Source organism: Lipotes vexillifer, unplaced genomic scaffold (assembly GCF_000442215.2).
Source record: "Lipotes vexillifer unplaced genomic scaffold, Lipotes_vexillifer_v1.1 scaffold237, whole genome shotgun sequence".
Classification (NCBI taxonomy): domain Eukaryota; kingdom Metazoa; phylum Chordata; class Mammalia; order Artiodactyla; family Lipotidae; genus Lipotes; species Lipotes vexillifer.
In genome coordinates, this window is record NW_006794332.1 from 1545323 (window position 1) to 1617411 (window position 72089).

Genomic DNA, 72089 nt, shown 5'->3' on the forward strand with positions numbered 1-72089 from the left:
ACACTAATGATTCTAATAGCTATTTTTATAACAGTCAAAAACTGGAAAAAATACAAATGCCCATTAACTGGAGAGTGGATAAACAAACATCCATACAATAGAACACTAATCAGCAATTTTTTTAAAAACTACTGATACATACAATAACTTGGACAACTCTCAAAAGCATTATGCTAAGTGAAAGAAGCCATATTCAAAAGGCTACAAACTGCGTTTCCCTGGTGGCGCAGTGGTTAAGAATCCGCCTGCTAATGTAGGGGACATGGGTTTGAGCCCTGGTCCGGGAAGATCCCACATGCTGCAGAGCAATTAAGCCCGTGAGCCACAACTACTGAAGCCTGCGCACCTAGAGCCTGTGCTCCGCAACAAGAGAAGCCACCGCAATGAGATGCCTGCGTACTGCAACGAAGAGTAGCCCGGCATACTGCAGCGAAGAGTAGTCCAGCTCACTGCAACTAGAGAAAGTCCGCGTGCAGCAATTAAGACCCAACGCAGCCAAAAATAAAATAAACAAAATAAAATAAAAGGCTACAAACTGCACAGTCCCATTAGTACGACATTCTGGAAATGGAAATCTCATCAGTGGTGCCTGGAACTGGAGACAGAGGACTCACTGCAAAGAGGCATAAGGGGACTTTGTGATGAAAGTGGTGGAAAGATTTTGATTACAGTCAAAATTCATAGAATGCTATGCTTAAAAAAGAATGAATTGTACTGCTTGTAAATTATATCTCAATAAACCCTAAAAATAATAAATAAATAAATAGAAATGAATAAGAGGCCGAAGTTCTTAACACAGCCTGCGAGACTTTGTCCCGCTCCGGGTTGGCCTTTCAGCCTCGTCTCTTCCGTGACCTTCCTCTCGCTCCCTGATTACATCAGCCTTCTTTCAGCCCCTCTGCTCACCACACTTCCTCATTTCCTATAATCTTTGCATATCCAGTTCCATCTACCAAAAAAGCTCTTCCCTCCGCATCTCCTTCTTAGTAACTGTCACAGTGGTGATTTTACATTGTTGTTGTTGTTGTTACTATTCCGTGTCTCCTCCACTAAAATGGAAGCTCCTTGAGGTCAGGGTCTTTGTTCACCACTGTATCTCCAGCGCCCCCGCACTGTGCTGGTACAACGACCTGTACAATGAATACTCAACTATTACATTCAACTGCCTTCTCTATGTCTCAGTCTTAACACATTCCAAACTGAAATGCTTCTTATCCCCCAAAAGACTGCTCCGCAGGCAGAGCTGCTTCGTTACACAGTTCAAGGAATGCCAGCCACAGAGCATCCATGGGAATGGCGCCCTGCCTCCCCCAAGCTGTGCCCTTCACGTGGACTCTCCACATGGATGCAGTGCTCCGAGCATTATTCTTCTCCACTGCAGTTGATGGCAACTCTATCCTCCCAGTTGCTCAGGCCAAACATTTTGGAAGCATCTTTGATTCCTCTTTTGCTCTCACACCTCACAGTCACTCTACCAGGAAATTCTACTGGCTCTACCTTTGAAATATATCAGCTCCTCTCACATTCCCAACCACTCCCACTCCAGCCTGAACCACTATCACTACTGCAATAGACCTCTTTGGTCTCCCTGCTGCTGCTCTTGTCCACTACAGTCTATTCTCAACCCAGGAGCCAAGAGTCCTTTAAAACATAAACCAGACCATGTCATTTCTCTTTTCAAAGCCCTATAGTAACTCTCTATTTCCCCTCAGAATAAAAGCCAAAGTCTACAATGAACTTTAAGGCCCCACAGGCCTCCCAAATAGTTATACGACTACACCTCTTACCTCCCTCAAGTCTGTTCAAATGTTACCTTCTTAAAATAAAGCCTAGGGCTTCCCTGGTGATGCAGTGGTTAAGAATCTGCCTGCCAATGCAGGGGACACAGGTTCAAGCCCTAGTCCAGGAAGATCCCACATGCTGCAGAGCAACTAAGCCCGTGCACCACAACTACTAAGCCTGTGCTCTAGAGCCCACGAGCCACAACTACTGAAGCAGGCGCACCACAACGAAGAGTAGCCCCTGCTCTCTGCAACTAGAGAAAGCCTGCATGCAGCAACGAAGGCCCAACAAAGCCACAAATAAATAAGTTAAGAAAATAAATTTTTAAAAAAAATGAAGCCTACTTTGGCCACATTCTGTTTACTTAACTTGCCACTCTCCAAACCCACTTACCGTGCTATTTTCTTCTATTTCCACTCTTGTCACCATCTAACTTATTTATCTATGATCATCATTGTTTATGGTCTGTCCTCCTTCTGTTAGGAAATAAGCTCCACAAGAACAGAATTTGTTAACTGAAACCTCCTCATGCATCTAAAGCAATGTCTGGCATATTGTAGGTTCATCAGTGAATAAATAACTACAGTGTCTGCTAAGGAATTAGACGTTAATAAATATTAGTACAGGAACAAGCGTGACACATACAGAGTGATAAAATTTTTTCTCTCCATAACTCATATTTCTTTGTTAATATACATGTATGTGGAACTGTGCAGCAGGGTGAAAACTGCACAAGATTTGCAATCAAGGCTTGGGTGATTCCTGGCCTCTCACCACTTCCTACCTGTATAACTACACAAGATTCCCATATAGGGATAGAACACTTGCCCTGTTAACCTCCCAGGGCTGTTGGGAAGAGAAAATGAATGTGAATGCTTTTGCAAGCTGTGATAAGCTCTACAAACAGTTACTTAGGTAAAGCAAGATTTGAAACTTTCAATCACATCAATTGCCATCATGGTGTTTACCTCCAAAGAGAGTTCTATGCCCTCTGTACTGCCAGTCCGATTTTAACCTTTACTTTCTCCCAGTGCTGACAGTGAGGAATCTCTGAGCTGCCTTATCCTGTGCAGGTTGGTTACCCTCTCTTTTCCTTCCATTTTAGGAAGATGGACAGCAGGTGTTGCGTTCCCTGCTCCATAATCTCTGCTGACTCAGGCTGCTTCTTCCCATCCCTAGGGAGGATAAAAGAGGAGCAGTAACAACACATGTATAGCCACTGGCATAGCTTTACAGAGCTTAGGTGGAGAGGCTGGTGTCTCTTCTGAAGAAACAAAGATTAAGCCTCTTCTCCCACAGTGTGGGACCTTGTGCAAACAGTTCAGAAGACCTGGCTTCCCACTGCCCTGAAGCCTCTCCAACTGAGAGACCACAGGCAAGTCTCTTCAATCCTACCCAGAAAAGGACATCAGCATAGTTATCGTAGGGCCCTTTGGACTTTACAAGAGTTAGTGGAGGGTCAGAAGTAGAAGGAGGCCCAGGGACACTGAGTTTTATTGAGGCTTTGGGTGTATTTAAGAGTGAAAAAAAAAAAAGTGCCAAAACAGGCCTCAGAAATTGCCATTTTTTAAACTCAAGATGGATTAAAGACCTAAATGTAAGGCCAGACACTATAGAACTCTTAGAGGAAAACACAGGCAGAACACTCTATGACATAAATCACAGCAAGATCCTTTTTGACCCACCTCCTAGAGAAATGGAAATAAAAACAAAAATAAACAAATGGGACCTAATGAAACTTAAAAGCTTTTGCACAGCAAAGGAAACCATAAACAAGATGAAAAGATAACCCTCAGAATAGGAGAAAATATTTGCAAACAAAGCAACTGACAAAGGATTAATCTCCAAAATTTACAAGCAGCTCATGCAGCTCAATATCAAAAAAACAAACAACCCAATCCAAAAATGGGCAGAAGACCTAAATAGACATTTCTCCAAAGAAGATATACAGATTGCCAACAAACACATGAAAGGATGCTCAACATCACTAATCATTAGAGAAATGCAAATCAAAACTACAATGAGGTATCACCTCACACCGGTCAGAATGGCCATCATCAAAAAATCTACAAACAATAAATGCTGGAGAGGGTGTGGAGAAAAGGGAACCCTCTTGCACTGTTGGTGGGAATGTAAATTGATACAGCCACTATGGAGAACAGTATGGAGGTTCCTTAAAAAACTAAAAATAGAACTACCATACGACCCAGCAATCCCACTACTGGGCATATACCCTGAGAAAACCATAATTCAAAAAGAGTCATGAAAAAAAAAAAAAAGAGTCATGTACCACAATGTTCATCGCAGCTCTATTTACAATAGCCAGGACATGGAAGCAACCTAAGTGTCCGTCGACAGATGAATGGATAAAGAAGATGTGGCACATATATACAATGGAATATTACTCAGCCATAAAAAGAAATGAAACTGAGTTATTTGTAGTGAGGTGGATGCACCTGGAGACTGTCATACAGAGTGAAGTAAGTCAGAAAGAGAAAAACAAATACCGTATGCTAACACATATATATGGAATCTAAAAAAAAAAAAAAATGAAGAACCTAGGGGCAGGACAGGAATAAAGACGCAGATGTAGAGAATAGACTTGAGGACATGGGGAGGGGGAAGGGTAAACTGGGATGAAGTGAGAGGGTGGCATGGACATATATACACTACCAAATGTAAAAGAGATAGCTAGTGGGAAACAGCCACATAGCACAGGGAGATCAGCTCAGTGCTTTGTGACCACCTAGAGGGGTGGGATAGGGAGGGTGGGAGGGAGATGCAAGAGGGAGGGGATATGGGGATATATGTATATGTATAGCTGATTCACTTTGTTATACAGCAGAAACTAACACACCACTGTAAAGCAATTATACTCCAATAAAGATGTTATAAAAAAAAAGAAATTGCCATTTTTTTAATGTCTGCGTTTAAATCCAAAATCACTTTCATCAGATGGAAAACACCATGTAACCTATGATCTATAAAAATACTAATTCCTAGTACAAGGAATGGATTTCTTAAGACACGTAAGTTTAAGTTCTATAATAAAAACATTTAATCATGTCAGTTTGTGACTCTATAAATTCACTTATTTAGAGTTAACCTTAGAAGTTTGTGAGGCCCTCTTGGTCCCCCTGGGAACAGGCTTGATCCTGTTTATGAAAAGCCTCAGGATAATATAAATTTTTATATTAATGTACTTTCCTAACCCTATGTTTAATCAATGGCACATCCTTGTTTTGAATTATTTAAATGTATTATTATTTAACCATTTAAGTGTTTGTCATTTCCGAGTAAACTGTAGACGCCTCAGGAAAAAGACCTAAATACAGGAAAAATCAGCTAATAAAATTTCATTTGGCCTGCGTGAGCCCTTTTGTGTCTGAAAAGCTTACAAATAGTTTGAAGAGGCACTAGACTGTGGGGCAACTCCGACTGCCCCTGACATCTGACAACCATATGATACCCTTGAACTCTGACTAAAGAAAAAAATATATAAATTTGTGAAGGTAAAACTCTGCTTCCTAACACAACATTGTAAATCAACCATACTCTAATAAAATTAAAATTTAAAAAAAAAACCCTGCGTCAACTCGGTATTCTTGGTCACTTAAAACAAAAATCTCCCGTCAGAAACCTAAATCATCTGGAAAGCAGGAAAAGTCCTGGCAAACTATGTTCAACAGTTCACCATCACTAAAACTAGAAGCGCATTTTGTTTCATTTATTCTAAACCATTTACTGTTCTCAGGGACGAAAAGAGTCCAAGGCGCCCAGAATGGATAATGTGAGGAGCAACAGGCTGAGTATTTTCACACTCGCAGGTGAGCCGTAGGAGGGGAAATCTCTCCTTACCTTGAAGTAGTACTTGAGAGAAAAAGACCAAGCAGCTCCTCGTTAGTATAGTGGTTAGTATCCCCGCCTGTCACGCGGGAGACCGGGGTTCAATTCCCCGACGGGGAGAAGAGTTCACTTTTACTAACCACTACTACTATTTTCTGCGTAATTCAACTGCCCAGCATGGCTGACAAACACAACATGCGGATATTTTTTGTAAGTGCGTCTTTTCAAAGTGGTAACTTTTAAGCTTAATGCTCACCGTGAGATAAAAGCCAACTCCCAGAGTAAACGCTTTACACTCTTGTCAGAAGGGTTAAGAAAGACGAAAACGTTTGTTAAAAACCCACTGCTCGCTCCCAGTCGGTAGCTAACGCTAGCTGGCAAAGGTCTACGCATGCGCAGTAGCGCCCCGCCAAATTCCAAACGGAGGTCACGAACTCAGCCCACTGAACGGGGAGGGGGTGGGGAAGATGAGGGCCGAGTCTCCGCCCCTAGCCGGGCAGGTTAGAACGGAAATCCCTTGCAGAAGAAGAGGAAGGACCGGTGTCCTTTGACCCTGGAGACTCGACTAAAAGGGAAACTCCATTCTCCCGCCTCTGCTAGTTCCATCCTTGCCTAGGTAGAGGGATATCTGTGAGGAAAATCTTGGCACTAAAAAAGAATCAGTCTCCAGTCCGACCTAAACTGGATGGAGGGGCAGGGAGAGAATGAAAGACAAGGCGAGGCGTGCCCGGAAGAGACGCCATGTTACCGGAGTCCTAAGAAATTGCGTGAGCCACAGCCCAGCAGGACCTCGTGGCGCAACGGTAGCGCGTCTGACTCCAGATCAGAAGGCTGCGTGTTCGAATCACGTCGGGGTCATGGCTTTTATTTTTAGACCCACTGGTTTCTATAAAGCTAGATGTATTCCCGCCATTTTTTGAAAATGCCTTTGATTTTAGGATTAAATTTTCCTCGTTCAAATGTTATCCCAGTAATCCTTAGTCTGCAAAAAGACAAAGATCACTATATATCGTGAAACATTAGGGCTGGTTTCTTTTTTTTTTTTTTTTTACTGTTTGGCCTTGTGAATTCTCTGTAATTCAAAGTGCATAATGCATAGAGATGTGGGCTATTACTGTTGTGCATTCGTGGGCATATCAGCCCATGGTGGTCCTTAACAGGAAACATACAATACATATACCGTACAAGCTGTTTTTCCAAAAACAATTTTAGACCCGGTTGCCTTCGGAAAGCAAGTCCAACAGGGTACAATTTCTAACTTTGTGTAATAGATTACATGCTTTAGCCCATGTGCCAGGCACTGTAGACAACCCTGCAACATGTGCACATTGTACACGCTTACGGATGAAACTGTGGCACACAGAAGAATAGTTACCCACCCGAGACTCTGAACCGCGTGACTGACCCCAGATCCCACTCTTTACTAAATGTTTTATAATAAAGATGGAAACTGTTGAAAAAACTTGGACCTAAGTGATACCAATGCATCTTTTATATTTTCACCAATTAATGCGAGTGGTGACAAATCAGGTACCACTTTCAACTATTAATCTCTCATAGCAGGGAGCAAAGTTTACTCATTCACCTTTGTAAGCTCCAGTACTCTTAGTACTGAATAGTGCCTTAACAGGCATGTGTCAAATGTCTGTTGTACAAAAAATGAATAGCAAGACTAGGAGAAATTAATTTTTTTTATCATTGGATATGTTCTGTGGAAGTCACCAAGTTTTCCTGCTCAGTATTTTGAAAATAGCAAATATTAATTTCTTATGTTTCAACCTAATATAGCATTGGAAATTGTGTTTTTATTCTGTGTAGTTTGTTCTTCCCTTTCTTTTTTGGTTGGATTGAGATTAGGTCACTCATTTCAACAGATATTTATGGACCACTGATACTGTGATAAACACTGAGGAAAGGGTACAGAGTGAAAGTGGGGTTTTTTTGGAGCAGCAAGAAAAAGATACGTCAAGTAACCAAACACCGTAATATGTTGGGGTGAGTGCCATGAGAGTAGCACGAACAGAGTGGTGTGAGGGTGCTAAAATAGGGACATTAACTCCGCCTTGGGTAGTTTAAAAAGTCCTCATAAAGGAAGATCTTGAAAAATAATGAAAGTTTCTTTGTGACTTTAAGGCATTTATTCATCCAATGGACATACATAAATGCCTTCTATGAGTCAAGGTCACCCTGTGATCTGACTTCTTCAACTATAAAAGTAGAGGTTTATATGTATTACCTTGCTAGGGCCGCCATAGCAAAATACCACAGACTGGGTAGCTTAAACAACAGAAATTTTATGACCGTTCTGAAGGCTAGAAGTCCAAGATCAAGGTGACAGCATGGTTGGTTTCTTCTAAGGCCTGTCCTTGCCTCATAGATGGCCACCTTCTTGTTGTGTTCTCACATGGTCTTTCCAATGTACGCACACTTCCCTAGTGTCTCTCTGTGTGTCCAAGTTTCCTCTTACAAGGACACCAGTCAGATCGTATTAGGACCCATTCTAACGGCTTCATTTTAGCTTAATCACCTCTTAAAAGGCCTCATCTCCAAATACAGCCACATTTTGGGGTAGCAGGGGAGTAAAGCAATATATATATGTCATTATTAATAGTGCTATAGCTCTAAAATTGTCACTTCACAGGTTCCAGCTTCTTTCCCAAGGCTGGACATTTGTAGTTTCTCAGAATGACCCATTTGCTAACTTGCTGTAACTTTGATATGACCCAAAATCCAACACTTCATTTTAACTTAAACCTATACAATCGTTGTATAGTAATGATATAAGGAAAGAGGCTCTGGAATACACAAATTCATATTTGAATTCCCAAATCCTGACACTTAATAGCTCTGTGATTTTGTTTTATTTCACTAAAAAGTTTCCAGTGTATCATTTATTCATACAAGTGGATTTATCCACTAGTACAGAAGCACTGAGCATTTATCTGACCTGTTTAATAAGATTTCTCTTTTGAATTATTTTTAATCATTTACCTAAGATTGATGTACTCTGGATAAACTGATAAAATGGAGCCTTTGGAAATGAAAACTGAAAAACAGATTCTGAATTCTGATAAGCCAAGTGATTCCCCAGTTTCTCACACTAATTCAAAGTAGCTATGATTATAAAATCGTATGTGTTCATTGTAGAAATCTTGGGAAATACAGAAAAACATAGGGAAGAAAAGAAAAAACACCTGTCCCCATCACCTAGAGGAAACTACTACAAACATTCTGTTCTATATTCACGTAGTCCATTTAAATATACACATATCCATACACATTTCAGTTCTTTATAGAACTGAGATCTTACTCTAACATGGATCTCTTTTTCTATTTGTATTTTACTTACTGCTGTGTTGTAAACATTCTCTCATATTCTTAAATAAATGTCAAGAACATGATTTTCATGACCATGTAGTATTTCATCAACTGCTGTTTGAGGTGACATCCTTAAATTCACAACGAAGTCCTATACAAAACAGGATATGAAAAATAAAAAAGTCACCTGTATGTTAATAACATTAAGAACTCCAAAAAGGGAAATGAAGGCAGTTATCAAGTGTTTTAGGAAAAAAAAAAAAGTTTTGGAAGAGTTTTCTGACAAAGTAATAGCATCATTAAAAACAAAAAATCTGTGGCTTCACATAGAAATATCCTTTCACTGTTTCCCAAAGTTTTGGGTACCAGAGCTGTAACTTTTTTTTTTTTTTTTTTGCGGTACGCGGGCCTCTTACTGTTGTGGCCTCTCCCGTTGCGGAGCACAAGCTCCAGACGCGCAGGCTCAGCGGCCATGGCTCACGGGTCTTCCCGGACTGGGGCACGAATCCGTGTTCCCTGCATTGGCAGGGGAACTCTCAACCACTGCGCCACCAGGGAAGCCCTCGAGCTGTAACATTTTAAAGATTTTTTTTAAACCTAATACCTGTTTCAACATAAAAGATAATTAAAATGTTTGTTATATTGGATGACTGTAACACAAAATAAAACATCGTCTTTTTTTTTTAATTCAGAAATTTCACAGGAGATGACTGAAAGAATCAAGTCCTTGAGGACAGAAGGGTGAGATCCAGAGTACAACTGGTGGAATTCACTGATAGAAGGACACTACTTCAATTTAAACAAGAAAGATGCAAGAGAAAATGAGTGCAGATTTGACCATCTGAAGTTGAGGCATTCCTACAGATGGTTTCTATTTTCTCAAGTATGAAGCAAGGTTACCAGCTGAAAATGGGGAGATGTACGAGGAAGGGATGTGAGCAATTTGAGAAGTGAAGATATGAATGGTTAATCCAGAGAATGAAGAGCTTTGTCAGCCAGTGTCGAGTGCTCCTGTGAGGTCTGAGGTCATGAATTAAAACCAGTTGTTGTATGATTTTTCTCCAGCAATCTTTGCTACTTGGGCACAAGCAGTGAGAAAGTTTGTTCCAGCAAGGTTCAGTCCCAGCAAGGTTGAGGCTCTTCCAAGCAAGAAAGATAGAGACATTGGAGTAAGAGAGTTGAAAATATTTGCAAAAGAGTGATTATATGGATTGATCAGGGAATCTACTTCAGTTGAGTTGGAATGATTATATGATGGCAGGAGCAGGATAATAGGTTTTTCTTTAAAGTGTTGGGGTTAATGAATTGGAGGTCAGTGAGAATACGATAAATGAGCTGAGGAAGAGGCTAGTGATTGACAATTGGGATGCTTGAATTTGAGATTTAGAAGGTAAAACAGCTATTGAAGACAGGGTTCAGAGTCTTACCACTGGAGTGGATGGGATGGAATAGAGGAACAAATTATTGGAGATGAAGAGGTCAAAGACCTAAGAGGCCCAATGTCAGTGTTACATGGGCCGTCTGTTAGAATGTTGAATTCACACAGAACGTAGACAAAAGGGATGGTGAGGAAAACTTAGAGCATGGAGCAGTGGTCTAATTTCTGAGGGAAATTTCTCAACACTTGGACAAGTGTTGAGAAATTATAGCAGTAAAGAGGATGAGGTGTGGATGATATGAACTTCAAATGTTTTTGAAGGAGGAAAGAGGAGAAATCGTTTGGAAGTGGTAACCAGGAACAAAGAGGCCACCCAAACTCTGTAGCCCAACCTCTCGGCCTTAAGGTACATAAGAATATGAAAAAAAAAAAAAAACCCTCTACTTCGGAGCTCTACAGCAGAGTTAAAAGTAAAATTACCTTCATCACTAAAAATAGTGGTGCTGGGTATATACCTGGATGCATCTAGGATAATTCCAAGTCTGAATTTGATCATTCCTGGCTTTGTGGATGATGTAGAAAGTCAATCTCACTGTCTGATAGCTACATCAACCATGTCTCCTGAGAAATGTAGAATCTGCAAGTAACCTCCTTTTGATAGTGTCCAGGGATAAGAAAAGGAGAGAGAATTAATGAGAGGGAATGAAAATGTTTTTACTCAGGGAACATTGATTTCAGGCATCTAGAATGCAGTTCTTTGTGAATTATGTTATCCTTAATGTTGGCCTGTAGTGTACAGTACTGTGTATATTTAAAATAACTTTCAGAAGACATACAGATGGCCAACACACACTGAAAAGGTGCTCAACATCACTAATCATTAGGGAAATGCAAATCGAAACCACAGCAAGATACCATCTCACACCTGTCAAAAGGGCTATCATCAAAAAGACAAGTATTGGCAAGGATGTGGAGAAAAGGGAATTCTCGTGCACTATTTATGAAAATAAATTGGTACAGCCACTATGGAAAACAGTATGAAGTTTTCACAAAAAATTAAAAATAGGAGTATCATATGATCTAGCAATTCCACTTCTAGGTATTTATATGAAGAAAACAAAAATACTAATTCAAAAAGATATATGTACCCCTATGTTTATTGCAGCATCATTTACAACATCGAAGATATGGAAGCAAACTAGGTGAATGGATAAAGAAAATGTGATATACATTGATAGACACACACACACACACACACACACACACACACACACACTGGAATATTACTCAGCCATAAAAAAAAAAATGAAATCTTGCCATTTGCAGCAACATGGATGTACCTGGGGGGTATTAGGCTAAGTGAAATAAGTCAGACAGAGAAAAATACCGTATGATTTCACTTATACGTGGAATCTGAAAAACAAAACAAATGGACAAACAAAACAGAAACAGACTCTCAGATACAGTGAACAAACTGGTGGTTGCCATAGGGGAAGGGGATTATGAGGTACAAACTTCCAATTATAAGATAAATAAGTCATGGGAGGGCTTCCCTGGTGGCGCAGTGGTTGAGAGTCTGTATGCCGTTGCAGGGGACACGGGTTCGTGCCCCGGTCCGGGAACATCCCACATGCCGTGGAGCGGCTGAGCCCGTGAGCCATGGCCGCTGAGCCTGCGCGTGCTCCGCAACGGGAGAAGCCACAACAGTGAGAGGCCCGCGTACCGCAAAAAAAAAAAAAAAAAAAAAAAGATAAATAAATCATGGGGATGTAATGTACACATAAGGGAATGGTCAAAAATATTTTAACTTTGTATGGTGATCATTTCATAAAGCATAAAAATATAGAATCACTGTTGCACACTTGAAACTAATATTGTATTGATATGTTTATTATAACTCAATCAGAAATAAAAATAAAATATAACAACTTTCAGACTCAACAGGTGATTTTTTTTTGCTTGTGGTAAAAGGTAGGATTAAACTGCCTGGAAAATTTCTGGTACAATGGCCCTATGAAAAAAGCAGAGTTCCAGTGCAGCACCCTCAGATGTCCCTCCAGGTGGCTCTGTGATTCCAGCATTGTACTCTACTGGCATCAAATTTACGTAGATTATTATTTTCAAAGTGTCAGTGATGCCTCCTCCTTCTCTGAAGATCCACTTCAGGAACCTAGTTGCCCAGGTATCCTCAGACCATAGGGCAGCTATCAGAGGCTGGAGATCCTTCTATGTACTCCACCCTCATCAGATCAAATACAAAGCCCTGGTAACTCTGACCCTTTTCAGTTAGAGCGGCAAAACCTACCTCTTAAAAACTGTTAGTACAGTCAAGTCAACCCCTTCAACTAGCAAGGTAACGATTTAACAGGATAACTTGCTAATTCAAATAGGATAGAATAAACCCGTTAACTGTGGCCTTGCAGATATTCTGCTCAGGACTTTTGCCTTGCGTGTAATTTGAGACTATACTGGAAGAAATAACTGAACTGTGCCAGGCACACTGCCTGGGACCATCCCACACTCACTGACAACATTTATGGGGTTACCAGTCACTGCGATATTATGGTCGTTCACCTGTCAGCTCAGTTCACCGACTGAAGATGAAACCCTTGCCTCTGTACCTAGTGAAGCTGGGGGTGGATAGGTAATGGTTAAGGTAACTCTTACACAGCAACCTAAAGACCTACGAAACAACTGGCTAATTAAAATACAATTTTTATTTTGCATTTCTGGTCTGAATACTATTGCTCAAATATATGTAAATACTGATATTTTTAGAAAATAATTAGTAAAATTGCCTCTAGGAAAATAGACTATCGTTAAGAAATGTCTCCTCAATTTCTGAAAATAAAATGGCTTAATTCATAGGAAACATTTTTAGTATTTCCAGTAAATTTACTGGAACTTAAACAACCATGCAGAAATCAGAAAAAAAAAAAACTTTTTTTTTTCAACCATGCAGAAAAAAAAACTTTTTTTTTTAAGTAGCTTATAAAACATAGTTTGGAGGTCAGAATCTGGGGAAGTGATTAAGACCCTAAATCCAAGGTCAGCTTCTTTCTTTTCTTGGAAGAAAATGTCTTGAAACAGATATAAATTCGAAAGGTATTTAAACGTTTGTCATTAATGGTATTTGTTTTCAGAAAGACATTTTTATTGTAAAATTTCTGAGACTCCACCAAGTTTTAACTCGGATCCGTAATAGGGGTTTGATTAGGGTTTCCGGCCTAATTATTAGTCACTAGGCTTCCCCTAAGATTAAAATCTAGAATGCACCTGTCTCAGTTGTAAGTTATCCATTAAGGAATTCCTAAATCATTTCATTTCGTTGTATTATGAAGCATTAGGTTTAAGTTACGGGTAACAACATACTTACGGGTGGAGGGATCCAACCCAGAGACGGCTCTGAACAAAATGCAATTGAGCCCCAAATAACTAAATGAAATAATTTAGAAAGGCCCCAACCTTCTTTAGGGTAAGAGGCAAGTGCAATATTTGGCAATACAATTTCGTCACAAATTCAAGGGTAGTTCAAAGTGCCCCGTAGTCAAGGTCTGGCTTTTTCCGAATTTCGGGAACAAAAGAAGCGTTCGCAAGCAGAGACGGAGATTTAACTGCCCGCTTTCCCCTTGCCTCCCCCAAGTAAATCAAGTCGAGGAAGATGAGCGTCCACATGCACGCCTCGCTCCTTTTCTTTCCCTTCAAGGGCTAGCGTTTGGGGAGGAAAGGCTGCGGCTATTCTTCGGTGAACCAGTGTCCCGGGATTGAGAAAGGCCCAGACCCGGGTCCTCGCAGCTGCCGTGAAATCTGGCCCATTCGCCGGCGACCGACCCCGGAGAGAAAAGCTGCTTCGCCAGAGGGGTAGGGAGAGGAAACGGCGCACAAAAAGCAGTACGACTTGCCTCTTATCGCCATCCTAAGAGGAGGGATGGAGAAAAGGGAAACAGAAAGGAGCCGCACAACGGAGCTCCCGCCCAAGCGGCTTTTAAACTGCGTTTCCACCACCTCTAACAGAGCGCCGCGGCTAATGGAACCCGCGCGAGGCGTCCCGCCAATCACCGCCGCGCTTCCTGCGGCCGCGGGCCAATGGCGGCGCCCGTTCTTGGGGCGTGGGCGAAGAGGCTGCTCTCCCTTGGCTGTGGTGTGTGCGCTGGGGTTGGTGCGGACTCCTGGCTTGGTTGCACTGGGCCCCGCTTGTTTTGCAGGGGCTTTTGTGTCCGGCGTTGGCTTGGCTTTGTGTGCGCGAGTTTCCGCTGTGCTCCGTGGCGCAAGTCCTGGCCGAGAGCTGTAAGACTCGGAGGCGGTAGCGCGGCCCCCCACCCCCCCGGGCGAGGAGCGAGCGCGCCGGCGTGAGCGGCGGGTGCAACGGCTGCGGGGAAGGGGATTCGCCGCCGCCGAGATGCCGGAGTTCCTGGAAGACCCCTCGGTCCTGACGAAAGAGAAGTTGAAGAGTGAGTTGGTCGCCAACAATGTGACGCTCCCGGCCGGGGAGCAGCGCAAAGATGTGTACGTGCAGCTCTACCTGCAGCACCTCACGGCGCGCAACCGGCCGCCGCTCGCCGCCGGCGCCAACAGCAAGGGGCCCCCGGACTTTTCCAGCGACGAAGAGCGCGAACCTACCCCGGTCCTGGGCTCCGGGGCCGCCGCCGCGGGCCGCAGCCGCGCCGCCGTCGGCAGGGTAAGGACACAAGGCCGGGGCCACAAAGGCAGGCGTTTAGCGGTGGGCGCCCCCCCCGCTCCTCGCGCGCGCAGCCCTCCCTCGGGCCTCCTCGGCGGCGGGGCTGTCCCCCCACCCGCCCGGGGGGCTGGCCTCTGGGTCTGCGGACGCCGGGCTCTGCCCCTTCGCCGCGGGCTCTCGGGCTCTGAGAGGGAAGGGCGCCGGAGAGGAGATCCCCGAAGTTAGGGCCGCGGGGCGCGCGTCTTAGCCGCAGTGTGTCGGGGGGTGTGAAGTTGGCGTTTGCTCTCGGGTTGCGCGCGGGTGATGGGCGCGCGCAGGCAGCTCTGTGTCCCTGGATGCCTGGCCGCTGGGAGTGGACAACTGAACAGGGACTTCCCTGCCCTTTTCGAAAGCCCTAAGGAGGGTCAGTTCGAAACGGCTACAGGTTACGTTTGAGCGTTTTCCCGCTTTATTAACAGAAATGACTAGAAACCGGGTCTCAGAGCGCTCCCTGGAGGGCAATTTGTGACATACTGATACCTAACCAAAATTTGAAATAAAGAAATTCCCGCCTTTTTATGTTTTTTGCATATGGAGGGCTTTTTGAACGGTTTATGTTTTTCTTGTTTGTGTTACTCCTTTCCGGCAGCAGGCCGTCTTTTGGCGGGGCAGCGTTACTCTAAATTAAACGAGCATTTTAAAATACACCTTTGAGCGGTTATCATAGACGCTCAAATATTTAAAAATTCTAGTTACTTAGCGCTTGGGTTTTAGGGGTTTTGGGGGTTGTTTTTCCTTTTGGTGTATTTGCATGAAAAAAGGAGAAGCTTCGGAATCAGGAGAAATGTTTATTTCATGACATTCTGCTCTGTCAGTGTTACAATTTGGGGTATCTAATCCCTGGTAAACTCAGATTGGCTCCAGCAAATGCATATTTCGTTTGAGAATAGTTGGGTTTTGTTCTCTAGGGTTTTATGTGCTATTAGTATGAATCAGCCTGGTTATCAGGCTACAAATCATAATAGAATGTAGTTAAAACTAGTGACTGGTGTAAAGTACAATGCTTTGTAAAACATTGAAAGTGGAGTTTAGAGTTGTACTGATTACTAGTATAACTCAAAATGACTGCTTCTTTCAAAGTTATCTTAACTTTAGTTTTAAAAAAATTATCCAGTGTATTTTCTGGACTACCCAGATGGAAATGAAGGAAAGATATAATAGACACATGTAGATTTAATTAAATCTTAGCCTGGGCTTTAGAGAAATTGAAAACCTTATGTCTTAAATCGACGCATGGCACATAGTAGTGCCAAATAAATATTTGTTTGATAAGTAAAAGATAAATCGCACCTTCTTGTTTCTCATGGCTTGTTTTTGAATTTGAAGAAAGCCACTGTACTCCATAAGAAGAAATTTGTTTTTGAAATAAAGTATATCCCTTACCTGTTTCTCCCCAACCCCTCTGAAAATGAAAGTAATATTCAAACTATTAGTAAAAATTTGGTTGAAAATGAAATATTTTCCATTTAAATCAGCACACTTTTTTTTTTTAAGTCTTCTATAGAACCTTATGTTGGTCTCCTGTGCAGATGTATCATTCTTGAGCTGTGGAAGTATTTGGTTGTATGTTTATGATAGGATTATTCATTCTTATTTTGATGATGATTCGCTGTCGACAGAAACAGCTGTCTCGGTTTTGATGTTTTTCCTTCAACTTTTTCAAAGAGGGTACGTCCCGATCTACACTGTGTTCTTTGGGGTGTAAGAAGACCTGAATGTAAAATTTTTTAATTTCAGTTCAATTATCCAACATTTTTGAGTTCCTATCATGCGCTCTTAACTGCAGGAGTTTGATTTCTGCAGACCTGCCAACCACCATAGTTAATTTTTTAAGAGAACCTCCTATGTCCAGTAGCATGTATCTCAATGTTTGAATCCATATAGATATCAACTGTGTCAAAGAGCTTTAAGTTTTTTCTACCTTGTGTATTTAAAACTCAAAAATGTGTACCCTGGGCTGGGTGCAGTGGTGTCAACAACTTGAAAAAGCTAATAGTGGTAGTTGGTCACTAACATCATTTTCCTCTTTAAAGCACATTAAGTAAAAATGAGTCCTAATTTAACTAAGGAGTCTGATAAATTTTTTTCTCAGGCATAGGAAAAAATATATTGAATTTATAAGAAGACAGCCTTAGACCATTTATAATAATTGGTATATAAAATTATTCTCCTTTTATATGTACAGTGTTTTATGTTCTAGTCATTGTTAGCCCCATGTGTAATAACAATATAGAGTCACATTTCTTAAAGAATATTTATGATCTAGGAGAAAGCCAAATTATGTTTGACAGTTTCAGATAAGGCAGATTTTTTTAAATGGTGAATTTTTAACATTTTAAAACAAACATTAACATGGATTTGGCCAAGGACATAGCATATACCTTCAATTTAAACATGGGTTTATGAAGAGTATTTTTAAATAAAGGAGAAATTGTTTCATTTCAGCCATTGCCATGGTCAGGTACACTTGGTGTGATAGGACAAAATATTTGCACGTTCAAAATTTGGTTTTAGTTTTTAGTTTTCTTATTTCTATGCTTTTTATGTATATCTTGATGGTAACCAGTATTTTCCAGTGATGAAATTATCAGCATTGTCAACACAAAAATAAACATTTACATACAGAGTTGACGGTCTGCCTTTTAGTTCAGGGTGCAAAGCAGTGTAGCTGTTTGGAATCCATTGGAGCATAGCATTCTTGAATGGTCTGATCTGATGAATTACGAATTCTTAACAGGAAATATTTAATGACATGGAACAGAACAGTAAAGAGTATGTTAGGTAGTAAAAGTTAAATCATAAATTGACCACTATATTCTACAGTAAGGTGTTAAGTATACAGACTTCTGAATCAGAATTATAGATTCAAATTCCAGTTCTGCCCTTATTCAGATGACCTCGAACAAAAAGCATTGCCTATCAGATGCTCAGTTTTCATCTTAAATAGGAATAATCTAATAGCAATTTAGAGGATTACTTGAGGTTGCATTTGTGAAGATGTCTAGTGCTCAGCAACTACAGCACATGTTAGCTATTACAATATGTGATTTCTGAATTTTGTTGTCTTTATTTAATGCCAGAGCAATACAGTGCTACCATAATGTATTCAGAAGTGGATGAGGTAAGTTTGTGAAAGTGATGTATACGTAAAGTCTGCTCAAATGTTACCATATAACTGGGTATGCAGATTGCCTGAGTTACCTGAACAACTTTGGACTTGTTTCCTCTCTTGTAAAATGGGGATATTAGTATCTATTGCATAGGATTTTTAGGATTCAATAAGTTAATACATATAAGGCACTTAGAACACAATTTGGTATATAAATGCTCAATAGAATCTGTTCTGTAGTAGTAATTAGTTCAGCATCTTTGCTACTATTGGTAGAGATTTAAATAAGAGTGGTTCATAGGTGATACCACAGAACTTTTGGATTTTAAAGTTGAAAAAGAAATTAGAGATCATCTGGTAGTTGGGAAGAAACTGGAGAACAGTGCCTGGCACGTAGCTGGTACTTGGTATTTTGACCGAAGGAAACTAAGAGATTACATGATTTGCTTAAAGGAACAAAGCTCTCTGGAGGCAGAAATCATTACAACTAATGGCTCCTTCTTCCTGGTTGAAACTGCTGGCTTGATAAATATGTATACTCCCAATTTTTATTCTTATTAAATTTGATATTTCATAGAATGGCATTACTTTTCTGGAGCTTTTCTCTGTAAAAATAAAACTCAGGTGGCCCGTTATGAGCACCTGCTCTATTTGACTTACCTTATGCCAGTTTATTGGCTTTTACTTAAAATTTCCTTGTACAGCTGTAGAGTTTCAATATGTTTTAAGAAAATGTGAGGGAGTTGGTTTCCTGCTTGGATATGCTAAGTCTTTGTTTTTTCTTAATAAGAAATTGGTTTTTTAAAATAAGTGGCTAATTTCCCCCTCACCAGATGGCACTTTGATTCATTCATTCAGTAAAACATGTATCAGGTACCTATTCCTGTGTCAGGCACTCTTTTTAATTTTAGCTGCTTGGGATACAATATGACAGTGCTCCTGCTTTGTGTTACCCTCTTAAATGCTACATCTAAAATCACCTGAGCTGCACATCAAAATACAGATTGTCAGGCCCAATATTAGGACTCAGAATGGGGTAAGACTTTTTAAAATAGGGGCAACTTTTCCTGAAGTTTTGAGGTTTTGGTAACAAACCAGACTTAAGGACTATTGTTCAAGGAGTTTACCATCTGGAGAAGGTAAAACATATGTACAGATAACTAATAAAAAGCAGAATGTAGTTAGTGCCAAAAACAGATTATTTCTTGAAAACCTCACACTGCTTCAGGAAGTTGAAATTCCTGGATGTTTGGTTATAGGAGTAGGATTTGAACATTCTTATGGTTAGAGGGATTTTTTTCTACAAGTAATCCGTACCTGGCTGCTTTTTTTTGTTTGTTTAAAGTATTTTATGTTACACAATGGGGTTTTTCTTCCCAACCTGTCCACACTTTTGGAATATTCAAGTAGGTCACAGGATTCGGTCTTTTTGATTTAAAAAAAAAAAGTCTTCTCTAAAGAATTCAAGGATTTGATATATAGAACTCTTAGACTCTAGGCAGCTATTTTGACATCAAGGTGTGAGTTGCTTAAGATTTGAGCTTAATGATCCTAGATTAGTACAATATTAAAGCCTTCTGAAAGTACCCTTGGTAACTTTTCACAGACATTTTAAAAATTGTATTGAAGATTTCTCATGAGTTGACATCATTGTTCTTATTATGTTCTTTATATGAAGTATTTCACATTTTTATTTGGTTGAAAAACAAATTCTAATACATGACCAAATAATGCCTGATTTTTCTTTCCCCCTCAGCATCACTGGCAAGTAAACAGCCCATAGAGCTTTATGATTTTTGCTATTTTGCATAAAATATTTCTAGGACTCTTCTGCCTTAAACAGTAATTTGGGCCTACATTGACTTTGATGTTTGTGGCCATTATTTAAACAGCCGTTTATATTGTCCTCTGATGGTTACTGGGATTACTGAGACATTTGTAAAGCTATTTGCCACAACCCTAAAAGCTAACCATACTTTTGCTCCCTTACCCTGTTTAACCTTGGAAGTTTATATCGTTTTTCCAATAAAGAATGCCATTGCTTAAATTATTTTTAAAAACTCCCTTTAAAATTTTTCTCAACGCTTGTTCCACGCTTTTCAGCTAGTCTTAGTGAAATGGTCATATAGACTTATGTGTGACAACAAAGCCATGTCAGAGGTGATATGTAGCCATAGAGTCTGACTTCATGAGTCAAAAACTGGCTTTTAAAGTCACTGTATTACAAGAAGAATATTCATTTGGGCTTCTTAAATTTTGATATGCTTGTTTAAAAGAAATCATTTTTATATATAACATGTATTAACCTTTATGGTAAAATCCTAAACTTTCCTGGATTAATTTAAACTTTCAAGGATTATAGAAAAACCAGTAGTAAATTGTATTTGCAGTTATCTGGATGAAAATGTTTAGACTTAGACTTTTTGCTCTTTTGAATTTTTGATGCCATTACCTTTTTAGATAGTTAACCAAAATTGACTATTTTAACAGTAATATCTAAAATTTGAGTTACTTACTTGGCTTATTAGGTTTGTATAATTACAGCTGAACTTAGAAAATACTTTTGAATAATAAGTTGCTTTTAATTTAATCAAATTGCTAAACTCTACTATAAGTCAACTTGAAGGTAAATTTGCATGTTTATTATATGCAGTGTTATTTATATAGTGTCAATAAATGAACATTTTAAAATTCATGTGGAAATGATAACTGGACTTCGTTTACAGAAAGCCACAAAGAAAACAGATAAACCCAGACTAGAAGATAAAGATGATCTAGATGTAACCGACCTCTCTAATGAAGACCTTCTGGATCAGCTTGTGAAATACGGAGTGAACCCTGGTCCTATTGTGGGTAAGCTGATAAAATTTCAAATATCTTTTTATGAAGCAGTACCCCACACTGTTTTCCCCTCTTGTCTAGCAGGTAGAGTTTTCGTTCTAAGGACTAGTCTGTCGTTAATCATTTATATGACCAGGACCTTAGTTTCCCTAACTATATAAATGACAGAAATAAAATGAGAGAATTGAACTAATTAATCCCCAAGATTACCTCTGTTGAGATTGTTTCGTATTGTGCCCATTGTCATACTACTTGATGAGACATATGGGTCTTATATGACAATTGAGGAAAATCTGAGGTAACATAGCTGGCCAGATTAATCCAAATCGTTAAGTTAGTGACAGACTTGTTAAAAGAACTCAAGTTATTCAGTTCCCAGCGTAGTACCCACTTTCAGTTATCATTAAAAGTACCTATTAAAAAGTCTTGTCTTGATTGGAATTCAAGAACAAACTGAAAACTAAAGAACAAACCAAAAAGAGAAAACTTAAAAGTAAATACCCTGGATTTTCATCATTTGGTTACTGTTAAGTCAGTGAGTTTGCAAGCCTGATTGTGCCTTTATTTTGGAGGGTCTTGGCAATAACCTCAAGATGAGAAAGTTCTATTTGATCTTCTAAGTTGTGTAAAAAAAAAATTTTTTTTTTAAATTGACTGCATCAGGTCTTAGTTGCAGCACGTGGGATCTTCGTTGTGGCATACGGTCTTTCGTTGCAGCACATGGGCTTCTCTCTAGTTCTGGCACCTGGGCTTAGTTGCCCCACAGCGCGTGGGATCTTACTTCCCTGCTCAGGGATTGAACCCACGTCCCCTGCATTGGAAGGCGGATGCTTAACCACTGGACCACCAAGGAAGTCCCTGTAAATTTTTGAATACTGTAGATTTGGGGGTTGTTTTTTACCTATAGGTGTAGTTGCAAATAAGAATTTAGAATATTGTATTTCTTTTGTCTTATTTAATGTACGGCTTCCCAAGAGATGATAATAAGCCTATTAGTATAATTAACAACAGACATTTGATACCCTTTTTATATTTTTCATTTAAAATTACAAAAGGGAGGTGCTGAAGACTGTGTATTGTGTTAACATACATTAAATTACATGCTGATATACCAGTTGTTTATTTTTTCCCCAGCTTTATTAAGGTATAATTGACAAACAAACGTTTTACGTTTAAGGTGTACAACTTGCTGTTTTAATATACACGTACATTGTGAAATGATCACCATAATCAAGCTAATTAACATATCCATCACTTCAGAGTTTTCTTTTATGCATGTATGTGTGGTGAGAGCACTTAAGATCTACCTTCCTAGCAAATTTCAAGGATGTAACAGTGTTGTTAACTGTAGCCCAAGCTATACTTAGATTTCTAGAACTTACTCATCTTGTGTAACTGAAATTTTAAGGCCAGCGTCTCCTTATTTCCCCCTCCCCAGCTGTTCATCTTAAGACTACTTATCTGTAACATTCTGAGATACGTATTGTTTCTAAAAAATATATGTTTATCATTTTATTCATCTTATAGAAATCAGGGAAAGACATATAGCTAGTGTAAAACAGAAAGTAAAAGCTATTTTTAGTTTTAAATTGTCATTGATGTTGAAATATGTTACTAAATTATTTATCAATTTTACTTTGCTATCTAATTGGCAAATCATTTCTCTTTGTAACACACATTTTCCGTAAAAGGTCATTTTTACTGCAGCAGTATATTGAAATATGATTTAACATCTTAAATTTACTCAGTGCTAGGTGTCAGATATACTCAGTTTTTAAAAATGTGACTTTTAGGACTTTTCCCATAACTAAATGGCCTTTATAGGCATATTAGTCTCTTAGAGTTGTGGGATTTTAATCACAATAATTCAGAGTAGTACACTCTGTTTATAAACATGATTTTTCTACAAAGGCAAGTACTATTACTTAGTACTAGAGAAATTACACAAAGTTCAAAACTTTTCAGTCAGAGATACTCAGTCATACATGGCTCTTCAATAGGTTATCCATAGTAAGACTGAAATCAATCTATTATGTATTTCATTCTACCAAAAAAAACAAAAACAGAAAACCATTGTTATAATCATTTATTAACATCCCAGAAAAACACCTATTTTAGAAAAGAATCCATTATGTAGTATTTTTAAGCATTTAAGTTTAGAAAAGGAAACAGTGAAAAGTAACACTTTAATGTTTCTAAAGCTAATGTCTGAGCTGGATCTTAAATAAGACAATACAAGTTATAAAGCAAATTCTGCCTTAATACAGGAACAACCAGGAAGCTATATGAGAAAAAGCTGTTGAAACTGAGGGAACAAGGAACAGAATCTAGATCTTCTACTCCTCTGCCGGCAATTTCTTCTTCAGTGGAAAATACAAGACAGAATGGAAGTAATGACTCTGACAGATACAGTGACAATGAAGAAGGTAACATTTTATATGATGTTAATAAAGTATATAATCAAAAAAATCAAATTTTTTTCAGACTCATAAGATACAGTAACCATGAAGAAGATAAAATTTTAAATAATATTACCAAGATATATGTAAATTTTGTTCATATTAGAGTAGTCCTCCAAGTAATTTGATTTAAATACCTTTTCTTGAGAATTCTAAGAAACAGAAAAGTAGAAATGTCTAATTTTTTGTCACATAAAATCACTTTATCTTTTTTGCTGCAAATTTCATCTTCCTAAGAGAAAAAAGTATTACAAGTAGAGACAAAGTTTCCCCAGTTATCCCTTTCTAAGTATCATCTCCAGAGAAGCAACCACTATCATTAATTTGATGATTATCTTTCCAGCCTGATTTTAAATACTTTTTCATATGCATCTGCCTAATACATGGTATTACCTTGTACTTGAAAAAAAATTTGTGTAAGTGATATGCTAAATCTTATCACTTGCTTTTCTTTACTCTGTTATATTAACATCTCTTACTGATTTATTATATGTGTCTGATTTATTTCTCGTAATTGATATGTAGTAGTAGTATTTACATATGGCATGTTTTCTCTGTTCTCATATTGATAAGCATTTAAATTTATAGTTTTTGCTAGAAGATCTGATTTCAAGAAAACTTTATAGTAAATATTTTGATATGTTTTTAGTAGACTATTTTAAGAAAATTTGGCCATGGTATATAAATATTTTTCGAGTAGTACGTGAAATAAACGACCTTTTAAATTTTATTTTAAGAACTTGACACTTATAAATTTTTAATTCATATGACTTGTTTGTTAATTTCATGACTATTTAATGACTCAAATTGTTTATATCTCCATAAGCATTGCGTGCCAGGGCACAGTCTGTCAAATTGGTTGTTCAGAATGTTCCTTCAACAGCACTATGTTATTAGCAAAGAGGCAAAGAATAGAATCAGCTTAAACACAAGTAATGCTTAAACTTCCTGCCTCTTTTGCCTCTACAGGAAAGAAGAAAGAACTCAAGAAAGTGAAGTCCACTAGGGATTTTTTTCCTTTTTCTGAACTTCCAACTACTCCCTCTGGTGGATTTTTTCAGGGTATTTCTTTTCCTGAAATCTCCACCCGTCCTCCTTTGGGCAGGACTGAACAACAGGCAGCTAAGAAAGTACATTCTTCTAAGGGAGACCCACCTAGGGAACCTCTTATTGCCACAGCCTTGCCTGGCAGGGAACAGATGCAGAAGTTAGCTTCTGGAGGGAATTTGTTTGTTTCCTCCAAGTCTAGCCATGATAGATGTTTAGAGAAAAGTTCTTCGACATCTCCTCAGCATGAACTCGCTGCCATGTTGGTCTCTGCTGCAGCTTCTCCTTCACTGATTAAAGAAACCACCAGTACTTGCTATAAAGACATAGTAGAAAATTTTTACTGTGGAGAGAAAAGTGGAATTCAACCATTATGTACTGAGAGGTCCCATGTTTCAGATCAGTCAGTTCTCTACAGTGAAAGGAGAGCACTAGAAGAGTCTGAGAGAGCACAAGTAATTTCTCCACCACTGGCTAAGGCAATCAGAGATTACGTCAGTTCTCTGTTGGTCCAGGGTGGGGTAGGTAGTTTGCCTGGGACTTCTAGCTCTACACCCCCACTGGATGTAGAAAATATATGGAAGAGAATTGATGCACCTAATTTTCGAGAAACAGAATCCCTGTCTCCTCCACGAAAATTACCTAGACTCAGTGAAAAGTCAGTAGAAGAAAAGGATTCAGGTTCCTCTGTGGCATTTCAAAATATACCTGGATCTGAACTGATGTCTTCTTCTGCAAAAACCGTTGTCTCTCACTCACTGACTACCTTAGGCATAGAAATGTCTAAGCAATCACAGCCTGATAAAATAGATGCCCCCAAACTATCTTTTCCCTTCCATGAATCTATTTTAAAAGTAATTGAAGAGGAGTGGCAGCAAATCGGCAGGCAGCTGCCTTCATTGGCATGCAAGTATCCAGTTTCTTCCAGAGAGGCAACACGGATATTATCAGTTCCAAAAGTAGATGATGAAATCCTAGGGTTTATTTCTGAAGCCACTCCACCAGCAGGTATTCAGGCAGCTTCCCCTGAGTCCTGTGATAAACAGTTGGACTTAGCACTTTGTGGAACGTATGAAGCTGCAGCATCAGCATTGCAGATTGCAACCCATACTGCCTTTGTAGTTCGGGCTATGCAGGCAGACGTTAGTCAGGCTGCACAAATTCTTAGCTCAGATCCTAGTCACGTGCACCAGGCACTTGGGATGCTAAGCAAAACATATGATGCGGCCTCATTTCTTTGTGAAGCTGCCTTTGATGAAATAAAAATGGCTGCTTATACCATGGGATCTTCCACTTTAGGTCGCCGGTATCTCTGGCTAAAAGATTGCAGAATTAATCCAGCTTCTAAGAATAAGCTGGCTGTTACTCCCTTTAAAGGCGGAACATTATTTGGAAGAGAAGTATTCAAAGTAATTAAAAAGAGTGGAAAAAAACGCTAATAAAATTAAGAATAAAGACATCTATCTTATCTTTGATATGAGGAACTTGGCAGCTTTTCTAGGAATTTAAGTACTTTTATGCCAGAATTTTCTAAGGTCTTTTTAGTCTCCAGAATAGGCTAATTTCAAAGTGTCAAACTTCTACCAATTAAAATATTGCAATATAAAAGTAATTGCCTACGTATATCTGCCCTTTTTTTGGTTGCACAGAAAGAAAGCCTGATACTAACAGTTTAAAGCTTTTCTAGATAGCATTTTTTTCTCAAATAGTTCAGTCTTTCCTATTTTAAGATTTTACAACTCTTCAAAACTAAGAAAATTCCATTAACTAGATTATAAGTTGAGTCTCCGTGGTTTTAAATATTACTAAATATTTTATTACTTTCCAGAACTTGTCTACATATTTTCTCTTATTTTCTCACTTGTTTTTTACTGATATCTACAGTATCGTTTGTAATAGTCCAAATCAGTGCAACTCAAAGTGCCAGTCTACAAACTGTTACTGATCCACAGATAAGATAAGCGTGTACCAGAATTTGAATCTAGATGAATGACAGGTTTTATTTTTGTGGTAAAACTTTATTGGTAGAGGAAAGACAGTGCGCTGATTTACATTCTGGCGCAAATGCCTCGTTTTTTCATGGACTGGTAGCAAGCAGTTGGTGGACTACACTTTGAGACATACTGCTCTAGACCATAGTATTCTGGGATAGTGCATTCTCACCATCACTGTAAAACTATAGTCAGATGAATTAGGAAAGATGGGACTTTTTTTTTTTTTATAAGTAAGGTACTTATAAAGTACCTTATAAAGTACACTTTTAAGGTACGTTGTAATTCATGTATGATTGATTAGGCTTAATCTAAGCTAAATTCTAAAAGCAAATTTATTTTTTTTTAAGTCATAAGAAATCATCCTATATCCCATTTTCTGTGTGTCTGTATAAAGCAATATATTCTCTGTTTTCATTTCTGTGATTGTAAGATGAGAGAGTCTAACTGTAGAGGCACTTGATAATCGAATTTCGTTGTATTTTTATGGAAAATAGTAGTATTAATTATAAACAAAATATAGTCCCTTGGGACTTACAGCCATTACTATATTCTTAGACTAACCTATCCATCTTTGCAGCTTTCTGGGAGTAATTCTATTTGTTATTTGTCTTCTGAAATGTACATGTATACATGTACCTACTGAGTACTATGTGATTTTTTTTTATGTATTACTGTAGAATGCTTTTGCAAATTCAATAAAGTTGTTAAATTTGAACAGTTTTGTGTGGTCTCCACAAACATGTTGTATGTGTGTTTTATTCTTAGAGTTGCAAGAAGTTAGATATTTGTGGATGAACAACATCCCTTTTCCATTTCATCACTGAAACTCACTTGACATTCCAATGGTATAGCTGAACATATTCAAATTATTATTAAATGTTTGGGGGTTTTTTTCCCCTATTTGAGGACAGTGGTTTTGGGGTGTCTTTTTTTTTCTAATTGAAGTATAGTTGATGAGGACCATGTTTTTATTGGCTATTGGAATTTAAGTTTGTAAGAGGAATTATTCTGTAACCAGATATCTTATTTGTTTAATCAATTTCTGCTCAACTACTATTGGGTTCTTTACTTTTTGCTTTCTGATTCTTAGGTTCTGAGTTAACCGTAAGACTTTATAATGCTAAAGATTGTCCCATAGATAATAGAGCCATTAATAGAATTACTGGGAAGTGGGGGATGGAGTTGATACCTTAATCCTAAATAAAGATGGAACTATTTGAACTAACATGGTAAAAAAATCTGTTTATTTTTGGGAAACTTGCAAGTAGACTGGACTGACTGGTAGTAGGCTAGATATTTAGCAAGACACATAACTATCTTGACTACTTTTTAGCACAACTTCATTGAATTCATGCAAAACTAAGCTTTTGTTTAAGAGTTGACTCCATTTCTGTCTCATAAGAAAGTAACTTTTTGGTAATAGAAGTTTTAGAAGTGACAACTGACATTAATTTTGCTATACTATGATAAATGGCCACAAAAACGTAGAAGCTAACTAAAATTTTTATCAAGTCTCTTGAAAAGTCTGGCCCTTCAAATGGTGATAAAATCAAAACTAGAAGAATGGGATATTGAAGCCTATGAAAAAAGATATACGTATTTGAGTTGTTATGGTAATAACCGTCATGGTGATTTGCTAATATACATGCACTAGCTTCTCTTCCAAGAAATGGTACTTTATTATGGGGGAGGCTGAGGAGAAGTGACCTGTGGTTGGTTGTACTTTTCTGTGAACAAGTTTCTTCCATACCTCTTCAATTGTACCCAGGGTTTTTATAGTTAATCAAAAAAGGACAGACTTTTAAAATGCACTTATGTATAAACGTCATTGTACTTATTCTTATTAGTGTCTTGATACCATACAAGTTTTTTTCAGTCTTAAAATTCTCTATAGCTTTTTCCCTTCCATATTCTAAATTTTAATTTAATAACCGTTTATGTAGTAAAAATGCACTGTGTGGACAAAAGAATGGTAACAGCTATGTATTCTAATGTACTTTTCCCACTTCCTAATTGTTTTCAGTGAAAAGCCTCCATGGGTTTTTACTTTGTTTCAGGCTATTAGTCCCAGAAAAAAGAAAGAATAAACAGGGAGAAGTGGTGATCATATTAAGGAGTGGGGGAGATAAACAAAAATGGAATGAAATAAAAATGGAAAAGAAAAGTTTTTAAAGACAGAAATTGCAGTTAAGAAGTTTGGGTTTGCTGAGGTAGTACTAACATACAGACTTATTTTATGTATCAGTGTGCTGAAAAACCAGGGTTCCACAGTAATGTTCGGATGACATTGTAGTTTATTGTGTGTCTCAGAGAGTAATGATTTCTCTGATGTTATTTCCAGACTCTAAAATAGAGCTCAAGCTTGAGAAGAGAGAACCACTAAAGAGCAGAGCAAAGACTCCGGTAACACTCAAGCAAAGAAGAGTTGAGCACAATCAGGTATCTTTAGCTTTATGGTCGCTGTATTCAAGTATAAGTAATCTGACAACACTGATTTGCCTGTGTCCCTGCCTTTAGTTCATAGTTGACACCCAAAATCCAGCACACTCGATAAAGCATTCATTAAATGGCACTAGAAATCTAAACTTTGTGTGTTTTGTCAGTAGTGTAGCCTGTGTTTACTGCAAAAGCACGTGTTTAATAAATGTCTCATTTGTGTTTGATTCTGTGCTAAGCATGGTTCAGAGCCAGTCATACTGCTTTGTAAGAGACATATTTTAAAAGGTGGAAATACCTAAACAATTCTGATATAATAAAAAACAGGGGAATGGTTTTATATTTGTGTCTTTGTCTCTAGATTTTTGACTTTGCTTTTATTTTTGCCTGTCTTATAATAATTCTGTGACTTTTCCCTCAACTCTGAAGCTAGTCTGATCCTAAGACCACACTTGTGTTCTTTCCTTATTCTAGACAAAAATTCACCTTTTTATGGGTGAGGCAAGATGCAGTTTTCCAAAAGGAAAATGTAGGAAACTAAGGGGAAAATAAGCACAGGAATAATGAACTCAGTTTACAGCGAACCAAATTATTGACTAATCAAGCATTGATTTGGCTGACGCTTTACAAGTCAGCTATCCCTAGAGTCATTTTCCTTACCCTTTTTCTGTCCAGCTGGAAGATTTGTCTAGTTGGCTATTTATCTTTTCCATTTTCTCTTTGTCATTTTAAAGTCGCATATCATCAGTGGAAGTATTCTTGATTTCTTAAGCCATGTGTCTTTCTTAGTTTGATGTAGTTAAGTTGAATTTCAGAACTATTTGTTAGAAATGAGCTTGGTGACTGTATGGAGAATGTATAGAGCTTTGAATGAAAGAAGATTTGGTTTAATATTGAACCAAAGACTGGAATAAATATTTTGTTGTCTTTTTATCTGTTGTTGCCAGGGAAGAGCTGCAGGGGCACACCGAAGAATAAGGAAATAACAGAGCAAGAGAAACTAGGAAAATCTGGTGAAGGACACTGAAATGGACAGACATGGAGAATTTTGGTCCAGTTTATGTAGGCAAGATGGTATAGTGCTAGCAAGAATGCATTGACTTGTCAGATAAGAGGTTAAAAGGAGGGTGGGAAGATGGTTTTAAATATGGTTTAAGGTATAATTGTTTGACCTGAGGAATCTAAACTGAGGGACAGGATAAATAGTCAAAGGAGAGAGTAGATTTAGGAGATGAGAGGCAGGATTAGACAATGGCCTTATTATACAAAATTTTTTTTTTTTAAATTTTGGCTGCACTGGCTCTTCTTTGCCGCATGAGGGCTTCTTCTCTAGTTGTGGCGCATGGCATTTGGGATCTTAGTTCCCTGACCAGGGATTGAACCTATGTCCCCTGCGTTGGAAGGCAGGTTTTTTTTTTTTTTTTTTTTAATAATTTTTTTTTTTTTTGGTTTTTTTGGGTTTGAAAAATTTTTTTTTGGTCTTCTTTGCTGCCCACGGGCTTTCTCTAGTTTCAGCAAGCGGGGGCTACTCTTCATTGCAGTGCACGGGCTTCTCATCGTGGTGGCTTCTCCTGTTGCGGAGCATGGGCTCTGGGCATACGGGCTTCAGTAGTTGTGGCTCATGGGCTCTAGAGCGCAGGCTCAGTAGTTGTGGCGCACGGGCTTAGTTGCTTCACGGCATATGGGATCTTCCCAGACTAGGGCTCAAACCTGTGGCCCCTGCGTTCAGGCGGATCCTTAACCACTGGACCACCAAGGAAGTCCCACAAAATTTAAATCATATGGCAGAGTAAAGGGAAGAGTTTACTGACCATTCAGTCACAGAACCTCAACAGATGTCAACATTCTACCAGTTTTATTTTATCTTCACCTGCACCCTGTGGCGTTTTTAATTCCTTTGGTTTTGTTGTTTGTTGCTGAAGTATATTAAAACAAATCTCTGCCATCATCTCATTTCACACATTAAAATTTCAGTATATATCTCTAAAAGATTGGAGCTGTTTTTTGTTTTTTGGGTGTTTTTTTTTGTTTGTTTTGTTTTTTGGTTTTTTTGCACAGGCTCTGGACGCACAGACTCAGCGGCCATGACTTACGGGCCCAGCCGCTCTGCAGCATGTGGGATCCTCCCGGACCAGGGCATGAACCCGTGTCCCCTGCATAGGCAGGCGGACTCCCACCCACCGCACCACCAGGGAAGCCCTGGAGCTGTTTTTTACTTATATATATTAGATATATATGTTAGATATGAAAGAATTATTAATTTTATTTGGAGTGATAGTGCCATTGTGTGTGTGTATAAAATCTTTCATATCTGTGTTCAAAGCTTTATACATTCTCCATACAATAACCTGCAGTTTCAGAAATGTCTCTTTTATGATTGAATTATTCAAATCAGTTTCCATACAAACTCCACATATCATTTGGTGTTTTTGATTTTGTTTTGTCTTTTTTATTAATAAATTTATTTAATTTTAGCTACATTGAGTCTTCATTGCTGCGTGTGGGCTTTCTCTAGTTGCGGTGAGCAGGGGCTACTCTTCGTTGCAGTGCACAGGCTTCTCATCGCGGTGGCTTCTCTTGTTGTGGAGCATGGGCTCTAGACACACGGGCTTCAGTAGTTGTGGCACGCAGGCCCTAGAGCGCACGGGCTTCAGTAGTTGTGGCCCTTGGACTCAGTAGTTGTGGCTCACGGGCTTAGTTGCTCTGCAGCATGTGGGATCTTCCCGGACTAGGGCTCGAACCTGTGTCCCCTGCATTGGCAGGCGGATTCTTAACCACTGTGCCACCTGGGAAGCCCTTGTTTTGTCTTTTAAGTTGGTAGCTATTTCCACTAAAACGGTTTTCCATCCCTCCATTTATTTGGTGAAGAAACCAGGTTAGTTCTCTATAATATTTCTCACATTGTGGATTTGGCAGATTGCTTCTTCAAGGGTCGTTTAATTTGCTCTTTCATACCCTGGATTTCCTGTAGACTGGAAGTTAGAACTGTAGTGGGGCTGTGCAATAGACCTTTCTGTGATGATGAAATTGTTGTATATCTGCTGTTCATTAAGTAGCCACTTAATACTTGGAATGTGACTTGTATGGCTGAGAAACTAAAATTTTGATTTTATGTTATTTAAATTTAAATAACTACACGTGGCTAGTAGCTATCATTTTGTACAGCACAGATCTAAGGGGTTGGTTAGATTTGAGTTCAGTTACTTTGACAAGAATACTTCACAAATGGCATTGTGGCCTTCACATTGCATCATTTCAGAGACACATGATGTCCTTTTGATGATGCTAAGATTAATTAGTAATAGGTTCAGGCGTTGAAAGCCTGATTCATCCGTTATGAAGTTCCACGTCGCCCTTTCACTTAATGGTTATGACAGCCGTTATGGTTATTTCCTAGATCCATTATTTCATTACTTCAAATGAAATAATGGATCTAGGAATTCTCTGGTTCCTTTACATCTATAACTGGAATTCTTTTATAAAGAACTTTCCCTTGTGAATTTCCTAGTTACCTTGAAATAAAATTCATATAAGAGAGCCAGGATAAACACTTACATGCCTTTTATTTGCCAGTTATCAAGTTAAACTGCTCTAGTCATTTTGAAACGCGATCAATAATATCTTTTTACTACTGTGGTTTTTATATATTTGATATATGATCAATTGCAGTCATTATTCTTTTTTCACATTCAAGTTGTACCATCTTTAGCCACTGGGAATTACTGAGTTGATTCCTGTATCCTTTTAGTGACCCCATTTGTCTTCGATACTTTCTTGTTTGCTGGCACAATAAGAAGTCCTGGGCTGTATATTTCCTGCCTCTTATCAAGTCAGTCATATTTCTAAAGAACCCCTTATCCTTTTAATAGAAAGTATTATTTGGAAGCTACCTACACCCTGGATGGTAGGGCGTTCATTCCTACTGGGTTGTCATTGTTGTAGCCTTTTTCAGTAGGTAAAGCTAGGAGTACTTACTTTTTAGAAAGAGAAGATAGGTCATGAATTCCTCAAATTTATGAATGCAGGCTAATTTCTAGGTGTTACACTTGTATCTCTTTTCTCTTATGCTGAGTATCTTGGTTCTTAAAATAATATTGTTATGTAATTTTCACTATATATATGTTTCTAAATAACAGTATTACTACTGATAGTAAAGCTGCTAATTGTATTTGCAGATGGGGGGGCAGTTTTTCTTATGTTAAGGGTATAAAATCAAAATACTGTGCTTAAAGTCACTTTTTTTCTTTCATATTTATTTTTTAATTTTTGAGAATATATATGTGGTTTTATTTGGGCAAAAGAAGAGTCAGAAATCTGTCTTCTATCTTTGTTCCTTCCATCCATAGGTTACTATTTTTATTAAGTTTCATTTTATATTTTGTTTCTTTTTGAAAATATAAGTAAATAATAGATTTATATATTTATTTATGCTCCCCTCCATATATGAAAGACAGCCTACATTGCACATTTCTATTTTTCTGTTTTTAATCTAAACACTTATCCTGAGATCATGTCAAGATATAGTATAGCCTTCTTCCTCATTGCTTCCTCATTGCTTTATACCACTGCATGGTATTGCATTTTATGGATTTACTGTAATTTATTCAGCCACTTTCCTTTTGATGGATATTTTGATTTTTTGTTATTGATTATTCACTTATGTGCTATTCTGAATAATGCAAAGGTACACCAGTGAACAGCCTTTTTACATGTGTTGTTTCATGTTTGAGCCAGTTTATCTTCAGGAAATCTAGAAGTGGAATTGCTGGGTAGTTTTGCTAGATGTTAGCAAATTCCCCTGTGTAAGAGTTGAAGCATTTTGCATTCCCACAAGTAATGTATGGGAGTACCTTTCTCTAATGGAGGAATATGATACTGTTTTTTTAAAAAATAAAAGTTAATATGAGTAACCATATTGGTCATGTTTTACCTAAATTAATAGTTCTTTAAAGTAAGGTGGCTTTTAATTATCTTGATTATTTTTTTATAACCTAGTTAAAGCTTGTATTTTTACTGAATGAGATTTATAGCCTCCTTTAATAACCCAGCTCCTGCATTCTCATGTGCCTCAACTGCCTGTCTTCTGAATAACTTTTTACCTGATAGGGTTTTTTTGTTTCTTCCTCCTGTTGTCTCCATGATAAATTGAGGACTTTCTGTAGAACATCTTGCTGAAAATAGATGACACTACAGTCCTTGTTTTGGCCACAGAGCATATAGCAGTCGCATTACTAATTTTATGTAGCAATGAGTTTTTCTTTTCAGTCAATAATTGCTTGGTCCATCTTATTCTAAGTAGTTACAACACTGAATTGTAATTTTGTTTTTTATTTATATTTTCTTCTCAAAGTCACTTGTTGCATAGTGGATTCTGGTAGAAAAAATTTTTTTCAGTCTTCAAGGTATCTTTTCTGGTTGTATGAAAGATAGTTTTCTGTGAAGATGATTAATTCTAAATTAGATGATAGGCAAGAACTAATAAAATTGGTTGACAGTCCTCAACCAAAGAATTTAATAAACCTGAGCAAAAGAAAGCATAAATGATTTATAGTGAAAAGTGTCCATCCTACCCCTGTTCCCAGCTATTTCCACAGGCAACCAGTGAATTTCTTGTTTTCTCTTCCATGGGAGAAAATTTAAAAATCTCTAAATGGAACTTGGCCTTTAATTTCAAAGATAACTAATAAAAATGTAAACTTTTTTTTTATTAAGTATAATAGTTTCAATAGATGTTTGGTAAAATTTTTGATGAAGAGATTATTTCAGTTATTTATTCAGAATAAAACATAACAAATGGAAAGTCCTGGAATTTGGTAGATAACCAATTTTAAGGGAAAAGTATGTCTCTTCTCCCCCCCTCTTTACCTTCATGGACATAGGTAAAATATCTAGGCTTTATATTGTATTAGTTGCATAACTGATAACTTTATCAGCCCTTTAAAATAATGTTCTTTTTAATTCTTTGAGGAGTTTTTAAATACTGAGTATACATTGATAATACCAGGTAGACTATCAAACTAGAATATTTTTAAAATACTCTCATTATTTTTATTGGCATTGAGCAATAGCTTATTAAAGAGGAAGCAGTGTTGGAAGTAGTTTGAAAAAAATACTTGGCTTTGAGATGCATCATAAGTCAGTTACGTTATTCTCAACCCTGGCTGCTCATTAGAATCCCTTCAGGAGCTACAAAATTTAATTAAGCCCAGGCCGGTCTAGAAGAGATTCTGACTTAATTGGTCTAAGGTGGAGTTGGGGCACTTGGTATTTTTTAAAAGCTTCCCAGATGATACTGTGCCACCGGGATTGAGAATTTAAGATTAAAACTAGTGTTCCCTTCTACTCAAATAATCAGGAATTTAACTATTAATAAGCATCTATTATATGTGTGTGTAATTTGTTTATAAATTTGTCTTTTGACTAACAATGTTTGCATTCAGCAAATTTTTCCTAATTGATAGCTGGAAAAGCAACCCGGAGATTCAGATTGTGAGTCAAAGGGGAAACTCTTATAAAGTCAGTTCCAAATATAGAGAAATACAAAACCAGATGTATGAAACTATGTCTGTATCTTGTGGTGTTTTGGTAGTAATGCTTCGAGCCAAATAAGTGTACTTATTGGATGACTGCTCTTGTCCCGAGATAAGAGTAAAATATATCTGTCTTTAAAATTAATAGACACTAACTTAGCTATAAAAACAGCAGTTATCTACATAAAATATTAGCTTGAAAGCAAAAGTGACAGTATAAGCATATTCTAGTATAACTAATCATTGATGGATGTCCTCTAGTTAAAAGAATTTAAAAGAATCATCTGGTAATAAAAGTTTCAAAAGTTGAATAACTTGATCCTTGGAATGTAGAATCTCAGGCCTCACCCTGGAGCTACTGAATCAGAATATGCATTTTAACAAAAGCTTCAGGTAGAAGCACTAGTCTAGTGCTTTTCAAACAGTTATGTGAGGACTGCTAAATTATTTTTTAAATGAGGAAAATCAATCGACTTTTCCAAGGAGAAATAAATCTGGGACTGGAAATGGACAGTGGTCTATTCCTATTACCATTTTTTCTTTTTTTTTTCCGTAGTGAGGAGTGAGTGGCACTGAGTCCTGGCAGTGACATTTTAGGCTAGCCAGTTCACAAAAAAAGATGACCATCAAGTTTTTGTTGCTGCTCAATTTTATTACCTGTTTCCAAGATGAGTTTGACACCTGGGAACTTTTAAGTCAGATAGCTGTGTATAGATTATTGAAACTGATTCTATTTAAATAGTCCTAACCGCACGACAAGAATAATGTTTAGTCTGTGCTAACAATTACAAAATTTGTATTTTGTTTTAAAAGGAAACTGACTTGTTATATATAACAAATGACTATCTTACAAGTCATGATCAGCCTGCTTTTTTGTTTAGACAGCTAGAGATGCAGCTGTGATACTGGAGCCAGATAGTAAACAGCAAGTCACAAAAGGAGCCAGTGATAAATTGATGTCTTTTTTCTCCTCTCACTTTTATCATCATAATATGTGAGAGCTCCTATAGTTGGACTCTAATGTATTTTACCATATTTTAAGTGTTTTCTTATGCCTACATATCCAGCCAATACATTTGAAATATTTTGAGGGCATAGCATTATTTTCAAATGCTGGCATTTGGAAACTTTTCATGGATTCTCAGTATGCTAATATGGCCATCATTATTAAGGTGTTTGATATTAGAATATGACTTTTTAATGTGTTGATGCTTGAATAGAGCTATTCTCAAGCTGGAGTAACTGAGACTGAATGGACAAGTGGATCTTCAAAAGGCGGACCTCTGCAGGCATTAACTAGGGAATCTACGAGAGGGTCAAGAAGAACTCCGAGGAAAAGGGTGATGCAAGGCTTATTGCTTAGAATGGGGTTCTCAGATTGGTAGGGTTTTAGTGGTTATTTTATATTTATTGTTTTTGTTTTGTTTTCAAACTAACAGGTGGAAACTTCAGAACATTTTCGTATAGATGGTGCAATAATTTCAGAGAGTACTCCCATAGCTGAAACTATAATGGCTTCAAGCAACGAAACTTTAGTAAATATGTTTCATAAACTATACAAGTGGTATTCTTTGTAAATTATCCTTTACTTAGAATTGGGGAGGTGGCGAATTTTGGCAAACCTCAAACACATGTTTTTAAACATTTTAAACTCATTTTCCCAATATAATTCTGAATTTTAGAAGTTTTCAGTGTAGCCACTTTAATATATATATAATTCATTGTGCAAGAATACTTAGTGTTATAAGGATACTTTTTTGCTAACATGTTTAAAGAATAATAAGGCTTCCTTCACATATGAAACACTAATGTATTTGTAGGTTCTTATGCCTAAATTTTTATTAAGGGAAAGTTTCAAATATTAGAGAAATCGACTATCATTTTTTCTTTTAACGTGTCTTTGTTATGTTTGGATAATTCTGAGTCTGAATAATTTGAATCTTGGCAGGTTGTCAATAGGGTGACTGGAAATTTCAAGCATGCAGCTCCTATTCTGCCAATCACTGAATTCTCAGACATACCCAGAAGAACACCAAAGAAACCATTGACAAGAGCTGAAGTAAATGAATAACATTTAGATCGATGCTATCATTGATCTTTTAATGAAGAAATATTTATATTTGTTTTTTAGAGTGGGAGGGAGCAGAGCTTTCTTTGTTGGGTGGGGGTGTGTGTGTCTATTTATGTGCATATATTAAAGACATACTTCATTAGTGACAATGGAAAGTAATATTGTATGACATGCTAATACTATCCTCTTGCTACTGCTGTGTTCCTCTTTAAGTTCCAGTTTTCAAGGGAGTGCTCATTTGTGTGCTGCTTGTAATATGTTCTCTTTGTTAAAATGGATGTGAGTTGAAAGTGTTACTTGGGCTGTGGGGGAAGCTATACTACCTTTCATTGAAAGGTCAGATAATGGGACTTTAAAGTGACTTTGTATTATACTTGAATTGATTAACTCCTGTAAAATTAAGCTTTAAAGTACTAACTGCATGGATACATTATAATTTTAATAATTCTTTATCAAAGATTATTTTGATCTGGGCATAAAGGTAATTTAGCAAAGCATTCAGGTTGTTTAAAAAATTATTTTATGTTTCTTAAGTTAGGAAGATTGGATTGACTCTCTAGTTAAAAGCATATACTAAAATTTGTTAAAAGATCCATCTTAGTTTCATATCTTCTACATTTGATCATTTATTTTATTACAAAATTAAGAAGAAGAAACAATGTACTTTTAATGTCAATGAAAAGCATTGGAGGGAACTTAACACTGCCATATTAGCTGTACTGAAATTTTATTTTTTGTTTTTTGTTTTTAACTTACTTGAATGTGTGCCCCCCATTACAACATTAACATATCTTCAGGAAATTTGAAGAGAGCCATGGAAATGTATGGATAATTAAGCAATAATGAATTCAGAAATGGCAGTTGTAAAAGTTGGATAGATTTAAGTGCATTCTGTTCTCCAAAGCGTCTGTTTAAAATTATGTTCTAATTATTGCATATTTACACTAAATTTTAACTTCTGGTTGTTTTTTTGTTTGTTTGTTTCTTATTAGGTGGGAGAAAAAACAGAGGAAAGAAGAGTAGAAAGGGATATTCTTAAGGAAATGTTTCCCTTTGAAGCAGCTACACCAACAGGAATTAGGTATTCAGATACACTGAAACAATTATTTAGTGTATTCAATTAAGGCATTTTTATTTATTTATTTGTTCCCACCTTTACTGAGGTATATTGACACATTAAACTATATATTTAGGGTGTACAACATAATTATTTTATATATACATACATAAATGAATTCTAATTTTAAATTCTTCACAAAATTACTATACCTCTGCTCTCATAAGTAAACTTTTTTTTGGGAGCACTTTAATTCTTCTAAGCACTAACTAGTTCATATTCTTGAAAGTTGAGTCAGTTTCAAAATTAACTTTGTTAAGCTGAAAGGTTGTAAATAAATCATTTACCTACTATTTAATTCTTATTTTTAAATCTAAACTGAAACCTGGTAAGAAGGAAATCGGTTTTATTCCTGAGAGTCTCTCTTTTCTAATTGAAAAGACTGCTTTTAGATATCTGTTGAATTGTTTCCTGACTGGAAGAATCATAACCAAACTACCTTATTTTTTTTCATCATCCCCTAAATATATTAGCTTGAAAAACCTTTGAGAAGGCAAATTTAGTGAATATTTATAATCTCTGAATATTATTTTCTAATAAAAGATACAAATCTAACTCTTGAAATGAAAAATGTATAGAAGTTTTTAAATAGGTTGACTGATCTCACTGTTTATATGACAATTTTCTACTGTTACCTCAAGGAATGTGTATGGAATTAGGAGTAATAATGTCATTTTATGTTATTTAAGTTATGACTTTATCTAATAGTTGTTTTTCTCTTCCTCCTTTCACCCCCAACAGTGCTAGTTGCCGCAGACCAATCAAAGGGGCTGCTGGCCGGCCATTAGAACTCAGTGATTTCAGGATGGAGGAATCTTTTTCGTCTAAATATATTCCTAAGTATGTTCCCTTGGCAGATGTCAAGTCAGAAAAGACAAAAAAGGGACGCTCCATTCCCATGTGGATAAAAATTTTGCTCTTCGTTGTCGTAGCCTTTTTTTTGTTTTTGGTCTATCAAGCTATGGAAACCAACCAAGGAAATCCATTCTATAAGTTTCTTTCTAATGACTCTAAAAAAGTCAACTGAATGATATCTCTTTGGCACATTCAGCTTGGTCTCCTAGTTTTAATAACTGTATTAAAAAAATTTGTGTACACTTGACTCAAGAACAAAAAAAATGTGATTTCACCTCAGTAAATATAGTATTCCATTGAAAAGCAAGCAAGATATATATAAATGGACTTCATTCAATGTTTTGGACTTCGGACTAGTAGGAGATCACTTTGTGCCATATGAATAATCTTTTTTAGCTCTGGAACTTTTTTGTAGGCTTTATTTTTTTAATGTGGACATCTTATTTCTTTTTTGAGAAAAAATGTATATTGTTTTTGTGTATTTGGGAAACAAGAAGGGCAAAACATGGTAGTATAATGTGAAGCTACACATTTAAATACTTTGAATTCTTACAGAAAAGATTTTAAGAATTATTCTCTGCTGAATAAAAACTAGAGACATGTGAAACGTGAAATTCGGTAAGAGAAAAAGTAACTTGAGATTGTAGTTTTGGTGACTGCAACAAAGTTTGATGGTGTTTATGGGGAAAAGTACAGTGATAATCTCTTCTGTAACTTTTATTAATAGTAATAATGTTATTGTTGTAGCCCTATTGTACTCACTTTTTAAAAGATATCTAGTATTGTGAATGTCCTACTTCGGTAAGACCCATTTAAATGCAGTTGATTTTTAGCAGGGATCTATCAGTGCAACTTACACATGTTTTAGAGAACTGTTAGCTGGCTGTACATGTTTTTAAAGACTGTTTAGCTAGCTATAAGACTATAATTGGAAACTTGTACTTTTTATTTACAGCAAAACATTTATTCTATCAATCTGTTACCAAAATATTTTTTAGATAAATAGGTGTGTGTGTGTGTGTTCAGAAGTTAGAAATTTTAAACACCAGTCTTAGGTTCCATTTGGATTCATTATTGAATTATCTTCTGTTACCAAAAATGCATTTTGCCAAGGGTTTTTTTGCCCTGTATTTCCCAACATAATTTGATTTGCAAGTATGTGCTTTTAAAAGCAAAAAGTATGTGCTTTTAAACTACATAGTAAACTTTCCTTGGATATACAATAGTTAATACATAAATTTTTAAACTCTGAAATTGAGGCGGGCATTATGATTTTTGTTTACTTTTGAAATGTTTATCTTTGTGGTTGATTTTGTTTTTAGCTAAAACTTACCTCATGTATAACTTTGTTCGGTAAAGTAGTAGGTAATTGAAATTTCAGTAGAATCAAGTAAAACAAAAATTTTGATTTAATCATGTGAGTTTCAACTTTACAGTCATTGACAATAAAGCACATTAAAAAATGTAAGTTTTTTTAAAATATCTTCTGAAATAAAAAAGATACTTTTTAAAAAGGAAAAGCTGAAGATGTATATTTAGACCAACACACAAGTTTGATTTGCATCAGCCATAGTCTGATATTTGGCTTTTAGATATTTTGTAGACATTTTTCACTTTGCAGTTGACCAGAAATATTCGTAGGTCTCGTCTCTGCAAAGGCAGTGGGAAACTTACTTCTAGATCAGAAATGCTTGCCTCTCCAAGTAAAAGTGTTTTGAGATGAGCCACAGAGGGAACACATTTTATTCAGCGTTGCCTCTATACAGTAATAGCAGTCTACTTTTACTTTTTCTGTTTTTAAACTTTGATTCCCATATTGCTTTCAATCTTTTGTTTATAATTAGAAATTGTGAGAAACTGCATTTAATGTTCAGAAATGTGGGAAGATAAATCAGACTTAATATGTATGTGAGATCAGTTTTCTAATAGGAAAGGTATGGTCCAAAATAGCAAAGTAGGACCAGGTAAAATGTGTAGTCTTTTTTTTATTTTTTAAATGTGTACTTGGTCTTTTGTCTGTGTCTGTTTTCTTCCACTAGAATAAATGTGTCCTTGATGTAAATGCAAAGCATTTCTTCCTGATTAAAATTGTAGATGTAGACTTTACAATTTAATTCAATAATAAAAAAGTAATTAACCTCCGGTTTTGTCATTGCAATAAATACTTTTCAAATAGCACAAACTATAAGGTTTCCTGATAACGTTTTGTATGTGAGATTTATGGATTGTTGAATTTTAGTTCTCTTTTCAGTCTATTCCTTTATGTTTTGCTTCTAATCATTGTAGTAATCTGGTCCTCTCTTGTTTCTAGGTAAGCAGTGTATAGGCATTATACTCACAGAATGTTGTAGGGAAGTTCTCAGAGGCACCTCTCTCGTTTTCTACAGTATAGCAACTAATACTTTTCAGTCTACATTTCCTTTTTTCCATCAGTTTTCCTGTCTTCGTACTCATCTATGGCGCTCATGATTGTTAGTCTTGCTTTGAGACTAAGCAAAGATGTTGCTGCCATATATTCATCACAGAGCTGTGTTCACAAGTTGAAAATGCTTTTATCTCTCCATCATTCATGTGTCCCCCAAAGGTGATTTTATTTAAATTAGTGCTTCTCAAGGTAATATGTACACTGTAATTAATTAGAAAGCAAGTAGCATCAAAGGCTTAAACTAACAATAAAGTATGCTTTATTGCATGCTTACTGTGTGGTAGATACTGTTCTATGTACTTGATATGTATTGACTCACTTAATCCTCAAGATAGTCCTATGAAATAGGTATTTTCTTATTCTCTCATTACAAATGAGGAAATTGGTGCTTGGGGGGGGTTAAGAAACGTGCCCAAATTTGCACAGCTGAGAAATGATGAGTCTGATTGCATATGATAATGGCAGAGAGGACCTAAAAGACCGAAACTTTTTTTTTTTTTTTTTGCTGTACGCGGGCCTCTCACTGTTGTGGCCTCTCCCGTTGCGGAGCACAGGCTCCGGACGTGCAGGCTCAGCAGCCATGGCTCACGGGCACAGCCGCTCCGCGGCACGTGGGATCTTCCCATACCAGGGCATGAACCCGTGTCCCCTGCATCGGCAGGCAGACTCTCAACCACTGCGCCACCAGGGAAGCCCAAGACCGAAACTCTTAAACAGACTCTGAACCAGTTCTCCTGTTCAGCCTTGCTCCTTCCACAACTTCAGTGGTGCCTCTAAGTTCCAAACCTCTTTAAGGGATCTTCAAGGTTCACTTGTAGTTTTAATCTTTGTCTGTAGCCATTTAACTTTGAGCCTTCTTACCCTCAATTTGTTTTCTATTTATTAATCTGTTTTCCATCTCCATACAGTTTTTTGCAACATATTGTCTTCTGATGTCTCATTTCTCTTCCATTCATGTAGTCAAGTCTGTCGCTTTGAATTAGCAGTCACTGAGAGCTACTCAGAGTTCATATAGTATCTTCCCACCAAAGATTTAGGAAGAAAGCAGAGAAGGAAACATGGAATTTTTAGTGTAGGGAGACCCAAAACAGATCAATTCTGTTATGTTCTGGTATAAAGTCATTAGTTGAACTGACACTTCATGACGTTTATTGCTATTATGTTCCCAGCTCTTTGAAATTGACTGTTTGTAAAATTTTACACCCACTTGAAGAAATATTTATTCATTGCCTCCTCTGTGCCAGGTATAATTGGCAATGCTGGATGCAGTTTTTTTGTTTTTGTTTTTGTTTTTTTGCGGTACGCGGGCCTCTCACTGTTGTGGCCTTTCCCATTGCAGAGCACAGGTTCCGGATGCCCAGGCTCAGCAGCCATGGCTCACGGGCCTAGCTGCTTTGCGGCATGTGGGATCTTCCCGGACCGGGGCACGAACCCGTGTCCCCTGCATCGGCAGGCGGACTCTCAACCACTGCTCCACCAGGGAAGCCCTGGATGCAGTTTTAAGAATTATCTTTGGGTATTCTTTGGGGGAAGTTTTTGGGGTCAAAAACATTTGACTGTCCCATTAACTAATAGCAACATAGGTTTATTTAGCTGTTTAAGTATTGTATTAATGGGGGACTTCCCTAGTGGTCCAGTGGTTACGACTCCCCACTCCCAATGCAGGGGTCCTCGGTTCAATCCCTTGTCAGGGAACTAGATCCCGCATGCCACAGCAAAAATATCCCGCATGCAGCAACTAAAAATCCCACAATGCCACAATTAAAGATTCCGCACACAGCAATGAAGATCCCTCATGCTGCAACTAAGACCCAACACAGCCAAATAAATAAATAAAATATTTTAAATCTATTGTATTAATTGTTCTTTAGCTAATTAAGAGGAATTAGTAATATTTAACCCTTGTAAATCAAAGAAGCAAAAATTTGTCAGCTTGTTTGGAATAAATCAAAGCTGACTATGAAAATAAAATCCTAATCAAATGCGTTTATACTAGACCAGTACTGACTTTGTTGTCTAGAATTTAACACATTGATCTTGTGGTAGTGAATAATTTGAAATTGTGAAGCAGTGTAAAGTGTACTTGTTTTATTTGTTCCACTGACAGAAACTAGTCAGCTTCTGGTTCGATTGGGAGAAGTAAGTTATCTATAGCAATTAACCTCAAAACTTAATAGCTTAAAACAATTATTGTAGTTTTTATGTGTCAGAAATCAGGGAGCAGGACTTCCCTGGTGGCACAGTGGTTAGGAATCCACCTGCCAATGCAGGGGACACGGGTTCAATTCCTGGTCCAGGAAGATCCCACATGCCGCGGAGCAACTAAGCTCATGTGCCACAACTACTGAGCCTGCACTCTAGAGCCTGTGCTCTAGAGCCTGCAAGCCACATTACTGAGCCCACATGCCACAACTACTGAAGCCCGTGTGCCTAGAGCCTGTGCTCCACGACAAGAGAAGCCACTGCAATGAGAAGCCTGCGCACCGCAACGAAAAGTAGCACCTGCTCACCACAACTAGAGAAAGCCCGCACACAGCAATGAAGACCCAATGCAGCCAAAAATTAATTAATTAACTAATTAAGGCAGCAACTTAGCTGTGTGGTTCTAGCTCAAGACCTCATGACTTTGTAGTTAGTTGCCAGCGATATAATCTGAAGGTCCAACTGGGGCAGAATGTGCTCCCAAGCTCACAGGGTAGTTGGCGGGCCTCAGTTCCTTACAGGCTGTTGGCTGGAGACATCATAGGTCACCTGAGTGCCCTTATGACATGGCAGCTGGCTTCTCCCAGAATAATCCAAGAAAATGCACCCATGACTGGAGCCACAGCATTTATACAACCTAATCTTGGAAACGATATACCATCACTTTCGCCATATTCTATTGGTTTTACAGGTCAAATGGGGAAGGGACGACACAAGAATGAATACCCAGGAGGCAGAGGTGATTGGGACTCTTCTTGGAGTTTGGCTACCACAACTATCTTAATCTGAGGGGTTATATAGATATTTAGTTTGGACATGCTGTATAGCATTTGAAAATGTTCAGTATTGCTTTGGAATGTATACGGACATTTCTTTCGAATGTTCGCTTTGATCTGTCCATCATTCCAAAACATTATATATAAAATTAAATATGAATGAAAAGCAGTGAAACTGGAGAGGGGGGTAGATTTGAGTTATCTTGCAGAGGTAAATTTAACAGACTTGATTAATATATGGTCAGAGAGAGAGAAGTAAAAAATTACCTGGAGATTTTCTACTTGGCTGACCTAGTGGAAGGTGGTTCCAGTCACTGAAAGAATTCTGAAAGAAGACTATGGGGAAAAGAAGATAGACTTTGAATACATTCAATCTGATTTTTCTGTGAGAAATTGTAGCAACAATATTTGACCCATAGTAAGCACTCAGACACTGTGAATAAATCCAAATGGAGGTCATCTCTTGGCAATTAAGTAACTATCTGAAGCTTAGGAGAGAAACTAGAAACAGTTGGAAGTCCTTAGCAAATAGATATATTCATAATGATGGAAATATATAAGATTATACACAGATTTGGAAGTGAGAAAGAGCTAAGGATGAGAGTATCCATGTTTAAGGGATGGGTAATCAAGGAAGACCAAGAGAATGCAGTGTCATTGAAGAGGGCATTTTAAGAAGAGTGGTCAACAGTTATGCTAAGTAAAATGGGGGCATAGAATGATGTCTACTGAATTTAGTCAGGTGACTGGTGAGAATAATTTCAGTGTTAAGGCAGGGGCAGATGTGTAGACAACTCTTAACTAAGAACAGGGCAGTAGCTTGAGAGTTGGCAGTATGTCAAGAAAGGTGGGGGCTTCCCTGGTGGCACAGTGGTTAAGAATCTGCCTGCCAATGCAGGGGACACGGGTTTGAACCCTGGTCCAGGAAGGTCCCACGTGCTGCAGAGCAACTAAGCCCGTGAGCCACAACTACTGAGCCCAAGGGCCACAACTACTGAAGCCCGTGCACCTAGAACCCATGCTCCGCAACAAGAGAAGACACTGCAATGAGAAGCCCGCGCACTGCAACGAAGAGTAAGCCCCGCTCGCCACAACGAGAGAAAGCCCACGCACAGCAACGAAGACCCAACACAGCCAAAAATAAATATAAATAAAATAAATTAATTTTTTTTAAAAAGGCATTTGTTTATAAAATGAGAGACCATGCAGCCATACATAGATCAAGAAGCCATATTACCAATCCCCCAGAGATTCTCAATCTCCCTTCTAGTTTCTATACCTCTCCAACCCTCCACCTAGAATAACCATTGTGCTAACATAGCACCATGGATTTTTGTTGTTGTTGCTTTATTAATAAAATCATACATTATTTACTCCTTTGAGTGGCTTTCACTTTGCATTGTGTTCATGAGATTAATCCATATATGTAGTGATAGATTTTTGTCACTGCTATGTTTCATTGTGTGGATATAGCATAACATCCATTTAACTTTTAATGGGCATTTGGGTAGTTTGAAGGTTTGGGCTATTACCAAGAATGCTGCTGTAAACATTTCTGTACATGTCCTTTGTGTGTATATATGTGTAGTTCTGTCTCTTCATTTTGTTACAGGATTTGCTTATGTACCAGTTGTCCATCTTTCATAATGATTTGTGGAAGTTCTTTATATGTTCTGGACTCTAGCCCTTTGTCAGTGTATCAGATTCTAATCAGGAGGCAAAAATGACATCAGTTACTTGAACAGAAATACTTTAAAGAATTATTAACCAGTCATAAAGTTAGGTAACTGAAAGAGTAACAAAAGAATTTTGAAGTATTATGGAGAGAGCACTGCAGCAACTATAGAACCTAAGGTCAAGAGAAAAAAGAGAAGAGGTTGGAATTATTAAAACTTAGAAGCTTGGGGCAGGAACCCTTGGGGCTGAAACTCAGACCTCTGAAGAGGGCATGCTGCCACCTGAAGGGAGAGGAAAGGCACAGAGAAACTCCACACTGGATTCTGAAACTGATACAAACTGTAGCACCACAGAGAAGAAACATCACTGGGTTGATACTCAGAGGAGCTGCAAGAAGATAGTCCACAGGAAGGACAAATCTCCTTTCTCCAGCCTTTCAGTCTCTAGTAACCACTATCAGCAGAGCCTAACAGGGAACCAGCCTGCAAAGTAGAAGTGTGGTTGCAGAGTCCTAACCTTAGCGTCACAAAGCAGAATATGTAAGGGGTTGCTTTTGGAGCCAAGAGACAAGAATTGGTACCAGGCAACTGACCAAAATTAACTCGAGAAAAAATAATAGTACTATATCTATAACTGAATATGTAATTTTAAACTTCACACAAAACTCAGTGATAGCATTCACTAATGAATTCTATCAAAATATAAGGAAGATATCATACTAATACTCCCAGAGGACAGAAATAAACACTTCTCAACTTGTTCCACGCAATTCTATCAGTGAAAGGATGATTTTTAAAATAGTGCTGGAGAAATTAGATCTCCGTATAGGTAAAAGATTAACCTTGACCCCTAACTCACACTGTGCAGAAAAAAATAATTTGAGGTGGATCATTGATCTAAATGTGAAAGCTAAATGAAGCCTCTAAATAGAAACCATGAGAATATCTTTCTGACCTTAGAGCTGGCAAACATTTCTTTTAAAAGACCCAAAAAAGCACTAACCAATTAGTAAATTGGATTACATACTAAGAAGTGTGAATCAAAAGACACTTAGAAAACAGGTCAAAGAATGGCAGAAGATATTCCCAATACATATATCTGACAAAGGACTTAATCAGAATGTTTTGAAAAGTCCCACAAATCAATAAGAAAAAGACAACTCAAACAAAAAACTAACAAAAGCCTGAAAATCTCATCACAAAAGGAAATATCCAAATAAGTATTTGAAATTGTGGTTAAAGGCTGACAGCGGCAAATGTGAAAAAGCTAATGGAGAAACTGAAACTGCAACAGCATTACACTGGAATACTATTTGGTAGAGTATCTACTAACGCTAAACATGCCTATCCTGTGACCTAGCAATTCCACTCAGGTATTTACCCAAGAGGCATGAAAACACAACCACAAAAAAGACTTGCTAAATGCTCATAATAATGTTTTATTCATAATTGCTCCCAACTGGAAATAGTTCACACATCCATCAACAGGAGAACAGATAATCTGTAGAATACTCTTATAATGCAACACTATGTTGCAGTAAGCAAACTACAGCTACATGTAACAATGTGGATGAATTGCACAGACATAATGTTAAAACAATCCTGGGGCAAAAGTATTTGGTATATGATTCAGTCCAAAATTCCTAAAGTAGGAAAACAGGCAAAAATATTCTATGGTGATAGAAGAACAAGGCATACATACCTTTGGGGAAGGGTAGGTATTAGCTGAACATGAAGGATTCTTTTGCAGTGATAGAATGTTCTATATATCTTGATCTAGGTTGTGGTTAACAAGGGTATATACATATGTAACCAAGAGTTTCATCAATCTATACACAAGATTTTGTGCAATTTACTGTGTTTTAAACCTCAATAAGTAAAACAAAAAAAATTTCTTATCAAAGAGATTGAGAAAATTAATTTAAAATTAATGCAGCTTTCATCTATTAATGGTCTTTTAATCTCATTTTTATTCATTGCCCATTTGTATTTTTGCCCACTTTCGGTAGTTGGGAGGCTTGGATCTTATTGACAGGTGGGATCATTTTAATATTTTATGTTTATATTTCAAGTTTTTCCTAGCCTCTTTCTATTGGTCTACAGTATTTTTGTCTATTATTAGTAAAAAAACAAACAAACAAACAAAAACCATTGCTTTTCACATCTGTCTCTGGACATGACAGAATAACCAGTAACAGATTTGTCCTTCCATTATAAAAAGTTAGAAAACTAGGCAAAATATCAATATATGAAACAACTGCTTTTCGACATTGGATAACAGACAGTACGTGACTGATCCCTGAGAGAAGAGAAACAAAAGTAGCCATACAATTACACTTTTTTCCTACAGCACTTTCCAGCTGGTGACAAAAGGAGGGTGAGTCTGAAGCAGAGCACAGGGTCTCTGGTTAGTTGAAGACACGGAAGTCAAAGTTCAAGGAGGCTAAGGCAGTTAGAATTTGTGGGAAAGAGTAACAGGAAAGGGAACTATGCAGGAAAAGAGCTCCAGAAATTTGCATAGGAGTCTCTTGAGTCTGGCTAAATACCAAATTGTGTGCATAGGTTGAAGAACACCTCCCCAGAGGCTCTGAGCTCAACACTTTCCAGAACTCACACAGGGCTGGGAAACATTCTCATCACAAAAAGCCAGAGTGGAAAGACCTTGTCAAATGCCCAGGATGTTTAGTATAGATCCCAGAAAGGCCACAACTGAGTAGTACTAAACAGACTCTAGAATAAAAGCTACTCTAGATACATCCTAACAGAACTTAAAAATAAGCTTTGAAAGGATTAAGCTGACCTCCTAGTAAATTAAGTCTTCCAGAACACAGTTGAACACTCTTCAAAGGAAGACAATAAAATGCACTCCCAGTAAGATTCACAATATCAAGCATCCAGTAAAATATTAAATAGAGATGCAAAGGAGCAGGAAAATGTGACCTATAAGCAGAAAATAAGTCAATTGACACAGACCAAGAAATGATTCATTACTAAATTTACTCAAAAAGTTAAAAACATGAACATAATGACGAAAGCAATGGGAGCTACAAAAAGAAAAAAAACAAGAAAAAAAAAACTTCTGGAGATGAAAAATTACAATATCAAAACATAATTTTATTGGATGGACTTAGATTAGACAGTGCAAAAGAAGATGAATGAACCTGAAGACAGAGCAATAAAATTATCCAAACTGAAACACAAAGAGGAAAAGCCTCAGTGACCTGTGAGATGATATCAAGCAGTCTTTCATACATGTAACTGGAATATCAGAAGGAGAGGAGAGAGAGCAGAAAAACCATTTGAAGAAATGATGGATGAAATTTTACTAAATTTCACAAAAACTATAAACCCAGTCATGTGAGTAGTACCAAAGTCAAGATATAAAATATTTCTATCACCCCAGAAAGTTCCCTTATTGACCCTTTGTAATCAATCTCCTGCCTCCAACCCCATACCCTGGCAAGAACTGCTTTTTGTTTCTACAGTTTTGCCTTTTCCAGAGTGACATAAATTAACCATACACTTTGTAGCCTTTTGAGTCTGGCTTCCATCACTCAGCACACTGGTTCTCAACTGGTGGTTTTGCACCTAGGGGACACTTGGCAATGTCTGGATATTTTTAGTTGTTACAACTTTGTTTGGGGGAGGGCACTAATGGGTAGAGGCCAGGGATGCTGCTAAACATCCTACAATACACAGGACAGCCCCCATAACAAAGAATTACCAGGCCTAAAATGTCAGTAATGCTGAAGCTGAGAAACTTGACTTAGACTAAATCTTCTGAGAATTGTCGCATTTAATTTGTTCCTTTTATTTTGGAATAGGATTTTTATGTCCTTATTTCCAACTTACACATTTCATTTGCTCAAATGTCTGTTCAAATCTTTTGATCATTTTTAAAAGTAGTTGAGGTACTTCCCTGGGGGTCAGTGGGTAAGACTCCATGCTCCCAATGCAGGGGGCCCGGTTCGATCCCTGGTCGGGGAACTAGATCCCACATGCATGCCGCAACTAAGAGTTCGCATGCTGCAACTAAGAGTTCACATGCCAAAACTATGAGCCCACGTGCCACAATGAAGACCCAGAGCAGCCAAAAAAAGAAATACAAAGCACTATTATCTCCATTCTATATGAATCTAACTTCATGGGAATATATTTTATAGTATATACAATTTATGTAGCACATATCAATTTCTTGATTTTTCCTTCTCTTAATGTTGATTGGAAAATTAGAATTGTTCCATGAAATAGATAACACTTAAAAGAAAAAAAAATACTGAGAAGCCAATATGCATTTGGATGAAAAGAAAGTTAGATTGGTAAAAATCAAGAAATGTTTTATAGATTAAAAGACTTAATCTTAGGCATTATTTAAAACAAACAAAGGATACTGTTATGTAGAGTCCCAACTGTTCTAGTAAGAGCTTGCCTTCTGTTAAGTAGAAGTCCTCTTCCCTTCCCAGTCAGGATAGATTTAGGGGTACAGGTTGGAGAAAAGTTTGGGACAGGTGAATTACTCTGTGTAAATAAAGGAGATGAATAAAGGAGGGGAGAGGGTCCCTCTCCACTGCATGTGGAGAGAGGGAAGAAGTGAGAATTCTCAGGGCAGAGCAGCCCCAAAGGGTCTTTGGGAGAGAAAGAATGACTAGATTTTTATTTTATTTGCTCTGAGGAGTGCTGTGCAGCTCTTTCGTTATCAGACTAAAAATGTCTTTGATAAAGGCTACATTGCTCACCAATTCTTTTTTTTTAAGTATATTCAAAATTGCTAGCTAGTCATATTTAAAAAATTTTTTGTACAATTTTTAAAAGTTACTTTCCGTTTATAGTTTTACAAAGTATTGGCTGTATCCCTTGGGTTGTACAACACATCCTTGAGCCTGTCTTACAACCAATAGTTTGTACCCCCCACTCCCCACCCCTATGTTGCCCCCCTTCCCCCAATAACCACGAGTTTGTTCTCTATATCTGGCTCACCAATTCATTTTTGTGAAAGTGAACAATTTTGAGTGAAGTTAAAGGTGGGGCTGGTTCTCTGGGTTGAGGAAAGGCAAAAACAGATTACACAGGGAAGCTGGACTTGAGGACAGAAGAGACCAAGAGTGTATAATTTCTTGGAATTTAGCAAAAAGTCCTAGGAGAACTTCAGACTGTGGAATTAGTGAAGTATGAATTTAGATCCCCAAGGGGTAAATAATCCGGCAAATATCTGACTTATAGCTGGATATTCAGCAAATAGCTGACTTATAGCTGGGAGATATATACATATATATTAAAAACATATATATACATATATACATATATATATGTATATATAGATAGATAGATAGATATATCTCCAATCTGTGGCCACTGAACCACTGTATTTGGTAGTTTAACCTAGAGCCATCTGCCATACCTACATAGATGTCTGAATGTATGTCAAAAGATTATTGGGTTGGGCTTCCCTGGTGGTGCGGTGGTTGGGGATCTGCCTGCCGATGCAGGGGACACGGGTTCGTGCCCTGGTCTGGGAGGATCCCACATGCCTTGGAGTGGCTGGGCCCGTGAGCCATGGCTGCTGAGCCTGCGCATCCGGAGCCTGTGCTCCGCAACGGGAGAGGCCGCAGCAGTGAGAGGCCCGCAAAAAAGAAAAAGATTATTGGGTTTTTTTGGTTTATTTATTTATTTATTTATTTATTTATTTATTTATTTATTTATGGCTGTGTTGGGTCTTAGTTGCTGTGTGCAGGTTTTCTTTAGTTGCAGAGAGCGGGGGCTACTCTTCGTTATGGTGTGAGGGCTTCTTGTTGCAGTGGCTTCTCTTGTTGTGGAGCACAGGTTCTAGGCACTCAGGCTTCAGTAGCTGTAGCACCCGGGCTCAGTAGTTGTGGCTCGCAGGGCCTAGAGCACAGGCTCAGTAGTTGTGGCACACGGGCTTAGCTGAATCACACCCTGAGATTCCTCAGGGCTCACTGTGAGGAGTGGCTGCAGTCTGATGGCAAGTATTCTTTGTTTCCTTCCTGATTTTCCTCAGGGCTCAAGAGCTCACCCATCGGCTGGTGGCTGCAATCTCTGATGACTGTGACATCCTTTGTTTACTGATATGACAGGCAATATTCCATTTCTCACATTAGAAATTAGGAAGGCCCAGAAAGGGTAGAGGGATCTATCTACTAGGCTGAAACAGTGGGCAAGGTCTATGGATTCACCTTCCTCTCTCTGTCCCACCCTCAGGACCCCTTTATGACTATTTCATAGCTCTGTGATATGGGCCTGTCTAAAGCATGCATTCTCCATGCTCAGTTGCCTGAGGCAGAGTGCACTTCAGATCATGAAGAACTACTTTTTTCTGAGAGGCCTTGCCACTCCACAGCTGAGCTTGAGCTGAATATGGTACCAACTTCCCGTTGCTCTGGAAGTTGGGACAAAAACTGTTGGGCAGGGCAGGAGTTGGAATGAGAACTAGGGTCTGAAGCATAGAACATCTGTGTGGGTATGGTAGATGACTCTAGGTTAAACTATCAAACACAGTGGTTCAGTGGCCACAGATTGGATTACTGAGAGTGTTCAGGCTCCCTGCAGAACAGAGTCCCTCATACACGTTTATCAGCTACCTCCCTCAGGTATCTCTGGGCCAAGCATTTCCTCAGGCTGGTCTCCAGGCCAAGGCAGAGCCTTTGAAAGTCTCTAAAGAAACATCATGGATCTGTAGGTCTGAGAGTCTGTGCCACTCCTCAGTGAAGGATCACTGACTGAAAACCCAATTGACAACCCCATAAAGAAGACCTTTTCTGAGTTTTTCAAAGAAGGGAAATAGAAAATACTTGAATCCACTTTTAAAAAATGAATGAAAGGGAAAGAACACAGACCTCCATTAATTCACTTGACAGTGATGCTTCCCCATGTTGGTTTTTTTTTAAACCTTTAATATCCACCTCCAACCATATAATTTTCATTTATTCTGTTCTTCTGATTTTAAATTAATCCTTTCTTCTTTTCAAATCAGACACTTATGGCTGAAAATATCCCACAAATAATTGCTTTTGCTGCACAAATGTTAATAGGTAAGGTATAAGCATTCACCTACAAGTATTTGGGTGGACACATGTCTTCATTTGTCTTAGATAAATACTGAAAAATGCAATGGCTGAGTCTTATGGTAGGTGCATGTTTAACTTTTTAAAACATTGCCCCACTCTTTTCAAAATGGCTGTAACATTTCACAATGCTACCAGAAAGTACTGCTATTAGTATTGTCAGTCTACTTAATTTTGGCTTGTCGACTGAAAAAAAAAGGCACAACATAAAAGCTGAGAATTATGTTTTATTCAGCAGACTTTCTGAGGCTTTAAGCCCGGAAGACAGCCTCTCAGATAGATCTGTGGAGCTGCTCCGAAGCAGTAAGGGAGGAACCAGACTTTATAGTAGTTTTTGCAACAGAAACGAGGCAGTTGGAACATCAAAAGATTACTGTTAAGTGAAGAAAACCAGACATCTCAAGTTAATGAATTTAGTGCTTTTCCATGTCAGAGAAGATGCGAGAGTCTGGGCTCATTGAAATCCTCCCTTTGGTATGCACCTTAACTATCTAGGGCCAGTATCCCATTCTTTCCCATCCTGAATCCCCTCAGGGTGCACCATTGGGAGCGGCTGTGTGGCCAAGGAGGCAACCTGTTTGTCTCCATCCTGAGTTCCCTCAGGGCTCACAGTGAGGGCAGCTGTAGTGGCTGACGGCTAGATGGCTGCGACATCCTTTGCTGATATGGCAGGCGGCATTCTTTGTCCACAGGCATAGGAGGTATGTACCAATATCTCATGGTGGGTTTCATTTGTATTCCCCTGGTAACTAAGGATGTTGAACATCTTTTCATGTTCTGATTGGGCATTTGTATATTGTCTTTTATGAACTGTTTATTTCAATCTTTTGCCCATTTTGGGGGTTGTCTTCTTATTGAGTTGTAAGAATTCTTTATATATTCTGAATGCATCCCTATGTTGTTTTTTTTTTTTTTTTTTTTTGCGGTACTCAGGCCTCTCACTGTTGTGGCCTCTCCCGTTGCGGAGCACAGGCTCCGGACGCGCAGGCCCAGCGGCCATGGCTCACCGGCCCAGCTGCTCCGCGGCATGTGGGATCTTCCCGGACCGGGGCACGAACCTGTGTCCCCTGCATCGGCAGGTGGACTCTCAACCACTGCACCACCAGGGAAGCCCCCCTATGTTGTTTTAAACAACTATGTTTTGTATGTTTTTTGTTGTTATTGTATAACAATTGAAAACTGATAGCACACATATAGAACACCTCATACAACAAAGACAGAATCCATGTTGTTTTCATTTTCTATTGCTACCATAACAAATTACCACGGATTAGCAATACCCATTTATTCTCTCACAGTTTCCATGAGTCAGAAGTCTGGGCTCACTGTGGCCCAGCTGAGTTCTCTGCTTATGGTCTCACAGCACCAAAATCAAGGATTCATCAGGGTTGTATTCTTTACTGGAGCCTCTTGGGAAGAATCCACATCCAAACTCCAGTGCACCAAGGACAATGGTGCTTCAAGGACAAAGGACAACCTTGCCTGAAAAAGTGTCAGCATTACACCCCCTACCGGACTCTTAGTCACTCTCCCCGCCATGTTGCGATGGTTACAAAATTCCTGAGCCCACCTGGGCAACAGGACCTGTCCCAAATAAGGAAAGGCATTTGCCCTGTCCCACTCTAACCCTATAGAAGGAAGGTGTATGTGCCTTGACCATCAGGAAACGAAATTTTCACCTTGGACCATGTCTTTGTTTTCTGGCTATAAAAACTGATCAGTAGGGCTTCCCTGGTGGCGCAGTGGTTGAGGGTCCGCCTGCCAATGCGGGGGACACGGGTTCGTGCCTTGGTCCAGGAAGATCCCACATGCCAAGGAGTGGCTGGGACCATGAGCCATGGCCGCTGAGCCTGCGCCTCCGGAGCCTGTGCTCCGCAGTGGGAGAGGAACAGTGAGGAACAGTGAGGAAACCCGCAAAAAAAAAAAAAAAACTGGTTAATATTTTCTTGGGTGATAAAACTATAACCTTTGGGGTTATCTTCTCAGTTAGATAGAAAAGAAAGTCATTTTACCTCAGTTTTATAGAATTGTAAGGGTGAGGGATAAATTCGGAGTTTGGGATAACATATACACACTACTATTTATAAAATAGAAAATCAACAAGGACCTACTGTATAGCAGAGGGAACTCTACTCAATATTCTGTAATAACCTATATGGGAAAACAATCTGAAAAAGAATGGACACATGTATATGTATAACTGAATCACTTTGCTGTACACCTGAAACTAACACAACATTTTAAATCAACTATAATCCAATATAAAATAAAAATTAAATAAACAAAAATGTGAACATGGAGAATCAATAAGACATACTCATCCACATCAAATCCAGTTTCCATTCCATCTCCAGAATTGGAGTTAAAAATCAAAGCAGGCTGACATAGATGAGATATAGGAGATCTCATATAGATTTTTCCTTTCAAGTGATTGTACTGGGTTAAATACTCTAGTGTTATATGTCAATTAATATTTCCTTTCAAATGATATTCAGCAACTAGAAGTATTGAAAGAACCAATATCAGAACTGATAGCCAATATGGCTACATACCAAACAATGAAAAAGTGCCTTTAATTTGAATACACTAAGATTTCATCTGAGGATAAATGCACAAATCATTTTATCAGACAAACTTCTCCTTCTGTAGAAAAATATCATCAACTATTTGAAAAATCACATATGCTAGGAAATCTGTACAGATTAATTATGGCAGTTTTTTTTTTTTACCAAAGGTACTGACACCTTCAATGAAGTTAACTTCCTTCTTTTTAACTTGGTAACAACTTATTCAAAGTATAGTACTCTCTGTTACTCTGCAATGGTTAATTTGTTGCAATTGACAGAGCATTTATAGATAATAAAATATTTGTAAAAATAAATGTGTATCATCACATGCTTAAATAAATATTCAAAAAATAAAATATTGGGGGACTTCCCTGGTGGCGCAGTGGTTAAGAATCCGTCTGCTAATGCAGGGATACATGGGTTCAAGCCCTAGTTCGGGAAGATCCCACATGCCCACCACAAGCACTGAGCCTGCACTCTAGATAGAGCCCATGAGCCACAACTACTCAGCCTGCGTGCTGCGACTACTGAAGCCGGAGTACCTAGAGCCCGTGCTCCGCAACGGGAGGAAACACTGCAATGAGAAGTCTGCGCACCGCAAAGAAGAGTAGCACGCCCCACGCAGCAACAAAGACCCAGTGCAGCCAAAAATAAATAAATAAACTGCACTTACCAAAATTAAAAGAATAAATAAATAAAATAAAATAAAATATTGGGATTGACATATATACACTAATATGTATAAAATAGATAACTAGGGCTTCCCTGGTGGTGCAGTGGTTGGGAATCCACCTGCCGGTGCAGGGGACGTGCGTTCAAACCCTGGTCCGGGAGGATCCCACATGCCGTGGAGCAACTGGACCGGTGCTCCACAACTACTGCGCCTGCTCTCTAGGGCCCACAGGCCACAACTGGTGAGCCTGTGTGCTGCAACTGCTGGGGCCCGCACATCTGGATCCCATGCTCCGCAATGGGAGAGGCCACCGCGGAGAGAAGCCCACCCACCGCAACGAAGAGTAGCCCCTGCTCACCGCAACTAGAGAAATCCTGCATGCAACAATGAAGACCCCCCCAAAAATGATAACTAATAAGAACATGCTGTATAAAAAATAAATTAAATGATATGAGGGGAAAAAAAAGAAAAGATATTTGCACAACCATGTTCATAATTCACAGCATTATTCACAATAGTCAAGAGGTGGAAGCAACCCAGTGTCCATAAACAGATGAATGGATAAACAAAATTTAATATATATACAATGGAATATTATTCAGCCTTGAAAAGGAAGGAAATCCTGTCACAGGTTACAACACGGATGAAGCTTGAGGACTTATACTGAGTGAAATAAGCCAGTCACAAAAAGACAAATACTGAATTATTCTACTTATATGAGGTTATCTAAAGTAGCCAAATTCATAGAAAGTAAAATGGCGGTTGCCAAAGCCTATGGGGAGGGGGTAATGAGGAGTTGTTAAACAGGTATAAAATTTCAGCTTTGCAAGCTGAAAAAGTTCTGGATATCTGTTGTACAACAGGGTGAATATACTTTACTGAACTATAAACTTATAAATGGTTAAGATGGCAAATTTTATATCGTGGTGTTTTTTAACCATGATTTTAAAATTTTAAAATATTTTAAAAGTCAGTTGTGTCTGAATATATTAATTTCTAAAGCATATCCTAAGTAAAATGAGTGGGGCTTGCATAGAAGACATTATTTAAACATCTTCATAGTTATTTTGCATTAATTGTGCAGTCTTTTTTTCTAGTTACAAATGTTATACAAAGTTCTCAAGCTTTATCTGGTTTTGTGAGTTATTTCTATCATGGTCCAAAAACCATGGACTCTTGTAATCCTATGTCTTTTTAAACATGCTGTGCCTTACAATTCTAACAATGTAATCATCTCAAGAGATGCAGAAAAAAACATTCAATAAAATTCAACACCTATTCATTATAAAAAATTATAATGGGGCTTCCCTGGTGGTGCAGTGGTTGAGAGTCCGCCTGCCAATGCAGGGGACGAGGGTTCGTGCCCCAGTCCGGGAAGATCCCACGTGCCGCGGAGCGGCTGGGCCCGTGAGCCATGGCCGCTGAGCCTGCGCGTCTGGAGCCTGTGCTCCGCAACGGGAGAGACCACAGCAGTGAGAGGCCCGCGTACGACAAAAAAAAAAATGTGCATGAGAACCAACAAATTCTAATTGATCTTGTTACTTGTGGCATTTCCATCTTTGAGCCACGGCTCTCCCCAAAAAAAAAAAAAAAAAAAAGAAAAAGCATAAAAATTATAATGAATTTTGGCCCAGTGCACCACAGCTACTGGGCCCTAGAGCCCGAGGGCCACAACTACTGAAGCCCGCACGCCTAGAGCCCGTACTCTGCAACAAGAGAAGCCACCGCAATGAGAAGCCCGTGCACCTCAACGAAAAGTAGCCCCGCTCGCCGCAACTAGAGAGAGATCGCGCACAACAACGAAGGCCTGCAGCCAAAAATAAATAAATAAATTTATTTTAAAAAAAAGAATGTCTCTGATATTTTCCCTCAGGTGACTTCTAATTTCCCAATATTCGACAAACAGAATTTTTGTTTTGTGTACAGAGGTCCCTTCTAAACCATTTTATACTATTATACCTTGAGTTAGGCAGCTTTGATTTGAAGAGTTCTTAATAATTTTAAAATTTACAGATAAATTCAAAATTTCCCAATTTTCCTCATCATAAACTATGTAAAATTTACAGTAAATTTTTAAAGCAATCAAACGTAACTATTTTTATACTGCAGTGTCAAGTGCTGTAGTGAATTCTAATCCAGCTAAAACATGTACAGCGAGAACCCCCCAAAATACCACATTTTGCACTGTAATCTAAAAAAAATCATAGGTATTAATAAGCAGATTTTGGTTAGACTCTTTACTTCAGGACTTTAAAAATGGTACCTAGGGCTTCCCTGGTGGCGCAGTGGTTGAGAGTCTGCCTGCCGATGCAAGGCACACGGGTTCGTGCCCCGGTCCGGGAAGATCCCACGTGCCGCGGAGCGGCTGGGCCCGTGAGCCATGGCCACTGAGCCTGCGCTCGGCAACGGGAGAGGTCACAACAGTGAGAGGCCCGCGTACCGCAAAAAAAAAAAAAAAGTACCTAGTCATATGGCCACAAGCTATCTCAGAAATAATACCCCAGAATCTAAGTAATTTTACCAAAAGGGGACACTAGATGTCACTGTGGAACTCACTGTAGTTTGTAATATATCCTACTATCATAAAGTTTTAACCAAGTAGTGGTTCACCTAAAAGTAACAGTTGAAATGTTGAGTTGCTATTATTGCATGCTGGATGGAAAATGCAATTCAGCTTCAATCCTTATGTTCATACCATTACACTAAGATGAGCATGAAGGTAGCGTAATAGAAAATCAGTAAATAGGAAATAATTGGCCTTAATTTGGGCTTATTATTTCCAATATAATATAACTTGATTATCAAGGTTTTTAAATCAGTTTAGGATAATTTAATTTCTATTGACAACATAACTCTTTCATTGAAACAGGAGCCCTTTACCTTATTAACTTGCACATAGTAAATCCTGAAATATCCAGAAACATCAGGGTAATCTAGTTCTCTACCCCATAGGCAACCAGTCTTGGGTTTTGTGTGTATATCTTTCCAGAGATGTTACATAGACACACAGAAACACACACAATATTACACAGATGGTATTATATTCTTTCTATATACGTCTTACTTTTTCATTTAACAGTATTTTGCAGATCTTTATACATCAGTAAAAAAGGGTCCAGTTTTATCTATCAGTCTATCCACAGTTACAAAGTACTCCATGTATAGCTATACCATAATTTGTTTTTTAACCCTTTTGGTGTACTTACTGCATTGTTTCCAATCTGTTGTAGTTATAAATAATGCCACAATGAATCCTCTTGTACATACATAGTTTTGCACAAGTGTTGTAAGTGTGAGATAAATTTCCAGAAGTGAGATGACTGGACCAAAGAGTACATGCATTTGTGATTTTTGATAGATGGATACTGTCAGGACAATATGTCTTGATAAGCTAAGGTATTCTTGCTCTCTTACTCTCTCTACACCCTCTTTTAGCTGTGTGTGTGATAAACAAAGATATATGTAACTGGGTACCATGTAAAGTTGTTTAATCCTAAGTGGGGCTGGAGCCAGCTGTATATTTTCAGTTTACGAGGTTTTTTTTTTCTAGTTTTTCCTCTGATTATCTATTACCTGTCCCTCCTTTTAGCTGTCAATTGACTTGTTTGTAACAGCTTCCTGCCTACCCTCTCCTAATTTTCATCTTCTAATTTTTCAGTGCCTTAAAAAGTAGATCTAGGGCTTCCCTGGTGGCGCAGTGGTTGAGAGTCCGCCTGCCGACGCAGGGAACACGGGTTCGCGGCCCGGTCCAGGAAGATCCCACGTGCCGCGGAGCGGCTGGGCCTGTGAGCCATGGCCGCTGAGCCTGCGCGTGCGTCCGGAGCCTGTGCTCCGCAATGGGAGAGGTCACAACAGTGAGAGGCCCGCGTACCGAAAAAAAAAAAGCAGATCTAAAAGTTTATTATGTTTCTGTCAAGAAAAGATCAAATGACATTCACTAACTGTATGATTTGTTTCTCAAACCAGAGATTGAATTCTACCTCTGTTTCAAATTTGTAATCTGAGTTATTCAGATTGTTAGTAGTGCCAAAATAATAAAATACTCAACCATTCATTTTGAATTAACACCTCAGACTTTATAGAATGTCAGTACTGTTTCAGTCTCAGTAAAAGGGAATGACATTTATTGAAATCACATCCTAGCTATTTAGAAAATTGTGAAAACAGGACAGTCTTGAAAAAGGGACACTGAAAAATTTTGGCTAAACTGTTGGCTCCTAAAGGTTTCTAATACAATATAAATAAAACATCAAGGTGAAGAGTAGGACACATAAGACTATTTTAAGCTATGAATCTGCAGCATAAGTGGCCATAACAAATGAATGCAAAGAATGTAACTGCTCTTTAGTGATCCTCGAACTTAAAATTGGAACCATATTTCAAGTAGGTTTCTCTTGGCAGCATGTAAACCATTCAGCAAATATTTATGGAACACTTTCCTATGCATCTCTGGCACTCTAGGTGCTGAGAACCCACTGATAAGCAAAACAGATCTTTGTAGAACTTAGGATCTTATAGAAATGTAAAGGAGGTAAATGCTTTCTCAGCCTGAGCAAATGGGACCTAATTCACTTCTGCAGTTAAAACGCCCAAAATAGGGCTTCCCTTGTGGCACAGTCGTTAAGAATCCACCTGCCAGTGCAGGGGACACTGGTTCAACCCCTGGTCCGGGAAGATCCCACATGCTGCAGAGCAACTAAGCCCATGCGCCCCAACTACTGAGCCTGCGCTCTAGAGCCCGTGAGCCACAACTACTGAGCCTGCGAGCCACAACTACTGAGCCCGTGGGCCTAGAGCCCGTGCTCTGCAACAAGAGAAGCCACCGCAACGAGAAGCCCACGCACCGCAACGAAGAGTAGCCCCAGCTTGTTGCAACTAGAGAAAGCCTGCATGCAGCAACGAAGACCCAACGCAGCCAAAAATAAGTAAATAAATAGGTAAATTTATTTTAAAAAAATGCCCCAAATAAGTAGGTTCAATAATGTAAGCCCTTCCTTAAGAAAGGACTAGGTTCCTAATACTATTACTCTGTAAAAGGAACCAGGGATTCATGGAGAAATGACTGATTCGAAGACTAGGGCATGAAAAAAAACAAATGACCCAGGAATATCTTGCCTTGGAAAGCAAGGATATGCGCAGGAAGTGATGGGACATGTTAAAAGAACAAGTCAGCCTGAAGGGACTTTCACTGGGATAATTTGAACATCAAAATAACAGTAATGTATTATAACCCAGAATCCAGAGTCTATACTGATAGTAATTAAAATTTTTTTAAAGGGAAGGTCATTCTTAAAGTAGAATGGGCAACTAAAAAAATGTAGAAGGAACAAGGATTTAGAAAATTACCATTTTCAACCATCATAGTAGTCACTCAGGCAAGAATCATCAATGGATGTGAAAATGAGTGGGTGTGAGATTTTTCAGAAACAGGCCATTGACATAGTCTCAAAAGTTTGAAAAGTATCTCCCCACAAATTGCTTATGAATTACAAAGGGAAAAATAATAACTTTACAGTGGAGAAGCTTGAAGGACACTACCTTAAACCAAGTGATCAAAGGTAATCTCACCAGTAATGGTACAAATCAACCACAAATGCCTCCCAAAGCAGGGCACTGAGAATACATCACTTACATGGCCTGCCTTCCTTCCTTCCCTAAATGCACAACTTTAATCATGAGGAAACATCAGAGACTGAAATTTTACAAAATAGCTGGCCTGTACTCTTTAAAATTGTTCATGTCGTGAAAGACTAAGAAATACTGAGAAACTTATAGAGCAAAGGGAGCTAAAGAGACATGACCCCTAAATGCAACATGTCATCTTGGATCAGATATGGACCAGAAAAAAGGCATTATTATAAAGGACACAATTGGCATAATTGGCAGATTTTGAATGTGTATTGTATATTATATTATCAAAGTTAAATTTCCTGATTTTGATAATTTTACTATGATTGTGTAAGAAATGCACTCTGAAGTATTTAGGGGTAAAACAGTATAAGTCTGCAACTTACTCTCAAATGGTTCAAATTGTAAAGATGGACTGATGGATGGACAAAAAAGAATCTATTAAAGCAATGTGGCAAAATGTTAAAAACTGGTAAATCTAGATGAAGTACATCGTTATACTATTCTTCCATATTTTCTGTAAATTTGAAATTATTTCAAATTTTAAAATAATTATAATTAAAGAAGGAAGCACAGAGCTATACCTTGTACTGCAGTTATTTAACGAACACTTACTAACAATCCAAATGCTTACAAGGGCTACCAGGAAATAGCACGTTAACCTTTGGACTAGAAGTGACTATTATAGAGACATGACCCTGCTAACTACTAACTGTTGCTAGAAAAAGTATCTTTAAATCAACAAATCCCAAAACTGAAATCATTTTTTTATAGATGACTGCTGCATTTAACAGTGTATATCTAAGGGCTACATATGAGTTTACTCATTTTTATCCTGGTCAACCTCATTGTTATTCTCTAAGAATGTTCAACAGGAAGTTACATTGTTATCTAAGTATAGATAGAATCTATGCAAATGTGTCTACATTGGGTGCAGATGAGACTAGGGACTCATCCCTGAATGAGTCCCTGAATATCCATATGTTCTTACCTTTCTCAGTCCTATACATCTGGGTGCTGTCATGAGATTAATTCTCAGTCAAGCAACATGAGCAGAAATGACGTTTTACTTTCACTCTGAGGCAGCTGAGAGAGGGTGTGACTTTTCCTTGTTGCATCTCATCTTTTGGCCAAACCTGCAGCAGTCATGTGTTGAGATGACAGAGCCATAAGATTAAAACACCTTTGATCCCTGAGTCACCACTTGGAGGAGAGCTCCCTGGAGAACCACTCAATCAGCATTAAACTTTACAGAAGCAACAAGTACACTTTTATTGAGTTACACTGTTAAGATTTGGAGTTAATTTGTTAATAATGATAGCCATAGCTGTTTTCCATTCCTCTTCTTCTCCTTCTATTTTTCTTTTCTTTAAAAAACATTGGTTGGTTTCTTTTCTTTAATTTCTTGGTTTCTATTCTTCATTTCAGGCAACCAGGGCCAGTGGGCTCCGTAAGGTTTATGACAGGGAGACAGCCGGCAGGATTGGGAAGCTGGATCTAACCAGAAGGAATAAGCAAATAAGAGACAATACATTGAAGGTAATGAAAACCAGAGAAGGAAGTTACAAATGTGGAAAGGAATAAATAAATAAATAAATAAATAAATAAATAAAAACAAATGTGGAAAGGAAAAAAAAAAAAAGGCTAGAATGAATTCTGGGGAATTCTGACTTGGAATTGGAAGTATTTGTGTGCACTCATGGTTTTTAAAAGAGGATATAATTAATGATAGATAGATGGATTGATACAAATGTGTATATATGTATGTATGTATATATACTGAGAAAACCTAGAAGAAATAACACATAGCATTGTTATGCATATTTTGATCCCAGATCTTGGTTCTAAATGCTATTCTCTTAACAGAACCAAAGCTCTTTGGAGAAATGGCTGATTCCAGGGCTGGGGCAGAAAAAGTATAAGGTGAGCCTTGAACATCTTGCTGTACCAGAAAGTAACAAAGTGCTCAAAAAATGATGGGGACTTGTAGAAAGAATACAAGATCAGCTTAAAGGGGTTCCCACTGGCCAAATCTGGGACAATATAAGCATCAAATGAAATAATGTTAATATTAGATAATTCATTGAATAAAACAGGAATCCATTAGTCCATACTGATACAAATAAATGAAGAATGAACTAAATAAGAAGAGAAAGGAAAGCACTTCCTCACAGAAGAATAAATGTAGGACTGATGGAGTTAGAAAATCATTATTTGGCAATTATCACAATAGTAATTGATTCAGGCAACAATCACTGACGTGAAAATCAGTAGGTGAAAGTTTGTTGAAGAACAGAATACTTAGGTAGTCTCAAAGTGTCTCCCCACAAATTACATATTAATTACAGATAAAAATAGTAACTTTACAATGAAGAAACTGGGCAGATGCCACCTTGATCAAGTGATCAAAGTTCCCCTCATCAGTAATAAGACAAATCAATATCATGTGCCTTCTGATATGATTCTCCGAAAAGAACAAGAAATCATTCCTATGATATTCCTGCCCTAAATGCATACTCTGTATCTAATCATGAGAAAACATCAGAGATGCCCAATTCAAGCAACACTCTTCAAAGTAACTGTTTTGTATTCTTAAAATGCCAAGGGCATGAATGACAAAGAAAGATAGAAGAACTGTTCCAGATTGAAGAAACTTAAAGTGACATGAAAATGAAATGTAACATGCTCCTGAACTGGATACTGGACTAGAAGAAAAGGTATTCTTGGTTTGTTTTGATTTGTTTTTTGCTATAAATGACATTATTGGGATATTTAGATTGGATGGTAGTATTATGTCACTGATCATATCTTTTATTTTATTTTATTTTATTTTTTTGTGGAGCACAGGCTCCGGGCTCGCAGGCTCAGTGGCCATGGCTCACAGGCCCAGCTGCTCCACGGCATGTGGGATCCTCCCAGACCGGGGCACGAACCCGTGTCCCCTGCAGCAGCAGGCGGACTCTCAACCACTGCGCCACCAGGGAAGCCCAACTGATCATATCTTGATTTTGATGCTTGTGCTCTATCTTTTAGGAAATACATACTGAAGTATTTAGGAATAATAAAGCATCATGTATTTAACTTAACTCTCAGTTTGTTCAGGAAAAATATGTATGTATATAGGTATTTATGTGTATTTATGTATTTGTACATGTAATCTATATATCTACATATAAATATATTATATGTGTGTATAACTCTCTATACCTCTGTGTCTAAAAATAGGTGGGAGAGACAGAATCATAAACCACGTGGCAAAATGTTAACAATCTGGGACGGTGAGTGAAGGGTATATAGAAGCTCTTTGTACTATTCTTGCACCTTTTCTGTAAATTTAAAATTACTTCAAAAAATTTCAAAAGTAAACAAATATTCAAAATCAGAAAATACGAAAAATAAAATACTGGGAATTTTACCATAAAGGATGAAAACTGATCCCATGGGAGTAAAAGGAGATTCTTGGGAAGAGAATGTGAAAGGAGAGAGGACTTTGGAAATATTCACAGTACCCTACACTAGGTATTCAATAGATATTAAACAATTTAAGAATAAATGTCAATAACTTAGACCAACCGGGGCATTATGTTGTTTTTTAAAATGATTTTACTAAGATACTTGTATTTTTTTCTAGACATATTTACACATTTTAACAACCATGCTACATTAAACATTTTAACAGTTGAAACCTGCCTATGACTTTTTTTCAATTACCCTTGGATCCAATGTGTTAAGGCAAAATTGCAAACGTTTCAACAATTCTTTAAAATACGTGATGTTATCTTGCCTTTTTCTTTTTTTTTCAGTGATATTTCTTAGAGTGAAAGGTAGTCCAAAAACTTTTAAGTTGTCTAGATTACTATTACATAGAGCAATTTCAACATATATTAGCAAATGGACTAGAAGGGAGGATGCTTAGATGTTTTTGGAAAGATCGGACCTAACTGGGAGATTGTGTTAACAGAAAAACAATGACTTTAAGTAGCCAGGAGGATGAGGGCATGGCAAAGTAAGGTATAAGAAGTTCTTAATGTTTAGGACTGAAGCTTGTCCACATAACTCAGGAGATTCAAGCACAGAGTCCTAACCACTGGACCGCTAGGGAATTCCCAATCATATATTAAAAAAAATTAAAAATAGGCTCCTCAGCTTCAGCCATACCACTTAAATAATAATAGTAATAATGTTCATTTAATTCAGACATCTAATTTGATCATTCAAACACCCAGGAACAAGTTACTCTGACGCATAAACTGCCGTGGGTGAGTAGATTAGCTGACAAAACTCTAGGTTGATTTTTATTTTCTCCTATTTTGTAATTTAAATGATGGATGATTTAAATATTTTTCAAAGTTGAAATTCTTGAAGTCAAAAGAGGGAAAAAATAGTGTCTTTTCCACAAAATTTCAAAGCAGCACAAATTATAGAAAATTTAAGTAACTGCTAGTGTTATGTACATTAACTGTAATTGTGTAATAGCAATATTCAGTTTCTCTCAGAAGAATAAAATCAGTCAGTTAAATTCCACTAACATTTGAGGCTACTGCTCTCTAAAAATATGTTTGATTCCCGAAAGTTATTCCTTCTCAATTGACTATCTTCCAGGTTTAGAGATATAAAGCAGAATTTGAGAATTTTTCCTGAAGTTTCATTATGTTTGCAAATTTTAACTTCATTAGAGCTGACTGCAGTTACATTGGACTCATTTGTGAGAAGGCCTCTGAGTAGCTACAGCAAAAAGATCATAAGTGGCATGAGGTTTGAATTGTGATAAAATTACTATACATCTCAGTTCATAATAACCCAGCGTATAAACAGAAATTTAGGTGTTAGGTATATTCTGTCCCATCTAAGGATGAATGAAACTATTTCTCCTTTTAGTAAGGCTTAGGCCATTTTATATTCATTATTTTTCATATTTGCTATTCTTCAGGTATATACATTTCTCCCTCAAATTTCCTGTATGTTACCAAGTCTGTGGCTGTGACCATCTTTAAGCAGCTGATATTCTCCTGTCCCCTTTCATACTTCTGTTAAGAATTTGCCCCAGTTTGTATGGGGTGCTGATGGTGTGCACCGCAGCCTTGCACCTCGTTCTTGAATGTGGAAGAAGATGAACAGTCAGTTTGAAGCAAACCAGATCAGCAGGGATTCCTTTCTAGCAAGTGAGCATTTTATATCCATGACAAACCAGGCAATTCAGGATGCTGTCAGTGTTGGGTCAGGGCCGTTCCACAGGCTCACGCCTATCTTTGAATTCCTTAGATTATCAGTCCCTAAAACTGGCTATTTTAAGAATCACCTGGGGATCTTTAAAAAAAATGGCAGCTTCTAGAACTCCTCATCAGACTTAGTAGAATCTTTTAAGGTCTGACAACATCTGTGCTTAAAAAGCTCCCCAGGTGCTTCGATGAGAAACCAGGTTTGGGAACCTCTAACTTATGATGACAGGGCCTCACTTAAAATCTTTCCAGGTGATGAATTGTAGCCATTGAGTGACTAAAGTGCCACATAGATGTGCTCCTTCCACATGGACTCTTTTAGGTTCTGCCATATCGAGGTATGGCTCTTCTCTCTTGGCCAAAGCATATTTTATGATTTTAATTGCAGAAAGAAAGAAATTTCAAGATATCAAGAGATAAAGACTGGGTAAAAGGATTCACCTGCCTTTTATTTCCTACAAAATACAATGTCTCTGAATATACAGATATAACTTTCACTGTTTTCAGCTCCATGCACAAACATGGGTGAGTTTAAGAGTCTGATACTGGGCCTCAGAGCTAGCTCTGCTCTCTCGGGGTGCACTATGGTAAAGAGACCACCAGTCTTACAGACAAGGTACTCTAGGCTGAACCTAGCATACCTTTCCAAAGAATGGGGATTTTAAAACTTTCCAGAATGGAAACTAAAGCCCCAACTGTGAAGTCCATTTTATTTTACTTCAGATACAAAGAGACAAATTTCTCCCTACTCTATTTATGAAGTCATACAAAAACAAAACAACAACAACAAACCACCCCAAAAATAAAAAAACAAGATTTCTAATCAAAAAAGACAATAAATAAGTGGATGTTACTCTTTTTTCCTCAGGGCAGATATGAAAATGACTTCAGTCTCCCTCACATAATTTTTTATATCCTTCTATTACATGACTGTGCTAGGAATTATTTAAGGATTTTCTTGTGATTCTCCATGACAGAGATAATTGTCAAATCTACAAGGGCAAACTTGACTTCTAGCTCTAAGTTTTTCAAATGCCCATGGCAAAGTTCCCCTTGAATGTTCTATCTCTGTAGCGCCTCGAAGTTTAACTGTTTATCTCCTAAATATGGGTCTGGGTTAAGATTGGTCACAAAGGAAATTTGTGCAAAGGCAGAAGTCAGGCAGCAGTCATTATACTCTGAAGGTCAGTGTAGGACATGAGGTGCTGTGGCAGCTCATGCTCATTTTGCTGATTTGCTGGCTCACCTTAAATCGGGGCAGAGGCCAGGTGTGAAGCTTTTTCAGAACTGGATCTTCTTTGGTTTCTCTGAGTCCTGGGCCAGATGCATAGTGGCACTGTGGCTCTCAAAACCACCTGCACCATGGCTCCTGCAGGGACCAGCATTGTAGGTGATGAGACAGACTCACAGTCTAGTTTGACTCTGTGGGTTCCAATTTGTCCCTGCTCCCCCCGACTTCACGCTCAGCTTTCCTGCCTGACTGTAAGTCCTATTGATTTACAGTAATTTCAGGTCCAGCCCCGGACACAGAGGCAAATTCTTCTCCAGCTCCCACAGTCTCATAAGGTCTAATCCCTACAATAAATCTTTTATTCCATATGACTCACTGTGGCTATGCTTCTCTGATCAAACTCTGATACAGACAGTGGTATTGGAAGTAATTCCAGGAGAACAAAACCTTAACAATGGGCTTCTCTGAATTTGTTCTGGGTTATCTGGTCTGATTGGATTTAAAGGCATTGGTGACCAGCTGTCAGTGATAATGGTGACACTGGTTGTCCATGGCATGCATTAGCAAAAAAAAATTTCTTAAATTATGACCTCTGGATACCAGTAATCAAATGGCTGAAGAAGGCAAGGCTTTGGGTGACCCAGTAGATGCTTCCACAAAATATTTAAGTGAAAATAAGGACTACAGTGGGGTTGGCTGGTTTTTTTCCTAATTATGTTGGATAAGTAGGGGAAAGGAAATGATGAGCTTAGGGTTTTAAACTCTCAGTTCAAGATGAGATAAGGGACCAGAAAACCTAAATGATTGCCTTCCTATATGTACAAGGCTATAATTTCTAAAAACTAAACCCATAATCTAATCCTAAATTACAATGCAGTTGAATTCCCAATCTTGCAGGCCTCGTGTTAACATAAGGGCTTTTTTTTGGAGCAGTGTGGATGGGAACACATGGGAAGATTCAGATGACACTGGGATCATGAACCCCTAAGTTCTGCTGAGCCTCTATTGCTAGTAGAAATAGCTCTTCCTCCCCCTGAGGTAGTTGTCTTGTAGGGTGTGCTGATCCTTCTCAGAACCAGTTGTCAATACCTCCCATTGCTTCTAGGCCCCATTGCAGGGAACCCTAGAAGGTAAGATAAAAAGTGTGCAAGATTTATATTAAGAGAAACCTGGGCAACACACATGGGGATGGAGGCTGAGAATGTTTGGTTGGATGTGTAGTAGTCAGCCTCCAGGATGGCCCCAATGATCTCCACCTCCCTTCCTACATCGTATCAGGATTCGTCTGCATGACCAGTAAAATACAGAAGTGATGGTGTGTCACTTCTGAGATTAGGTTATAAAGGACACTGCAACTTCTGTCCTGGTTGCTCTTTCTTTCTTGAATTACTCTGGGGAAGCCACGTCATGAGGAGCCCTATGGAGAGGGCCACACGACAAGGAATTGAAGCATCCTGCCAGTTGCCAAGTTTGCGACCCTGAAAGCAGATACTCTGGCCCCGGTCAAGTCTTTAGAGACCACAGTCCCACCCAACAGCTTGCCTACAACCCTATGACAGTCCCTGAGTCAGGCCATGTAGTTCAGCCACATCCAGATTCCTGACCCTCAGAAAATATGAGATAATAGTATTTGTTGTTTTATGTCCCTAAATTTTGGAGTAATTTGATAAGTAGCAATAACTAAAAGAGAAGGAATATAATGGTAGATCAAGGCACACTTACTGATATGAGTACAGTAAAGAAAGTGGCCCAGTCCATTGTTTTAGCTCAGATTGCTGAGGGTGTCTCTAACAGTTTGGCTGAAATTTAAACTCAGTGGCAGCCCATATTAAATGAAATTAAAAGGCTAGACTGCCTTGGTATACTGAATAGGAAGGCACTGACAAAGACTCTCTCCTTGACCAAACTTTAGTTAGGCTACTCTGAGCCCTTTTTCCACTAAGCCCATCCTTGGGCATGATCATAAGGAACCCAAGTGTAGCAAGAATTCTAAGTCGGTTTAGCCAGAATCTCCCAAACTTGGTATCTGATCACGCTCGATACCTGATCAAATTCCTCATCTCCCAAGTGATGTCTGATAACCTTGGTCTGCCTTCTGCAAGAATCCTGTGAGGTCAATTTAGCAAGAATTACCCTAATCTCTCAGTAACTTCCCATCCACTGATGTCCCCCCGACAACCTCGGACCCCAGCTCTGCTCCTTGGCTAAAAATCCTGTTTTAGAAATTATTTCACTGAGAACTAACAGAACACAAATTTCTTTTGCTTAAGCCACTCAGTCTGAGGTACTTTGTTATGACAGCCTCTAGCAAACTAATACAGCAGATTTTGACTTAGTGATGAGTGATTAGAAAACCAAACAAATGCCAAAAGTGACAATTATTACCTCTAGAGGAAAACAGATCATTCAAGATTAGAAATATAATTACAGCATTCACCATGGCTTACTATAAATAGTAGTCATCATAATGTGAACACTAAATATTGATCTCACCAAAATTATTATTGAACTCTATTTAAAGGATAGGGAATTGAAAAGATTGAAGCCCATGATATCTGCTTTTTAAAGAAAATGTCCAGTTTCTTTCTTAAGAGGATAACATTTTAAATTTTTCTAATATTGTAATGCTAATTTTCTACAAAAATCTTGCATGTTTATATAGGAATGGAGTTTTAGTCAATATTGCTACCATTGGCATACATGACAGCTCAATTTTTCAAGTCCATTTAATAAAACAAAAAAGGAAGAAAAAAGAAGAAGAAGAAATTATCTCACTGAGTTTTCACAAACTCTGCAAGATATGTATTACTCCTATCCAGGACCAGCTGCAAAATGTGCAAGGCCCAGTGCAAAATGAAAAACAGAGGGTCTCTTGTTCATTAAGAATTTCAAAACGGTGACAGCAGAACATTAAACCAAGCATAGGCCCTACATAACTGTATAGGTAGCAAGCCCATGAGGCCAGCCCTGCTTCCACCATTTAAGAAACAGGTGCACAGAGATCAAGTAAATTCCCAAGGTTACTTTAACAATAGCTGGGAAAATGCCAGAGCCAGAATTCTAACAGAGGTTTGATCCCGACTAAACTCTTTCCAATTAAACTAGGCCTTTCT

At 38.1% G+C, this 72089-nt stretch overlaps 1 protein-coding gene and 2 non-coding genes across 6 annotated transcripts; all 3 read left to right on the forward strand.

The window, feature by feature from the left end:
* Positions 1-5676: 5676 nt before the first annotated feature.
* TRNAD-GUC (transfer RNA aspartic acid (anticodon GUC)) lies at positions 5677-5748 on the forward strand. The gene has a single exon. It is a non-coding gene; the product is annotated as a tRNA-Asp (tRNA).
* A 666-nt stretch (positions 5749-6414) lies between these two features.
* On the forward strand, positions 6415-6486 carry TRNAW-CCA (transfer RNA tryptophan (anticodon CCA)). Its single transcript has one exon. It is a non-coding gene; the product is annotated as a tRNA-Trp (tRNA).
* A 7992-nt stretch (positions 6487-14478) lies between these two features.
* On the forward strand, positions 14479-40905 carry TMPO (thymopoietin). 4 transcript variants are annotated; one of them, XM_007467153.1, is made up of 9 exons: positions 14479-15002; positions 20877-21003; positions 23259-23417; positions 28833-28930; positions 36678-36797; positions 36897-36992; positions 37406-37516; positions 38521-38609; positions 39387-40650. In XM_007467153.1, the coding sequence occupies exons 1-9, from the start codon at positions 14724-14726 to the stop codon at positions 39670-39672; spliced, it is 1365 nt and encodes a 454-aa protein (XP_007467215.1). In that variant the 5' UTR covers positions 14479-14723; the 3' UTR covers positions 39673-40650. The 4 variants fall into 4 exon arrangements, with proteins under 4 accessions (XP_007467215.1, XP_007467217.1, XP_007467214.1 ...); XM_007467154.1 differs by lacking the exons at positions 36678-36797; positions 36897-36992 and having other exon boundaries at positions 14711-15002; positions 39387-40905; XM_007467155.1 differs by lacking the exons at positions 36678-36797; positions 36897-36992; positions 37406-37516.
* Positions 40906-72089: the final 31184 nt, after the last annotated feature.

Coding starts and splice junctions, on each gene's coding strand:
- TMPO (XM_007467152.1), top strand. CDS start 14,724: ATGCCGGAGTTCCTGGAAGACCCCTCGGTCCTGACGAAAGAGAAGTTG. Junction 15,003..20,876: donor GCCGCGCCGCCGTCGGCAGG/GTAAGGACACAA, acceptor CTTCGTTTACAG/AAAGCCACAAAGAAAACAGA. Junction 21,004..23,258: donor GAACCCTGGTCCTATTGTGG/GTAAGCTGATAA, acceptor GCCTTAATACAG/GAACAACCAGGAAGCTATAT.